Raw genomic sequence first — 72,089 nt, 5'->3', positions numbered from 1 at the left:
GATTCCGCATCCATCTGATGATCCCGCAGCCTTTTTGTTAATCTCAAGGTTCCACGTGTCATTTTGCCAAATGAGCCACATGGGAACTTATGAATCAAGGTGCTCGAGGTTCCTGTGCTATCTGTTCAACCATCCACGTCATCTGTACCTCCAGTCAACGAGGGTCAAGTTACGATCAACAAAGGCAGCTTAACGGTGATACGTAAGCTGTTGGGTCACGTCAGTTCAAACGGTGACTTGTCCGTCTTATGCAGGCCGTGGGGGACATAATCCAACTCTGGATTTAATGCCCATAACGACCAGAACCTCCAGCTCATCCACGCAGACTTATGACGTGTTATGAACCTTAATTACGCATGACAGTTAGTTGTTTTTCAGTTTTAGCTGTACGCATTAGGCCGTCTTTCAGATGCCTATAAAAACTAGCGTTTGCATACGCTTAATGTTACTTTTCAGTTGCTGCATTTTATAAACTTGTTATCACTTTAGTGCATTCGAAGACTCTATTTTTATAGTGCTGTTCTAGCACTCTTGACTGTATTTTTCTGCACATGGAGTAATAGAAGCAGTGCTGTTCTGAAGTTTACAATTCCCTGAGTCTTCTTTGGATGATATGAATGGAGGGCCCCTGTTCATGTTAGCCTTGTATAGTATTTTATGTATTTTATGTTCAACATTTCTTTCTTTGAAACATGTACAGCTTGATTTACTTTCTTGTTATTTCATTTCCAGCCTTTATTTTAAGCTGATCAGCATTGTTCTTTTGCAGGTTTTTAACCCGGGATTGATTTTGTGTTTGTGTATTTGCTTTATATCTAGTGGTAGTTTCAGTTCACAGATTCAAGTTGCTGCCTTTACTTATTTTTCATAGCTGATTTTTTTAGTATTTTTTCTCAAAGTTGTCTGCTAACATATGAATGGTCTCTTTATCACAAATTGTTTATCTTTCAGAGATCAGAATACTAATAACTTACAGCTGGCTTTGAGTGCTTTTTAGACTAATCTTTAACTACTTTCTGATCGTGTCTTACACAGTACTATGTGTTAGAGGCAGAGAGTTAGAGAGAGATGAACATCATAACTAGTCTTTAAAGTAGATTTTTCTCATTTTTATCATTTCTTAGACTTATCTTTAGCTACTTCCTAATCGTGTCTTACACAGTACTATGTGTTAGAGGCAGAGAGTTAGGAAGAGATAAACTTTATCATTGGTCTTTTAAGTGATTTTCTTACCTTTTATTTGCAGCAGCATGAATGGTGTCTAATGCCATTAGAAAGTGGTTCTTTGCTTTCAAGTTATTTCAAGTTATTTATTTCTTTCAAGCTTTTACTTTTCAGCAAGTAGTTAGAAACCACTGATCACACACTCTCACTCATCTAGAATTCACCTTACACACACCATCACTCATCTATTTATAAATCACCACTCCATCTTAGGAAGATAAATTAACCACAAACAACACCCCAAACGACAAAAAGCTCTAAGAGGTTGCTTAAGTACATATAGTACACCTTCACTTCATCAGCTTACGAGACCTGGGTTGACAATTAATGACATCAATTTAGGAACACTAAATTGACTAAACATTTTGGCGCCGTTGCTGTCGAAGTGAAATTAAGTAGCCATATTCTTAGAAAAAAAAAACATAAAAATTTCAAGGAAAGAAGTTGATAACCTATCGTAGTATGCTCTCCTCTTGCACTGCAAGGTGATCTGGAGGATCAGAAAAGAGAAAGTTATTGATTTGGTAGTTTCTTGAGTATGCTCTCTTCTTGCACCCAGAGTGAACTGGAAGATCAGAAAAAGAACTATTAACTTGACTTGAAGAAAAATAATAAAAAATGACATGCATAGAGCTAGAGATTCTAGAGGAAGGTTTTTAGCTAGAGCTCGAAGTTCAATTTTTACAAGTCCATCTGCTTCAAGGGATAGACAAGAGACACCCCCCTTATCTCCAACCGAAACTCCTAGTCCTAGAATTCCTGGAATTCAAGAGCCAAGAGTTGACTCTCCCACACCTTCTATTGAGTTTGAACCAGGAAGAGACTCTTCTCTTTCTCCTACAGGAAGACCAATTGTAATTGAGGAATTGGAATCATCTGAAGAATAAGGAGAAATCTCTTCTCATTCACATTTTGTAGAGGAACCAGAAGATTTTGAAATCCCTAGGAGAATCATCATGGCAGAGGAAGAAGGAGGAGGTAGAGGTAGAGGTAGAGGAGGAGGAGGAAACAACAATAACAATAATGGAGGTAGAGGTCCCCTTGGAGGAGGAAATAGAGATGGGGATAATTCATTTGGGTTTCCCATTGTTAATGAAGATTCCCGAGCCACCATGAAAAACATATCACCATCTGTCCTCCCTAACTTCCATGGGTTAAGGACTGAGGACCCTGAAACATTCTTATTTGAGTTTGAAGTGGTATGTCGAACTTATGACTACCTGGATGACTCTCAGAAACTCAAGTTGTTCCCTTCAACACTGAAGGATCAAGCCTTGAAATGGTTCATGGGGTTACTCACTCAATCCATTAGGACTTGGGATGAGATGAAACATACATTTTTGGATAGGTATTTAGACTATTGTATGCCTACTAATCACAAGGACGAGGTTTTTAAAATGATACAAAAAGAAGATGAGAGCCTAGAAGATTTACTTGAAAGATTTCAATATAACTTGAAAAGAACAAAAATGAGTACCTTGGATGAAGAGACCTTAAAAGCCCTCTTATTAAAAGCCATTAGGGATGAATGGATAGACATTTTAAACATGATGGGGAAAGGGGATATTTCTCAACTTTCTCTCAATGATATAGCAGAACTTTGTATCCATCTCTCAAGGGGCAAATCAAAAACTCAAAAAGGGCCTAGAGATCCTTCTCTCCTTAGGGAAAATAAATCTGCAACAGGATCAGTGAGTAGGGCTGAAATCGGCAGTATGCTTGATGAATTTAAAACTGACATCTTAGGGAGTCTTAGTGAACAACTTGATACCCTTAAGATTCACAATAAACAAAAAGCAGAAGCTGAGGCTTTGGCTATCTTTTGCCCGAAATGTAGAAAGAAACATGCTTTAAGGGAATGTCCCCTAGATGCACACGTTGTAGAAACATGTGTAATTTGCTCAGAAACTCATGAGACCAAGGATTGTCCTTCAATTCCTGGCCTCAAAGCAGTCTTTCAAGAGGATCCAGATACACTTGAATCTCTCTGTTTTATTGCAAGGAGACCTTGGCAAGGACAACAGAATCAAGGGTTTAACAACTCTATGAATTCTCAATCCCAACTAAATTGGAATCCTTGGCAACAACCTTGGCCTCAACCTCAAAATGCTTTTCAAGCATGGATGCAAAGCATGCAAAATCCTTATGGGAGATTTGCTCAATTCTATCAATATCCTCCATCATTTTAGAATCAGCAAGCTCCACAACTTCCAAACCAAGGTCAACAACTATCATTGCCATACCCTCAACAACAACAACCTCCTCCACAAAATCAAAATTCTCAACTATCACTTCAATCCCAGCAGAAATCAAATCAACTTCCCTCTCAGCCATTACCAAATCCAAATAATAGGAACCCTCAAAATGCTTACATGATGGAAGGTCAACCATTCCCTACCTATATGGTTGTTCCTCTCAATGAAGTACAACTCAGATCAGGTATAATCTTAGATCAACCTTCTACAAGTATTCAACAACCAAGCATTTCTGAGGAAGAATCTCTCAAAGTCAATAAAGGTTCTGAAGTATCACTTCAAAACCAAAATATCCAAAAAGAAAAATAAAAAGAATCAACCTCTACAACTCCCATAGTTGAGCAACCTACACCTTTAGCTACACCTCCTTTTCCTGAAAGATTGCAAATTGACAAAGGAGTGGAAAAACAGATATGGGTGCCTGACTATAGTTTCCTAGATGAATTGAAGAATGTCTGTATCAAGATCCCCTTGTTACAAGCCATTAAAGAAATTCCCATTCTAGCAAAGACAATAAAGGAGTTGAGTTTGAAGAAAACAGGAAAAAGAACCAGAGATACTAAAAGGATACATCTAGTTGGAAAAATTGCAGACATAATGATGGGTAAGATTACCATGCAAAAATATGTAGATCCCGGTAGCCCTATTGTCAAAACTCATATTAATGGGGTTGAAATCCCAAATACTTTGATTGACTTAGGAGCCGCGATCAACATCATGAGTAGACAGACCATGGATCAGTTAAAGCTTCCTAACCTTCTCTTTACACCTACTTTGCTGCAGCTTGCAGATAGATCAATCATTAAACCTGATGGTGTATTGGAAGATATTCCAGTCTCTCTAGATTCTTGGGAATATCCAGTTGATTTTATGATTTTAACTCCCAAGAACAATCTAGGAGGACATCCTCTTATTTTAGGAAGACTTTGGCTGGCCACAGCTGATGCTTTCATAAGTTGTAGGTCTGGGGACATGTATATATCAGATGGTAATTCCACCAAGAAATTCAACTTGTATCCCCCAGCAAAAGCTATAACAGAAATAGGGGAAGATGAATGGGTAGAGGATGAAGATACTATTCAACCTGTTCTAACCATCTCTGAGATCAGTGAGGATAGTCAAATTCTAAATACATTAGAAAATTTTGAAATACCTTTAGAATATGACTCTACACAGTTTCAGTTAGATGCAGACATTGAATATCTCTCCTCTAGACATATGTCTCTCTTCTCAATGGAAGAGTTTGGTAGTTCTACAGTTGAAATCCTTCTAGGAAAAACATTGAACATTAACAAAAACTTGGGAAGACCACAACAAGAAGAATTAACTAAACTGTTGCAAAAACATTCCACTGCCTTTGCATGGGAATACACTGACATGAAAGGAATCGATCCTAAGACTTGTATTCATCACATCTACATTGAAGAAAACAACAGACCTATTAGGCAACCACAAAGAAGGATGAATCCAAACCTTAGGGAAATCGTGAAAGAAGAACTCCAAAAATTGCTCAAGGTAAACTTCATTTACCCCATTTCAGATAGCCAATGGGTTTCTCCCTTGGTTATAGTGCCCAAAAAGAATGGTAAATGGAGAGTTTGCATTGATTATCGAGAATTGAACAAGGCAACCTTAAAGGATCACTTCCCTCTACCTTTTATTGATCAGGTACTAGACACTTTAGCGGGTAAAAAGTATTTCTCATTCTTGGATGGTTTTAGTGGGTATAATCAAATTCAGGTAGCACCTGAAGATCAAGACAAAACCACATTTACTTGTCCTTGGGGAACTTTTTCCTACCGAGTACTCCCTTTTGGATTGTGCAATGCACCCGCTACATTTCAAAGGGCTGTATTAGGAATCTTTTCAGATCTGATTCATGATTGTGTAGAGGTATACATGGACGATTTCACAGTTTATGGTAATACATTTGAAGAAGCTTTGGAAAATTTGGAAAAAGTACTGGTAAGATGTAAGGAAAAAAATCTTTCTTTAAGTCATGAAAAGTGTTTTATGATGTTTACTGAAGGGATTGTTTTAGGACATCATATTTCAGGAGATGGGATTAAGGTTGATAGATCCAAAGTTGAAGTCATCTCTAAGTTACCTATTCCAAATTGCCAGAAGGATGTTAGAAGTTTTCTTGGGTTCACTGGGTATTACAGAAGATTTATTGAAAACTTCACTAAGATAGCATCCCCTCTTTTCAAATTGCTTACCAAGGACTGTGAGTTCAAATGGGATCCTGAGTGTCAATCTGCCTTTGAAGCTTTAAAGACTAGAATATCTGAAGCGCCCATCTTAAGGGGGCCAAATTGGAAACTCCCTTTCCACATTTCTACTGATGCTTCAGATACAGCTCTAGGAGCTATTTTGGGACAAAAGGATTTGATCCCTTATGCCATTTATTACACAAGTAAGAATTTGACTCCCACTGAGCTAAATTATACTGTTACAGAAAAAGAGTTCTTAGCTGTGGTACATGCAATCAACAAGTTTAGACACTACATAACCGACTATGAAACCTTTGTCCATACTGATCACTCTGCCATAAGATATTTAATGAACAAACCTGTCACTAATGGTAGAGTTACAAGATGGATTTTGCTTTTACAAGAATTCAACATTACTGTGTTAGATAGATCTGGAAAACAAAACACAGTAGCTGATTTCTTGTCTAGAATCCAAAACACTAATGAGGATTCTCTAGTAGAAGATAAGTTTCCAGATGAATACTTGTTTGCAGTGACTACCAAGCTCCTTGGTATGCAGATATGGCTAATTATCTTGTTACAGGGAAGCTTCCTCTACACTTATTTCCTAATGAAAAAAGGAAAATCATTCAGGAGAGTGCACATTATTCTTGGATTTCTAATGAATTGTTCAAAACAGGGCCAGATTGTATAATCAGAAGGTGTGTTCGAGAAGATGAAATGCCTGACATCCTTAAGGCATGTCATGATGAACCATGAGGCGGGCACTTTGCTGACAAGAGGACAGCCTATAAAATCCTTTCTCTAGGATATTATTGGCCTTCTCTCTTTAAAGATGCAAAGCAGTATGTTAAAAGGTGTGACAACTGCTAAAGAGTTGGGAAACCAACTCCTTCAAATGAAATGGCTCTACAACCTCAGGTATGCATCGAACCCTTTGAGAAATGGGCTCTAGATTTCGTTGGACCAATTAATCCACCATCAAAGCAAAAGAAGTATATACTGGTTTGTACTGATTATGTTACTAAGTGGGTAGAAGCAAAAGTATTGCCTTCTGCCACTGAAAATTCAGTTGTTCAATTTCTTTTTGAGGATATTTTCACTCGTTTTGGTGTCCCAAGGGAAATTGTGACAGATCAGGGCAGCCAGTTTACATCTAAATTGATGGAGAAGCTGATGGAGGAATATAAGATCAAGCACAGAACATCCACTCCCTACCATCCGCAATCCAATGGCCAAGTGGAATCTACCAATAAAGTTCTTGAAGGCATTATCACCAAGACTGTTCATCTTCATAGAAGAGATTGGGCGGAAAGGCTCCCTGAAGCCTTATGGGCCTATAGTACTACATGGAAGAACACAACAGGACATTCTCCCTATGAACTTGTTTATGGGAAGGAAGTCCTGCTCCCCATTGAGTTCCAAATCAAGACCTTCAAGATGGCAGTCCAATTGGGAATGAGCCTCTCAAAAGCTCAAAGACACAGAATGGACCAGCTAAATGAGCTAGATGAAATAAGACAAGATGCAATTCTAAGGACCGATCTAGTTCAGCACCAAAGATCTAAATGGCATGATCGTCATATCAAAGAAAGAAAGTTTCAGAAAGGAGATTGGGATCTATTGTTTGATTCAAAGTTCAAAGACTTCAAAGGAAAGTTTCAAACTCATTGGCTTGGGCCATATGAGATTGATGAAGTCTTTAGCAATGGAGCAGTTCGAGTGAAAACTATTGATGAATTTCATACTCCTCTTATTGTGAATGGCCACCACTTGAAAATCTATCAAAAGCCATTCTCAAAAGAAGAGTTTGTCAAGTTGTTTAAAGAAGATTCTGCAATCAGGTTGGTGGAGAAGGATTCTTCTCCTCCATCAGCCTAATCTTTGGTTTTTGAAAAAAAAAAAAAAAAAAAAAAGAAAAAAAAAAAGAAAAAAGAAAAAAGAATAAATGTATAAGCCTGAAAACCAATCTCTGATTGGCAGTCTTATGCAGAAAACCTGAGGTGAAAATCAGGGTCACCTGACACCTCATGTTTTCCAAAAAAAAATCTCTCTCTCTTCCATCTCATTTCGCCATTTCATCCACCTCATTCACTATCTCATTCATTTAATCACTCTCACCTCACCTCATTTCTTTCCATCCATCCATCCATTCATTAATCCATTCATTACATTTCATTCCATCAATAAAGTCATTTTTTTTAGACAACTAAAGTTATTTTGTGCAGCCGGAGGGTACCACTGCAGATTCCGCAGCCATCTGGAGATTCTGCAGCCATCTAACGATTCCGCAGCTCTCTGCACCTGCATAAAAAAAAACACAGTCTGTTTGAAAAGAAATTTACAGTTCAGAAGTCATCAACAATAAGTGGAAAAGAGTCATGCAACAACAATAAAACAATGAAGGGTTAGTGGAAAATGATCAAAGGCAATCCAAGCGTGAATCTGAGGTATGATCTAAATCCTAAACTTACGGTTATCTCATTTTGCAAAGTTTCCCGGGTTATGTTTCTTGCCATTTAATGTAATGATTACCAGTTTTTCCCATCATTCGACCAAAAATCCACGTATTCTCCCCACTCACCGGTCATGATTCATCACGATTTTGAAACTCAGTTGCGGCTGCTCCTCCATTAAGGTTTTCGTACCTAAGTGACGTAGACTACTGTACTACGTCTCTCTAAGTCATAATCCCGCAGCCAAGTGTAAACCTATGACCGAAGCCTAAGGACCTAACCGTTTCTACCCATCATTTCATAACCCTCATACGCTCATATCATTCCATTCACGCTGTTTCATTTCCATTTTTGCCTTATTCCGCTGTGCTCACTACGCTGCTACCTTAGCCATACTCTGTTTTACGTCTTCCTCTCTGCTAATTCTGGTTATCAGTGTTACGGCTGTTACATTAGAGCCGTAAATTTACGGTGTTAAGGCCACTGTTGAAGCCGTGTAGCCTTTTGATTTAGAACAGAGCCGTAAATTCACTGTGTTAAGGCCACTGTTGAAGCCGTGTAACCTCCCTTTTCCAAAAGTTTTAAGAACAGAGCCGTAGAGCCAATGGGTAAACTCTTGAGAGTAGAACCCGAGGGTTCAAAATTTTTGGAGGGATATCCTCAAGTTAAAGACGCTTTGCAGAAAGAAAACTGGCTCCAATGCATCCAGAAATTAAGAGGTTACCACAGAGAGGTTACGAAGGCCTTTGCACGTTCCTTCAGAGATAAAGACAATCAAGTGGAGATAGGGGACCTGAATTTTACAGTCACTGAGAGCAGTATAGCACAGGCCACTTCACTCCCACAAACTGGAGAAAGACGGTTTAAAAACCGATCAGTACAAGACCAACAGTGGAAGCAAATCTTGAAGAACCCAGGTATGGATACCAGCATTTTTACAAAAGGGATTCCTGTTACTTATGTCAAGGAAGAATGGACAACTTTACTGTTATTAGTGCAAAAATTCTTTACTTGTGAGGGAAGGTTTGGAGTTTTATATGTTTACCATGCCAAAGTCATGATGCATTTCTTAGGAGATGATATTAACCTTGCATATTTTCTACTCTCGTCTTAGAAAAATGTGTTCAATTGCCCAAAGGAACCCAACAAACATTGAACCACATCTGTACCATCATGGTCTTGTTAAGATGCCAGTTGAGGAACAGTTGAAAGAAAAAAGAGATACCTGGGAGAAATTTCTTGTGAGAAACCATTTTGAAGAAGCAGGAGAAACCTCTGTGCCTAGAAAGAGTAGAAGAAAAAGAAAAGAGGCTACCCCTGAAACTGTTGTCCAAGAGGAAACTGTCCAAGAACAGATTGAAGAAGAAACTGATGTACATCATTCTGAACATGAAATTGATCCCGAGCCTGCTGTGGACACTGATCAAACAGCTCAAGGAATCATCACAGAAACCCTCTCAGAACTTGCCCAAGAAGTTGCTCAAAAGAGAAAAGAGAGTAGGATGAAACAAAAGAAAGATAAAGGCAAAGTTGTAGCTCAAGAAACTTACGCTACTCCTGAGAACTCTAGTGAAGAATATACTCAGCCCTTAGCACAAAGAATGGCCAAACTCCATGAAACTGCCCTTTCCAAGAAGGTGGAAAAACAAAAACAAAAGGCACAAAAAGAAAAACAGAGTACCACCACCGTAAGAAGAAGCAGCAAGTTACAAAGAAAAGTAGGGGCCACAAAGGGTAAACAGTCATTCTTTATTGACTTGAGCACACCTCAAAAAGGTGCTACGAGTCCTGACTTGGAGAAAAGTCCTTCACACGTTGAGTATGTAGAGACCAGTCCTCCACGTGAGGAAAGTCCTTTTGAGCATGAACTTGAATATGAACATGGATCTGAATTTCAGTATGAGCCTAGTCCTAAGAAGTCACCTGAGGTTGACCCTGATCAGCAGAAAGTTTATAATTACCTGGAGACGCTAGAACAAGCAGTGGCTGGGCCAAGCACTGCTCAACCCTTGGAGAAACAAGTCCAATCACTGAAGCAGGAAATATTTGAGCTAGAGGTACTAAATCGCCACATCAAACAAGAAAATGAAAAACTGAAGATACAGGGCAATGTGGACAAGATGGTCCAAGATAACACCATGCTTCATATGGGCCTGTGGAAAAAGGAAAACAAAAAGCTCAAGAAGAGATGTAGAAAATTAAACAGAGCTTTAATCAATCTGAAATTCAGGTGTCTGATGAAAAGACCAAGAGTCAATGTGGCCACACAGAGAAAGAAGAGAAGGTTGGATGTCTTGGCAGAGGCATCCCAGCAGGTGGACTGAGCAATATTTTTGATTGCATGAGGACATGCAATGCCCTCGTAGTGGGGGTATGTAGAGCCTCTACTTTACACTTGATTATCCACCATTACTTACAGTTTTCCCTCATTCATCTCTGACTTTTGCCTCATTTTCCTTGCAAACCAACCCAGATCATTACATTATATGAATTTAAGCATGATTAAGGAATTTTGCTAATGTGTGACTGTTTTGTTTAGATTTTGACATATTTACAGGCATTCCGCAGCCATCTGCTGATTCCGCATCCATCTGATGATCCCGCAGCCTTTTTGTTAATCTCAAGGTTCCACGTGTCATTTTGCCAAATGAGCCACATGGGCACTTAGGAATCAAGGTGCTCGAGGTTCCTGTGCTATCTGTTCAACCATCCACGTCATCTGTACCTCCGGTCAACGAGGGTCAAGTTACGGTCAACAAAGGCAGCTTAACGGTGATACGTAAGCTGTTGGGTCACGTCAGTTCAAACGGTGACTTGTCCGTCTTATGCAGGCCGTGGGGGACATAATCCAACTCTGGATTCAATGCCCATAACGACCAGAACCTCCAGCTCATCCACGCAGACTTATGACGTGTTATGAACCTTAATTACGCATGACAGTTAGTTGTTTTTCAGTTTTAGCTGTACGCATTAGGCCGTCTTTCAGATGCCTATAAAAACTAGCATTTGCATACGCTTAATGTTACTTTTCAGTTGCTGCGTTTTATAAACTTGTTATCATTTTAGTGCATTCGAAGACTCTGTTTTTATAGTGCTGTTCTAGCACTCTTGACTGTATTTTTCTGCACATGGAGTAATAGAAGCAGTGTTGTTCTGAAGTTTACAATTCCCTGAGTCTTCTTTGGATGATATGAATGGAGGGCCCCTGTTCATGTTAGCCTTGTATAGTATTTTATGTATTTTATGTTCAGCATTTCCTTATTTTCCATTCAGCATTTCTTTCTTTGAAACATGTACAGCTTGATTTACTTTCTTGTTATTTCATTTCCAGCCTTTATTTTAAGCTGATCAGCATTGTTCTTTTGCAGGTTTTTAACCCGGGATTGATTTTGTGTTTGTGTATTTGCTTTATATCTAGTGGTAGTTTCAGTTGACAGATTCAAGTTGCTGCCTTTACTTATTTTTCATAGCTGATTTTTTTAGTATTTTTTCTCAAAGTTGTCTGCTAACATATGAATGGTCTCTTTATCACAAATTGTTTATCTTTTAGAGATCAGAATACTAATAACTTACAGCTGGCTTTGAGTGCTTTTTAGACTAATCTTTAACTACTTTCTAATCGTGTCTTACACAGTACTATGTGTTAGAGGCAGAGAGTTAGAGAGAGCTGAACATCATAACTAGTCTTTAAAGTAGATTTTTCTCATTTTTATCATTTCTTAGACTTATCTTTAGCTACTTCCTAATCGTGTCTTACACAGTACTATGTGTTAGAGGCAGAGAGTTAGGAAGAGATAAACTTTATCATTGGTCTTTTAAGTGATTTTCTTACCTTTTATTTGCAGCAGCATGAATGGTGTCTAATGCCATTAGAAAGTGGTTCTTTGCTTTCAAGTTATTTCAAGTTATTTATTTCTTTCAAGCTTTTACTTTTCAGCAAGTAGTTAGAAACCACTGATCACACACTCTCACTCATCTAGAATTCACCTTACACACACCATCACTCATCTGTTTATAAATGACCACTCCATCTTAGGAAGATAAATTAACCACAAACAACACCCCAAACGACAAAAATCTCTAAGAGGTTGCTTAAGTACATATAGTACACCTTCACTTCATCAGCTTACGAGCCCCGGGTTGACAATTAATGACATCAATTTAGGAACACTAAATTGACTAAACAGGAGGTATGTATGCCAGAGATGAACTACGAGAGCTCTTCATAATTCCAAATCTGACTCCGGATATGTACCTTCAGCTCAACTGCATTGACCCTCATCATCTTATGCAAGTGAATTGGGGCTTCCTTGTACTTCATCTTCCATGTTTGCATGTCATCAACAAAAACATTCAAGTTCATCAAGATGTGTGCTCTTCTAGCATTTCGTTGCTGCCTTCCGTTGAGATGGATGACTGCCTTGTGCATGGTACCAAACTTGGAATACAATGCTCGCATAACTGTGTCAAAGGAAAATACTTGATCTAGTATTTCCTTCTTCATTTCAGCTTGGGCAGACATTGTCACCAAGTCTCCTCCTTGCTTGGCCGTTTGTAGTTCCTTCGCCATTCACTCATTCTCAGTTATTAGGAAGTGAACACTTGAGATAGTGGCTTCGACATATAATCTGGTTGCATCAGCCAAGGCAACTAGATGTTTACACACATTAGTCACGATCACTCATCCTTTAACTTGTGCACAAGATGTTTGATCATCCAGAGTTGACACCCTCAGAGACTGGACAACTCTATGTTGGGATTCATCAAACGAGATGTTGTGCATCTCTTCTTCCGGCTGATCACCAAGGATCTCAGTGCCTCCTTGGTCATCCAAGACTTGCTCATCATCTGGATGCATTGAAGTAGGTGAGTCGACCTCTTTGTGGTGAGGCATGAGGTCAGTGTCCTATTCCAACTCTTGCTACTCCACATCCAACAGTTGAAGTGATTTTTCTATCTCATGAGAAAAGTATTTCCCTTGCAATGGTTCACCTTGTTTGCCTGATGCCAACTGTTCAGATGAATCAATTACTTGTACGTCTGCTGCTTCATCTGTTTGCACATGTTGTGCTCCCTGCTATATCTGCTGCTGTTGCGTTTCCCTCTCCTGTTTGCGCAACTCTTGTTCCTTTCGTAGTTTCTCCCTCAGCTCATGCAACTCCTTCTCTGCTTCTTCCATTCTCTTCTTGTCCTTATTCCTTCACCTGATTTGCTTGTCAGGCTGCTGCCTCTTTGCCCCTATAGCCATAGCCACTTCCTCTACAAGTGGATCTGCTCGAAACTTGCAGCTTTGTTCCTCCTCCATGCGATCGACAATCTTCCTCTTCCCCTTGTCACACACTAGTATGCTTGTCTCTGTTGCCACTACTGCTACTGCTGGTGCTCTCCATGATGCTACTTCACGCTTCTTTGCTAACAACTCCACAGTGAATTTCACCAGTTCATTGGGTCTAGAGAAACTGTAGAAATATCTCCATGGGTTCTTCTCAGCCCAATGAAATGCCCCGTAGATCTAGTCGAATTGAACTCTCGTGCATTGATCCTTCATAATGCAATGTGGGTCATACGGATTGTTGTTCGGAGGTCGAACGAGTACTTCTTCATCAGTTCTTCTTCGAAATCCACTTACTTGATACTCCGGATCTCATATAACCCAATCTGCAAGGTGCCTTCTTCTTCCAATGTAGTCTAGCTGTCAATCTTGCCGAGATGTGATATGCTACTTCTCGCATGACAAGTACGTCCAAGGAAAATTTGGCAGAACATGTGAAGGCTTCTTTGCATTGATCATTAGGATGAAAGTGCCGAATAGTGAGGCATATGATGAGCCCCAAAAATGTACAATTATTTGGGCTCATTCAACCTCCTAATTTGGCTTAGTCCACCATTCTCATTTGTTTATTGCATGTTTTTTATTATTTTTATGTTAACAGAGTGAATTTGGTTAGTCATTACGCCAACAAGTCTAATGGGTGCTTTGTGTAGCCTTTTTGGCCAACTTGGAGGCAAAATTGAAGGTCTTAATGAGCACTTGGCAGCCAAATTCGTGGGAGAACAAGCTAGAGGATTTGTAGGAAGGTGTCCCCCTCATTTATGGGCCCTTACCTCGAATTCTCCACCATCAGCTCGGAGTTCAAGGGCCACCGAATCAATCAGCACAAGGGCAGCCAAGCAAGTCAAGTAGGACTGCTGTTAACTACAAGTCTTGGGCAGCCAAGTCCCTAACTTTTAGGAGGACTGTTGGGTCCTCAAATTGTATAAATAAGAAGGCTTGGGGCCTCATTTTGGTTAGCTAGTTGGTAGTCATTTTTGGGATTAGCTAGTTAGTCAATTTGGTTAGCCAATTAGTCATTTTGTTTTAGCCATTAGTTAGCTAGTTTGTAGTTCGATTTTTATGCAATAGATTAGCTTTGCTTTCAGCTCATTCTCAAGCTCTCCTTGTGGACAGTTTTGATGTAACTCTTCATTCTTGTTTAATAAAGATGAATCCAGCTTTGCACCAGCTCTAAATCTCTCTTGGGAGGCTGTAGCTCTTGGGGTTGGGCCCATCTCAAGCGCCCAGTACCTCCCTTGTTTATCTTTATGTGTTTTGCTGCATTCTGAGAATAAAATCTGCTATTTTGTTTTGTTATTTAGTTTGTCTTTTTGATGAGTAAAATAGCTTTTCATGTTCAGATTTACTTGATATGTTAATCACAGGGAATATATTCAGAAAAAGGCTACCAAGTACTTTGGATCTCACCTCCCCTTCAGTCGAATCATGAGCTGGGACCAATGTAACCTTGCTGCCCACAAAAACACATTCTTTGCTTCACCATGCAATTAATAGTATTGGATTTTTAGTGGTCGAACTTGATATCAGTTTTGATTGCATGCTTCAGTTTATGATTGCTTAGTTATAGAGTCATTTCACGTATTTCATTTCGAATAAACTTCTATCCATTTCCTTTTGCTGTTAGGTCAGATTAGATTAAAGTAACTAGGTCATAGGTTTTATATGTGTGTGTTCGTTCAGTTTGGAAAACCACTTGCAGAGTACCTATTACCCTTCCTTACCTGCACATACCCCATCCAACCGACCCGTTTCATCCTTCACTCAGAACCCTTACCTTGCATTTACCTCATTCGCTTACTTTGCCATGATTCTCATCTTTTTGTGCAACATTACTCCAGTCTTCTTGGAACAAGTCCAGCCATCCACACCTTCTCCTCAACTCCATCCTCCAAGTCCTAGACCTCTTCACACCCCTATTTCACCCCCATACTCATTCCATCATCTTTTTCCCTCCATCCATGCTCCAAAATCCTCTTTTCAGAACATCCTGTAGAAATCTCTGAACATCCTGTAGAAACCCCTGCAGACATCCTGTAGAAGCCTGCACACTCGGTTGCCGAGCACCTGAACGTTGTGGACTTCTGTGGAATGATGTTTTGGATCCCCTGGAACCTCTCCTAGCCTTCCTGACCTTTCCCAAGCTTTCTCTCCCTTCGCACCACCTCTGCACAGCCAAACCCTAATAAGAAACAAAACCATAATCACTCCAACCACTTAAGCAAAAATACAAAAACAATGTTCTTTTTAATGGAAATAGTTTGAGTTCATGCATTTCACATCACTAGAAGTAATGGCATCATTTTTAGACATTTGCACTCTCACTATTACATCATAGAGGTTAAACTAGTCAGATTAGGGTTTACTACGGTTTCCATGTTTTGGTTGGCTTTCAGTTCACTTTTGCAAATTAGATCAATTTCCCTCGAGATAGCCTTCATCCATCATTTAGAAAGCTTCTTCTGAAGAGCATATAGAAGTTTGCTTGAGCCCTAGCGGACTTGTGCCAGCTGACCAAGTGACAGCTGCGACAAGAGCTAGTACTTGTGCATATAGCACCGTCGCTTCCAAGTTTGTACGAACTACCGGGTTGATAAAATTAGAGATAGGAAGCCCCAGGAGTTGTAGCATTATTGCTACAATACTGGAGCCCACCATCTTTTTGGCGCCGTTGCCGGGGAAGCGTCAGAGTATTGGTGATTGTCGCTTTTCTTCTATTTTCCACTACAATCTTCTTCTAAGTAGTTTATTTAGTTTCCATTATGCAATTTCGTTTATGCAAAAGTAGATTAGCATTTCTCGCTTTCATAGATTAGCATTTCAATTCCGCAATTTCAATTCTGCAAGCGTAGATTAGCATTTCAATTCTGCAAGCGTAGACTAGCATTTCATTCTTGCAATTTCATTTGAGCAAAATAGATTAGTCCTTTCCTGCTTTCAATTTAATTCCGAATTTTCATTTTAGCAAGATAGTTAGTTGCAGTTCAATCTATTTCAGTTTTGCAAGTAGAAGTAGAAAAAAAGAAAAAATCAAGCAAAAAGATTTCATTTCATGCCTTGTAGGAGTAGAGATAAGTTAGAAAAATGATTGCAAAACACCCCCACTGCTTCACATAGCCTTCTCTCTTCTTCGATGGCTGTGATTGAAGAACCCCTGGGTGGACATCAAGACATATTTGAAGAACCTCTAGGGGAGAAGAAGAAGAAAACATTCCTCCGGAGCAAATGGCTACAAGCAGAAATGTTGGGAGCAACATCTTGTCCAAAGATGAATTTGAAAATCAGCTGGAAGATTTCAAGAGTGATATGAGGCAGTTTCTTGCCATGCAACTGGATACCTTGCAGATCTAAAAGAAGCAAGAAGAAGCCAAGAGGGCTTTGGCCATTTTTTGTCCTAGGTGCACTAGAAAGCATCCTAGGAACAAATGTCCATTGTACTCCATAGAAGTGTGTTTTGTCTGTGAAGAATACCATCCCACAGATCAGTGCCCTTCCTTACCCAGATTCAAAGCTGCATATCAAAGAGCCAAAGGAGCCACTGAATCACTCTATTACATGAACCAAAGTTGGCCGCATGGACCTAGAACTTACCAGCAAGAACTACAAGGGACACCCGAGACCTATTATGACCCCTATCAAGCCACTTTCATGCCTTCTTGGGGTCCCCCTGCTCATCCTTCCTGGTCTACACCTCCTCCTTGGTCATATCCTCCTTGTTCCTTCACAGATCCATATTATGCCCAACCAGTTGCTCATTCATTTCACTCTTATGCTCAGCCACAACCTCAGTGGAATGCACCTTATCAGGAGTGGAGGCCCCAGTACAACTCTCATCCCTCTCATTTTCCTCCACCACCTGCTCATCCACAACCATCGCCTCCTCCTCCACCAAGGCAACCCCAAATGCCTACCCAACCTCAATGCCATCCATCTCCATCTCAATTTCACACCTCCACTCAACTACCCGTACCATTTCCAAAACCATACAATGGAGCAGCTCAACCCCATTGCAAATCTGAGGCACAACATGTGCAAATGATTCCTCGTGAGCTCAATGATGTTCACCAAAGCTCAAGAAAAGCATTGCAAAAAAGAGATCATCTTGAAAGCATTGAAGGATCACATCCAGCAAAAGAAGATTCAAAAGAGGAGATCAACGAACCATGGGCTGCACTTGATGAAGAAAAGAGATCTAAATCAGAGACCGAGAGAGATCCCTCATGGTTACCATCAAATCTTCCATGTACTCAAGAGAAAGATCAACAAAAAGAGGAAGATCAGAAGGTCATGATAGAAGGTGACATGAAGAATGATCCAGATCAGCAAAAGAACCAAGGATATCAAAGCTATATTGAGATATGGTTTCAGAAGGTCACTAAGTTGCAGCGGTACTTTCTTCCTCAGTTTTGTTTGATCCCTTCAACGCTAGATCATTTGGTCTCTGAGATCTGGATACCTGTCAGAGCATGCATTTCGAGCCTTCACATCATTTTTTCTCTAATCTCGATGTGCACATGGCTCCATTGGAAGTATTCTTATACTTGAAAAAGATTTTGTTTTTCAAGTAGGGTAGGGTAGGAAAAAGAAAAAAAAAGAGAAAAAAAAAGAAAAAGAAAAAAAAAATGAAAAAAGAGGAAAATAGAGATCTAAGGTGAAAACCTCCTCGGAGGCGCCTTAGATTGGCTCATTGATCGAAAACCTCGATGAGGCAGTCAATGGGTTGGAAAAAAAAAAGAGAAAAGAGAATAAGATCTCTAGGTGAAAACCTCCCTTGGAGGCGCCCAGGGCAGGCAATTAGGGTGAAAACCTCCATGAGGCGCCCTAGTTGTTTTTCAAAAAAAAAAAAGAAAAAGAAAAAGAAAAAGAAAAATAAAGCTAATCTCCATTGAATAATTTCATGTTGCAGCAGTGACATTGCAGGTTTCAAGAAGGACGTTTCATGACAGGAGGAGCACTCAAATCAAAGTCAAAGGAATTTTCTTGCCTTCTACAGGAAGCTCTGTATTTCTACAGGAAACATCCTGTAGAACCTTTGGACGAGCCAAATCCAATTTCAAAAGTGAATCTGATGGTGGGAATCTATTGATTAGGCCTACAAGCACTTGTGTGTCCATCCCTTGCCTTTCTCCATCATTTTTTCCACCTCCTTGTGCTTCTCATTGTGCTTCTACAGGAACTTCCTGTAGAAATTGTGGGAAACTAGGCATGCATTTCAAAAAGTGGTTTGGCGAACATGGTAGCTTCCTCAAGGGTTCAGAAGTCCTCATGCATCCTTCCAACTCCTCCTCCATCATCTCTATACCTGCATCACAACCAAAATTCATTTTGTCATCCCATGCAACCAAAATGCAAAGTGCCTTGAAGCAAAAACACATAGAGCAGAATTTGTTTTTGCCATAACTTGAAAACCATGCATCCATTTGACAAACCGTTTTATGGGGAATTGTACAAGGTTGATGACAACATGCCTGAGCAGTTTCATGCAATTCCGGTGCACGGTTTCCAAGAAATCAGCCTCCATCACCATCAGCCATTTTTGCATTTTCTCCATATCGTGCATCCGTTTTAAAACCTGTTTCATGGGGAGATGCACATGGGTGATAGCAACCTACCCAAGCAGTTTCAGCCGTGTTCGATGCACGGTTTCCGAGAAATCGAGCTCTGAAATCTTCAGCCATTTTCCATTTTTCTTCGGAATCCGTGCATCCATTGATCACGATTTTGCTATGGGAGATGCATAATGATGATAGGAACATGCTCACCGAGTTTCAGATCAATCCGATCTACCGTTTGGGAGAAATGGCAAAAAGAAGTTCTGGTTTTGTGACCATGCAGCAGCAGCAGCTTGAATGGGTAGAGTTGAACGTGGAAACGATTGCATGCAGCTCAGATCCGGCCAGAGGACACCTGCACAAGGAAAAGAAATCAAGGATTAGCAGCCAAGCCACATGCAATCAGAAAAACTAAGCATGCAGCAGCAAAATCAGAGCAGGCAGCAGCAAAAAGCTCACGGCAGCCATTCAACTTCGAGGTATGTGACAAACTCATTCTTCTATTGCAAAAATTTAATTCGAAAACTGCATGAATTAATGGGATGGTGGAATTAAGCCACGAATGGAATAAGTTTAACCCGACATCCAGCTCTCTAGCACTCCAAAAAAATCACGTAGCATGCGTGGATGAGATTCACGTGGAAGTTGAAAAGTACCGGCAATGGTAGATGTGTTGAACTCCAGTGAACAGGGCATCAGTTGATTAACAAATAGAAGGGGACTACAGTTCATAATTACACTACAGTGGGGACCAACAGTCTGCATGGGGCCAACGTGCAGTTGGCCAGCTCACCCTCCATCAACGGAAATCTTCATAATGGCCAATCGAACTCTCACCGATGTTGTTTCCAGTTTACCACATTCCTTGCAGCTGCAACAAGCTCCATACCAGCCCCATAGCAGCAAACCAAGCTTTCTCGGCCATTTTTCAGAACCCTTCGGCTTATCGGCATTCTACAGGGAGCACTGTTTCGTTCTACAGGAAACGAGAGCCGCCTACAGGAAGGCGTCTACAGGAAAGGCAGAGAACAGCTCTGCAGAAGGAAAACCTGAGATTTTTGTCAAAATTCAAGCTTGAAATGAGAAAAGTAGTTAAAGCTCGTGTCCAAGGTTACCAGGGTTCTTGAAAGTGTTGATTTCAGAGTTTTTTAAACGCATTATAGATCTGTTAATGATGGAGCAATATGTTTGAATTCAGAATCTGATCAAAAGAACATATCCAGCCACCCTGTGTGACTATGAGTTGCAGTCAAAAGCATGCATGGTGTTTGCAGGAACTACAGTTACCAATGGCTGCTGCACATGCATTGTTGTGAGCACTGGCAGGTTTACAAAAATAGGTAAAATTCAGGCACAAATTCAGGAAGCTTCAATGGAATGCCATGATCCCCCTTTGAAAGGAAGTTAGATGAATTTGGTGAAAGATTGACAACAATGATTGGTGCCATTTGTATTCTTGTCTGGATCATGAACTACAAATATTTTCTTTCATGGGAAGTCATAGATGGGTGGCTAAAACAATATCAGGTTTTCCTTTGAGAAATGTACGTACTACTTTAAGATTGTTGTTGCTCTGGCAGTTGTTACTATACCAGAGGGATTGCCTGTTGTGATTACTACATGTTTGGCTCTTGGCACTCGTAAGATGGCACAAAAGAATGCTATTGTGCGTAAGTTACCGAGCGTGGAGACTATGGGTTGCACCACAATGATTTGCTCTGATAAGACAGGTACCAAACAGATGTCTGTCAGTGAGTTTATAGTTATAGGGTACAGTGCTGGTTCACTTAGAGAGTTTACTGTTGAAGGAACAACATATAATCCTGAGGATGGAAAATATTGGATTGGCCTGCACATAATATGGGGGAAGATTTAGAAACTCTGGCAGAAGTGTTGCAGTTTGCAATGATGTAGGGATATCTTGTCAAGGTCACCAGTTCCATGCTACTGGTATTCCCACTGAGGCAGCCTTGAAGGTATTGGTTGAAAAAATGGGAGTTCAAGACCCAATGGCAGGTGATACAAGTGCCATTCCCAACAGTGGCACAGTGCAATTGGGAAATTATGATTGGTGGATACAAAGATCAAAGAGGCTGGCTTTATTGGAGTTTGATTGTGATCGAAAATCCATGGGTGTTATTGTCATGGAACTAATGGGACAAAATCGTCTGCTAGTAAAAGGCGCCATGGAAAATTTGCTTGAAAGGAGTGCTTTTCAACAACTTGCAGATGGATCGGTTGTTGAATTAGATGATGCATCAAGGGAATTACTCTTGAGCAAGTTTCATCAAATGAGTTCAAAGGCTTTGTGTTGTTTGGGCATTTCTACAGGAAGTTCATAGAAAGGGCAGCAGAAGGAGAAATTGGTCGATATTTTAGCTAAGGAGGCAGCACCTGTGTTGGCCACCCTAAGCACATCCATCCCCTCCATGAACACTCATTTTTTCAGGGTTCGGTCACAATTTAGTCATGGTTCAACCTTCTACAGGAAGCTACAGGACTTTCTACAGGAAGTTCTGTATTTTTACCAGAAACATCCTGTAGAAGCCTTTGGGCAGGCCAGAATCAAGTATGGAGAGGGATTTGAAGCTTGAAGTCTGTTGAGGAGGCATGCAACCACTCTTCTCTTAAATTCTCCATGGGTTTTATCTCCTTTCACCACCATTTCAACCATCATATTAAATACACTTACACAATCATACCAGGGCTGAGAATTCTCTAGGAAAAGGAGCAGACAGTGGGAAGAGCAGAAAGGGGGAGAAGATGAAGGCTGCCACAGCAAAGCTGAAAGGAGAAGGCACCCTCAGCCAAGCAGGCCAAAACAGTGAAGACTGTTTCTACAGGAAGACAGAGGACTGTTTCTACAGGAAGCCAGCGAACTGTTTCTACAGGAAAGTTTGAAAAGAGGGAAGCCAAAGGAGAAATCGGCCGAGATGCCAGCCAAGGAAGCCACCAGGGCCATCAAAGATGAGGGGAGAGATTGGTTGCTCAGAGGATGAGCAACACTTTCAGTAGGGGGGTGATGATGAGCCCCAAAAATGTACAATTATTTGGGCTCATTGAACCTCCTAATTTGGCTTAGTCCACCATTCTCATTTGTTTATTGCATGTTTTTGATTATTTTTATGTTAATAGAGTGAATTTGGTTAGTCATTATGCCAACAAGTCTAATGGGTGCTTTGTGTAGCCTTTTTGGTCAACTTGGAGACAAAATTGAAGGTCTTAATGAGCACTTGGCAGCCAAATTCGTGGGAGAACAAGCTAGAGGATTTGTAGGAAGGTGTCCCCCTCATTTATGGGCCCTTACCTCGAATTCTCCACCATCAGCTCGGAGTTCAAGGGCCACCGAATCAATCAGCACAAGGGCAGCCAAGCAAGTCAAGTAGGACTGCTGTTAACTACAAGTCTTGGGCAGCCAAGTCCCTAACTTTTAGGAGGACTGTTGGGTCCTCAAATTGTATAAATAAGAAGGCTTGGGGCCTCATTTTGGTTAGCTAGTTGGTAGTCATTTTTGGGATTAGCTAGTTAGTCAATTTGGTTAGCCAATTAGTCATTTTGTTTTAGCCATTAGTTAGCTAGTTTGTAGTTCGATTTTTATGCAATAGATTAGCTTTGCTTTTAGCTCATTCTCAAGCTCTCCTTGTGGACAGTTTTGATGTAACTCTTCATTCTTGTTTAATAAAGATGAATCCAGCTTTGCACGAGCTCTAAATCTCTCTTGGGAGGCTGTAGCTCTTGGGGTTGGGCCCATCTCAAGCGCCCAATACCTCCCTTGTTTATCTTTATGTGTTTTGCTGCATTCTGAGAATAAAATCTGCTATTTTGTTTTGTTATTTAGTTTGTCTTTTTGATGAGTAAAATAGCTTTTCATGTTCAGATTTACTTGATATATTAATCACAGGGAATATATTCAGAAAAATGCTACCAAGTACTTTGGATCTCACCTCCCCTTCAGTGGAATCATGAGCTGGGACCAATGTAACCTTGCTGCCCACAAAAACACATTCTTTGCTTCACCATGCAATTAATAGTGTTGGATTTTTAGTGGTTGAACTTGATATCAGTTTTGATTGCATGCTTCAGTTTATGATTGCTTAGTTATAGAGTCATTTCACGTATTTCATTTCGAATAAACTTCTATCCATTTCCTTTTGCTGTTAGGTCATATTAGATTAAAGTAACTAGGTCATAGGTTTTATATGTGTGTGTTCGTTCAGTTTGGAAAACCACTTGCAGAGTACCTATTACCCTTCCTTACCTGCACATACCCCATCCAACCGACCTGTTTCATCCTTCACTCAGAACCCTTACCTTGCATTTACCTCATTCGCTTACTTTGCCATGATTCTCATCTTTTTGTGCAACATTACTCCAGTCTTCTTGGAACAAGTCCAGCCATCCACACCTTCTCCTCAACTCCATCCTCCAAGTCCTAGACCTCTTCACACCCCTATTTCACCCCCATACTCATTCCATCATATTTTTCCCTCCATCCATGCTCCAAAATCCTCTTTTCAGAGCATCCTGTAGAAATCTCTGAACATCCTGTAGAAACACCTGCAGACATCCTGTAGAAGCCTGCACACTCGGTTGCCGAGCACCTGAACATTGTGGACTTCTGTGGAATGATGTTTTGGATCCCCTGGAACCTCTCCTAGCCTTCTTGACCTTTCCCAAGCTTGCTCTCCCTTCGCACCACCTCTGCACAGCCAAACCCTAATAAGAAACAAAACCATAATCACTCCAACCACTTAAGAAAAATACAAAAACAATGTTCTTTTTAATGGAAGTAGTTTGAGTTCATGCATTTCACATCACTAGAAGTAATGGCATCATTTTTAGACATTTTCACTCTCACTATTACATCATAGAGGTTAAACTAGTCAGATTAGGGTTTACTAGGGTTTCCATGTTTTGGTTGGCTTTCAGTTCACATTTGCAAAGTAGATCAATTTCCCTCGAGATAGCCTTCGTCCATCATTTAGAAAGCTTCTTCTGAAGAGCATATAGAAGTTGGCTTGAGCCCTAGCTGACTTGTGCCAGCTGACCAAGTGACAGTTGCGACAAGAGCTAGTACTTGTTCATACAGCACCATCGCTTCCAAGTTTGTACGAACTACCGGGTTGATAAAATTAGAGATAGGAAGCCCCAGGAGTTGTAGCATTATTGCTACAATACTAGAGCCCACCAGCATACCAATCTGAAATGCCTACCAATGCCTCCATTGCTTCCTTTAACATGCAGGGTGGATCCTATTCAAATATCATCTTGTACACAGGGGCGAAAAAATGATCAGACAACTGTGTGATTACTCCTTTGAATATGCATTTGGGCAACAACTTGAAATATGTGTTTGCAACAGTCTTCGTCGATGACCATTCCCACTCCAATCCCAGGAACTCCTGTTGGGCATAGACTGCATCTAAGATGTAGGCGGACATGTAAATATCTACATGCATACCTCTCGGTGATTGTCGGGCCTTCGTTACTTGCTCCTTCAATTGATGAGCCAATATGCCAGACTAGTTACATGGTTTTCCTTCTCTAGCCAATTAGTCCAGTGTAGCCACCCAACTCTGTGGGAAGGTTTCCGTGCTTGCTTAGCCATACAGTCGACAAGAAAATATGATCAAGTATTGGTATGCCTTCCTTAGTATCTTGGTCTTGTAAACCTGGTTGGGTGATGACCTGAATCAAGTTGGCTCCTTTACTCAATTCTTTAGAATGTCTATGGAGTAAGCACTGTTGTTGGGTAAGCTAAATGGAGTATCCATGATAGTCACAGGCTTTGACATTTGATACATCTCATCATAATCTCATTCCTAAAATTTTGCAAGATTCATCCCACTGACACTACTCAAGGTCATCGTCTCAGGATCAGTGTGAGAGATGAGCTAGTGTATCATGTTCGGGCATGGGAACACAAGACATTTGCATGCAATCCAGTACAAGCCAGACTTGTGAATGTTCACGTACGCCTAAAAGTCTTCGAGATGTTCCCCAAAAGTGCCTGTGAATGTTTCATTGACCTCTTTCCACTTCAGTTTGATGTCCTTGTCCAGATACAACTTTGTGTCTTCATACATCGGCAGATTAGAGGACACTTGCTCAGCTGCTGCTCCAACTGCATTTCCATCAGTGTCCTGAGATCTTGTTCTCTTGGAAGCCATTGAGACAGATGAACACCTGAAAGATTTGGGGACAAGCAACATGCACAGAAAGAAATATCTCAATGAAAACAAAGAAACTTTGGGGAATGACACAACACATACCTACGAAACTGATGGGAAAGATTGCACAATTCCTTCTCGGAGGTTGGGTGACTAGTTGCCAGAACTGTGAAAAAGGTAGTCTGGTCTGTCTGGGAGGTAGGACTGGCTACTAGATCTGCGCAATGCGCAATCCAGATTGTTTTCTGGCTGCTGGGATTTCACAATGTGTAATTCCAGCTGGGAAGGACTGCAGACCCAGTGACTGCATTGCGCAATTTCTTGGACCAACATTCATTGTCCTCCAAAAATGTACAAAATAGTCCTGGAGGCTAGGGCTAGGAAGAAATGTGCATTTATGAAGAGGAAGGCAGAGCCTTCCTTCCCTATATTGCACAATGTAGTGTTAGTGAGGTGGAATCCGGGCCAAGGTTGGCCTGACTCTTCGACGGGCAACTGAAAGAAAATAAGATAGTGAATGCATGGCAACACTAAGTGGAAGCATAAGTGATTAACAGTGCAATACATGGTATGAAAGATTCAACAAACAAATCAACATGCATGTGGGTGGAGCAGTTTGCTGGTTTGGCGAACGTTTGTGCAAAATAGTTTCATGCATGCGATAACAGTGAGATAGCAACAAAAACTAAAAAGGAGCTAGGAAAAGCTAGTATACATGTAAACAACAACAAGCGTTCAAAGAAGTCAAGAAAAAACACTCACACAAGTGAATACACAAAATGCGACAAAAATGCTGAAAAAGAAACGTTGAGGCCACTTACCCATGAATAGCTGAGCCGGATGTGTCGAAGAGTCCTGGATGTGCTGTGGGATGTTAGAGCTCCAAGATCGATGTGAAATAATGAGCTATGATGCGTCGAATAAATAAGTTTGGGTTCGTGATGCGCATGCCACAAATCTAAAAAAAAGTGACACTTTGGGTGAAGTTTCTAAAACAACTTTGCATGTAACCCCCGACTGCTAAAAATAGCTCCTTGAATCATGGGATGCCTTTTTCTATTCCGGGAAGAACAAGTCATGCATGCATGCAAGTTAAGTTTCCTTGGTCCCGGGTGGAACTGGTCAAGAAGGCTGCTCATGCCTGTAGCTGCTCAACTGCTTGAGAAAAATGCACATTTCTGGTTGGCAGCTAGGCTGGCTGCCCAGGAGGTTTATGCAATTTTTGGGCAGAGTAGTTGACTGGTGCCCATATTTGTGCAAATTCTGGGTTGAGCAGTCCTGCTGGGGAAATTTGTGCAATTTCTACTGGGAGTGTTGTCTGCTAGAATTGTGCAATTCTGGAGCCCAACAGGCTGTGAAACAGGATTGCACAATTTCTGGAGGGAAGGCTGGTTTCCCTCTAGAAATGTGCAATTTTCTTGGGGAAGCTGCTCAACCTGCAGCTGGATCAAGTCCGGGTGAACAACCTGTGAGGGGAATGCATCAAGTTGTGCTCGATAGGCTACCTTTGTGCATGAAAAACACTCAAGCTTGTGTACTTCACGAAGAAAAACAAGGTGGTGTGAAAGGTTGGTGGGGAGGTTCCAAAACGGGCTAATGAAAATTTTTGGAGGGTGGTTGTAGCCACTACAACACTTGGCGACACACTGGTAGAACTCGAGCTCTCTGAATGGACCTTGTTCGTGAAAACTAAGTCTAACACCTCCAGAAGTATTGTTCCGTTCTCAGCTCATCTTGGTTTCACACTAACTTGATTGTAATATGTAGCATCTGCCAAGCTCTTGGTCAATTGACACACATTCCAAGCCAAGGCTACACAGTTGTTTCGATTGGGGTTGAGGGGTATATAGGTGCATAAGCAATATACTCGTTAGTCTTAGTTTCATCTCTGGTGTTGCTCCACTGCCAGCAGGTCTAGACAGTACCCTGGTGGAGTCACATAGGAACACAAGCATGGCTCCGCTACCATCAAGCCTGGTCAATAACCCGATGGAGTTATTTGTATTGCCTCCCTGCACAGGAATCCTTTCTCTTCTTTCGCCATATTCATTTTGAAATTTTTTGACTCTTCATTTTTTTCATTTTTCATTTTTCATAACTGTGCATAGCAATTAATCATTTCAGAGGTGGAAGGGGGATCCTGACTTATTGAGAGCAAAGGAGGTTGTTCCAACAAAGAAGTAGTTTATTGTATCTCTGACGTGCCTGTTAAGGTTTTTCCCTCACCTTCCTCTACTTGACTGAGCTGACAAGGGTTAACCCAAAAGCAACCAACTAGAGAAGGTGACACTATTTAGCGAGCAAGCGTCATGTTCTCACCAAGGTTCACTTCGAACAATATGTATTTTACTTCGACCTATCATGGACTAAAAGTAACAAGCTCTTTATACAGAGGAAAGATGAAAAATAACCAAGTAGCGATAGCTTCACAAGCCCTCTTGTACTTAACCAAGCTCGTTTCAAGAGTCATACATGGTTTCATGCAAAACTAACCTACGAATGAAAAAACGATCTATATGAAACAAGCGAACTAACAAACAACAAAGAAAAGCAAGAGAAGAAGAAAAAGTGAATGCAAAGCAAGTAAGAAAACAAGAAAGCAAACAAACAAGCAAACAAAGTGAATAAGCAAACAAGCATGCAAGCAAACTGATTGAAATCAAACACTACTCTTACTCCTACACTAGCGATGCATGGGCTTGATCACATGAAGTGATATTTCAATTGCAACCACCGGCGCATTGGTTGACCCATGTTGGTGAAGGCTTGGTCTGCGAGCAACCCAGTTGTGCGAACCAGTAAGCATGAAAGATATATCACTGAAGACATCCACACCTCGTGCTTGACAGTTCCCGCAAGACATAAGTGAGTGCAAGTGCATGACGATTAGTCTGTGGACCTATCATAGTGCTGTGTGACACTGTGTGCAACTTTGAAGCACAAGCACACTCTTGATTGAGACATGCAAGCAAACGAAAGAAACAAAGATAACTTGTGTCATACACATGTTCTTGCAATGTAAGATTCCTCCAATGCATGAGCGATGGGATCGTGTAGTTCGAGTGGAGGAAGTGTGATCTGTATGTGAGATGGATCTTCAATGCATATAGATGAGTGATGAGGAGCCTTTGGCGATTGAATAGTTTCATGACCGGAAGTGAGACTAACTCCAAGAGAGAGTGGACCTGACATAACCATTAGCTCAGGCTGAAGTGCCTTAACAGTCTTAGGTGTTTCAACTTCATCATCAGATAGATCATTATAAATCGGTGGCTTCGAAACATCAACTGTGATAGAGTCATGATGGTGATCAAATACGAAAACAAATGGATCACGACCGCCACAATTACAAAAATCAATGAATTCATCGACATCCTCATGATCAGATAAATCAAACAAAGGGGTATATTAAAAGTGAAAAAAATCATCCTCTGTGTTTCTGGCAGTTCAAGTAGATTTCCAATGAATAACTTATCCTGTTAGTTGTAAAATGATGGAACAACATCCAATGATTCCTGCGAGTGATAAAAAATGGGTGCATTTGTAGATGAAGACACATATGCAAAATCATGGATGGCAGGTTCACCAAAGATGTCAGGAAAAAACGGAGGAGGCTCGAACGGAAGGGAGTCCTCCTTCACCGAGTGTTGATGCTCAATCTCCCACTCATACTCTTCATGAATGACAACACATGTTGGTTGTGAAACACCAACTCCGTCAATGGGTTGTTCCTCGTTCACAACAAGTGAAGAGTCCAGAATGGATGAAAACAAGACAACATCATCTAGAGGAACACCCAAGTGCGAAGAGGAAGGTCGTAGAACATAATTCATATGAGAATTTGAAGGACTCACAACCAAATCTACGTGAAAATTAAGTGAAGGGATGTTGGGAGAATGTGAAAGATGAACAAGTATGTGAGCATAATCTTCAACATCACTAGGTAGTCGTGGAGTTGTTGAATGAGAGGGAGGCAAAAAGTCAGTCGAGACAGTGATGCATCCACATGAGATTCTACAGCTCCCTCACTAAATAATGTTGAGTGAGGCTTGATCTTAAGCTTCTTCTTGGGACGGACAGATTTCTTAAGGAAATACTTGAACTAGTCCTAAAGATAGGCAAATTTCATCAGGCTCCTTGGAGCTTGAAACTGCAAGTCACGGAAGCACTGCAAAAAATCAATAACCAATTCATGCAGAGCCTTTTGTTGTTGTAATAGGTTTTGGTCAAGATGGTCTGGATCAAAATGATAGAAAGTGTCTTCAATAAGATGACAAAAATGCTCAAGTGAGTGCATGCTATCAGCTAGTAGGCTGAGCAACCAATGACGTGGAGATTCGTAAAGTGTGTGTGCAAGAAGCAAGCTGCCTGTTCATCAGAACACCCATCTTCCTCATGAAGCATGGAAAAAAATTCATGTAAGTACTCAGTCTAGGCCACTTTTCCTTCACCATCATATGTGTAAGTGGGCAAGAGATCGAAAAACTCCCCTGTGATGGAGACATATTCAGGATTTGAAAAACATCACGGAGGCAGAAGAGTGCAAGAATAAATGAAATGTATGCAAAGGTTCAAAACTAGATGAGACGACACAACTTGTCATCTGGCCCTCCTTCTAGAACTAGAAATGTTGACGGCGTTGGACCTACCAACATGTCCAGGTGATCTCCCCGATAAGAAGTCCCAATTAGACCTCAGAACATTTGGTGTAGGACTCCTAGCAGTGGTTCATAAAGAAATGCCTTAACCGTGATGTCGCACAGAGGCAAGTAAGATAACTCTGTTAGTAGCAAGGGTGTGACCACGGTAGTGAGTCAAGGAAGGTGTATGGGAGGTTCTAATGCATGGGGGCTTGAGATGAGTGCACCCCTTGACAACCTGTAATAGTACTTAGCTGGGAAGGGAACACACGAATGAAGATGCATCACAAGCTGGAAATCAAGTCAGCCAAAAATTCGAAGTGATGGTTAAACCAACAACACATCTGCAACAAGAGTCATATAATTGCATACAAAGTAGTTATTATGCAACTACATAAGTTAAACAACATACATTGCTATGCAACTGGAACATTCCAAATACAGTAACAACATATGCCTAAAAATGTGTTGGCTCTTACTATATAAAGAAGTGTAAGTCCTAATCATACAATACATCCATGTAAACCTGCTAACCCCAACGGTGGAATGTTACAGCCACATCCACCTGCTCCTCCAAAGAGAAGAACTAGCTCCATGAAGTGGAGAAGCCAAGGCTCGTTACAATACTGTCCAAGCTTTCTCCAAGATAGTCTTATCAGAAGCTTGGCTGAACAAAAGCCTATACAATGAGTTATGAGGGAATATTTATAGAAAAGGATGGGGTGACCCTTAACATTCCCCTTTTTGACTATTCAACTACCCTCATGACTCTTCACATACTCTATGACTGTTACATCCACTATTGACACTTGACTTAAACTTGACATGACTCAACATTACAATGCACAAGTACCCATGTGAACACAATGGCTTGAGCAAGCCAAACTAGACATCACTCTGACTTAGACAACTATAGAAATCCAACTGCTCATCATCCTCATGCTAATCAACAGTAACATATTGACGCCAAGCTCTGTAGTCCCTGATAGTGTTAGTGTGTTCCGCAGTGACATCCATCTAAAACCTGACCTTTTCCTCCATATAATTTGGGTACACTGCTCGAGCTTCCTCTATCCAACTCGTTTGAAAGCATGTGCATCATTGTCTTCAATGTAGACAGACCAACAACATACTTGTGCATGATGTTTGCACTGACAAGAAAGTCTAGGCTGGTGACACCTGCTTCTTTGTCTTTGCCTGGATGAGAGTCCCGATTGATGGGATCACATGCGTGAGCACCACAACATCCATACTCTTGAATACTCGTGCATGGGAGGCCTGTATGCTAGAGATGAATTGTGGGAGCTCTTCATAATTCCAGATCTGATTTTGGATACGTGCCTTTAGCTTGATCCCATTGACCCTCATCATCTTAGGTAAGTGAAGTGGGGCTCCCTTCTACTTCATCATCCATGTTTGCACATCATCAACAACAACATGCATCTCCGTCAAGATGTGTGATCTTCTAGCACATCACTGCTGCCATCCGTTGAGATGGATGACTGCCTTGTGCACGGTACCAAACTTGGAGTACAATGCTTGCATAACTATGTCAAGGGATAATACTTCATCTAATATTTCCTTCTTCAGTTCAGCTAGGGTGGACATTGTCAACAAGTCTCCTCCTTGCTTGGCCATTTGTCGTTCCTTTTCCATTCACTCATTCTCAGTTATTAGGAAGCAAACACTTGAGCTAGTGGCTTCGGCATACACTCTAGTTACATCGGCCAAGGTAGCTAGATGTTTGCGCACATCAGTCACGATCACTCGTTCTTCAACTTGCGCAGGAGATGTTTGATCCTCCAGAGTTGATACCCTGCGAGACTACACAACTCTATGTTGGGATTCATAAAACGAGATGTTGTGCATCTCTTCTTCTGGCTGATCGCCAAGGATCTTAGTGCCTCCTTGGTCATCCAAGACTTGCTCATCATCTGGATGCATTGAAGTGGGTGAGTTGACCTCTTTGTGGTGAGGCATGAGGTCGGTGTCCTGTTCCAACTCCTGTTTCTCCATGTCTGCATCCAACTGTTGAAGTGCCTATTCTATCTCATGAAAGTCTTGCCCCTGCCATGGTTCACCTTGTTTGCCTAATGCTAGTTGTTAAGATGAATCAACTACTTGTACGGGCACTGCTTTGTCTATTTGCACATGTTACGCCCCCTGTTGTATCTGCTGTTGCTATGCTTCCCTCTCTTGTTTGCGTAGCTCTTGTTCCTTTCAAAGTTGCTCCCTCAGCTCATGCAACTCCTTCTCTGCTTCTTCCATTCTCTTCTTATCCTTCTTCCTTCACGTGATTCGCTTGTCACGCTATTGCCTCTTTGCCTCTATAGCCATAACTGCTTTCTCTACAAGTGGATCTGCTCGAAACTTGCAACTTTGCTCCTCCTCCATGTGATCAACAATCTTCCTCTTCCCTTTGTCGTGCACTGGTATGCTTGGCTTTGCTGCCACTGTTGCTACTACTTGTGCTCTCCGTGATGCTGCTTCACATTGCTTTGCTAACCACTCCACAGCGAATCCGACTGGTTCATTGGGTCTGGAGAAACTATAGCAATATCTCCATGGGTTCTCCTTGGCCTAATGAAATTCCTCGTAGATGGAGTTGAATGAACTCTCGTGCAATGGTCCTTCCCAATGCAATGTGGGTCATATGGATTGTAGCTTCAAAGGTCAAACCGATACTTCTTCATCAGTTCTGCTTCGACATTCTCTTGCTTGATACTTCGGATCTCATATTACCCAATCCGCAATGGAAGAGTGGGCCAAGGTGCCTTCTTCTTTCGATGCAGTCTAGCTGTCAATCCTATCAAGATGTGATATGATACTTCCGACATGAAAATTACATCCAAGGAAAACTTTAGTAGAACATGCGGAGGCTTCTCTGCACTGAAAATTTAGATGAAAGTTCCAGATGGTGAAGCATACCAATCTGCAATGCCTATCAATGCCTCCCTTGCTTCCTTTGACATGCAGGGTGGATCCTGTTCGAATATCATCTTGTATAGAGGGGCGAAAAAATAATCAGATAGTGTGTGATTACTCCTTTGAAGCTGCATTTAGACAAAAACTTGAAATATGTGTTCACGACAGTCTCTTTCGTGACCTTGCCCACTCAAAGCTTGGGAACTCCTGTCGGGCAAAGACTGCTAAGATGTAGGCGGACATGTAAATCTTTGCATGCATACCTGTGGGTGACTGTTGAGCCTTCATTACTTGCTCCTTCAGCTGATGAGCCAGTATGTCAGACCAATTACATGGTTTTCCTTCTCTAGCCAATTGGTCCAGTGTAACCACCCAAATCTACGGGAAGGTTTCCACACTTGCTTGGCCATACAATTGACAAGAAAATATGATCAAGTATTGGTATGCCTTCCTTAGTATCTTTGTCTTGTAGATCTGGTTGGGTGTCAACCTGAAACAAGTTGGCTCCTTTACCCAATTCTTCATAATGTCTCTGGAGTTAGCACTGTTGTTGGGTAAGATGAATGGAGTCTCCATGACAGTCATGGGCTCTAACATCTGATACATCTCATCATAATCTTGTTCCCAGAAGGTCGCAAGATTCATCCCACTGACACTACTCAAGGTCATCATCTCGGGATCAGTGTGAGAGATGATCCAGTGTATCATGTCCGCACATGGGAACACAATATATTTGCATGCAATGCGGTACAAGCTGAACTTGTGAATGTTCACATACACCTAACGGTCTTCGAGATGTTCCCAAAAAGTGCCTACGAATGTTTCATTGACCTATTTCCACTTTAGTTTTATTTCCTTGTCTAGATACAACTTTGTGTCTTCATAGATTGGCAGACTAAAGGACACTTGCTCAGCTGTTGCTCCAGCTGCATTTCCATCAATGTCCTGAGATCCTGTTCTCTTGGAAGCCATTGAGACAGATGAACACCTGAAAGATATGTAGACAAGAGACATGCATGGAAAGAAATATTTTAGTGAAAGCAAAGCAACTGCGGGGAATGACACGGCACATACCTGGGAAACTGATGGGAAAGATTGCACAATTCCTTCTAGGAGGCTCGATGACTAGCTACCAGAACTGCGCAAAAGGTAGTCTTGGTTGCCTGGCAGGGAGGACAGGCTATTGGATCTGCGCAATGCATAATCTAGATTAGCTGCTAGCTACTGGGATTGCACAATGCGTAATTCCAACTGGGAAGGATTGCAAGCCGAGGGACTGCATGTAGAATTTCCCACCGTAGCTCACCTGATAATGCAATATACTAAAGAAAAATACTTGATCTACCTCTACAAAAAAACTTGCGGAAGCTTAATCGATTATGAGCAAGATCAAATAGAACACATATAATAGAGAATGAGAAAGCAATCACACATGAACACAGAAGAATACTCTGGGGAAAGCCTCAGCTAAAAACCCCGATCTCTGTATTATCATACAAGTGGAAATATGTCTGGATTACACAAAGCTTTAGCTCACAAGCTATCCAGCTCTCAGTACAATCCCTCAATACAGCTCACAGACTGAATAGACACAACATATGCCTTCCTCCAATCCTCCAAGCCTCCTATTTCCTTGCGCAGTTTCTCCTGGGGTCCAATGCTGCCACCTGTGTGAATTGGCCTCTCACACAACTCACCAAACTTAGAAGTAACTGTGCAATCTCCAAGGAATGAATTCCTTTTACATGCAAGAGATATCCTCAATGGAATATTCTTGCAATTGATAGTACATTGTCCTATCATTTGATCTCAACTGGGTCTCTGACTAAACTGACATGCATGAGTTACTTATGAGAGAATATTCAGTTATTTGAAGTGAAGCAGTTACATGCATGCATGCATTAACTAACTGAACTCACAATTAGTTCCACAAACTGTTGGACCTAATTTAACTGGACCTAACTCAGTTAACTGAGATAACTAATTAAAACTCAAAGTACAACTCATCCTGATCTCCTTAATCAAGGGATAACTTCCTCAATCAAAGGGGAAACTATTGCATATATTCACATAGACTTCATGTTTGATTTTCTACAAATAATTAACTGAAGATGAATTAATTAATTATTTTACAAACAACTTCTAAGATCAAATTCGAATTTTAATTCTCAATTTTAGTTTAGGGACTAACTAAAATTGGAATGTATCCCGAAATGCTATTTTTAGCAGTGCTATTTTTAGCACTTCTATTTCTAGCATTTCTTGTTGCTATTTTCAACACTCCCTCTCAATAAGAAAGGGATTATCAGTCACCCCAATCCTGTCTTTGTGGAACTCGAACTTGCATTTTGACAATGCCTTAGTCAAAATATCTGCATCCTGTTCCTTGGTCGAAACATACAACAACAACATGATCCTCTTCACCACACAGTCTCGAAGATGATGATACTGGATATCAATGTGCTTGGACCTGTCATGAAATACTGTATTCTCAAAGAGTTTGATACAACTCTGATTATCGAAATAGATCACAGTTGGATCCATCCTCTGACCAAACAATCCCACTAGAATCTTCCGCATCCAAATGGCCTCACATGCTGCCTGACTGGCAGCCATGCATTCAGTGTCTGTTGAGATAAGTGCAACTGACTTCTATTTCCTGTTGTACCAGGAAACTACAACTAAACCAAGGTTGAAGATTCCTCCAAAAGTGCTCTTCCAGTTTGATGGACTCCTTGCCCAATCTGCATCTATGAAGCCTTGAAGCTTCACTCCCTCTATCCATCCATACTGTTGTACCTCTGAGATAGTAGTAGGTCAGCTACCAATGCCAGAGAATCTAATATAATTGTTTTGGGGGTTTTTGGTTTTAGTTTTGGAAGACCAATAAATGAAGACAGATGTAGAATAGAAATACTTAATCCTTTGGGTTATATTAATATCTCAGCAAAGGGCCGCTATAAAGCTTTACACAGTGATATAGATCAAAATAATGGTGAGAAGAAGATAGAAAATAATATGACTATCACAGTTTCCAGACTATAAAACAGAACAATCATAAGTAGGAAAAACTTCTAAACTACATTCCAAAGGTACAAGGCAATACACTTAAGCTTACATAAGATGCTGATGATTTATTGATTAGAGGGTATTAGCTAAACAAACAGTTCATTAATCCCTTCTCTTAAAAGATGATCACTTCAGGAGCTTATAGGAATAAATTGGGACACAATTCTTCCTACCTAGATATCTCTATAAGTCATAAGCATATGAAGAAAAACATAATGATTGATAACTGGAAAAACTTACAGGATAACACAAACTATGTAAAACTAAATTCAGAATCCTCTGCTTTGTATTAAGGTTCCAGAAAAACTGAGTACATCAAGTGTCTACAAAAGCTCCTTCAAAGGTGGATTCCAAGTTCAAAGTAGAATTAACAGTCAAGACTTAATAAGTAATGAAAAATGAATCTTGAACTTCGAACCCATAACATCTTGAGAAGAGAGTTATTTATACAATAATGAAACTAAGGAAATATCCTAAAACTGATTAAGATTTATTCTAGGAAAGGAAAGATCGTCATACAAGAAGATAGAGGTAGCTATTGAACTTCTTCTTGCTGTCCCTTTTATTCAGGTTGTGTTGGCTTTGTTGTTTGATATTTTTCCCCTTTAAGCTATTTGAATGTTTGAATCATTTACGCTTGGTTGATTTCTTCATTTTATCTCTCATATGATACTCTTTAAACTTTGTAAAAATCATTTGAACCTGCTAATTAACCTTTACTATGCATTTCAGGTTTTTACTATGTTTTCCAACAGTAAATCCCTTAAGATTTGTCTTCAAACTGTATGCAAGCTTTTTCTTTGTAAGCCTTGAACAAAAGTCTTTACCTACAAAACCTTAAAATTGTTAAGAAAACCTAGGTGACAGAGGAGGACATCAATGGCTTTATTGAGCTTGAGAGGATATTGGAAGGAGTCCAGAGCGTATCAGAAGGTAAAACAATGGCTTTATTGGTCACAGAGGCTTATGGAGGGTTTACTGTGAAAACAGGCGAAACAAAGGCAAAATGGTGATTTTTGTGTTTAAACGGAGAAACGACTTTCTTTTTGAAATATGGGGCAAAGTGAACAGTGGTCATTTTGTCGTTATGCGGGAGGTGGTTTTGGTTTTCATCGCACCGCTTATGAGGCGCAGGTGGTTTTGGGAGGGGGTCACCCAAAATAATATGAGCCTGACACATAGCAAGGGGAGGTCGGTGGAATACCACTTTTTGAGCAGGTAATGCCCGTACAAAGAGCCAATCCGAAACCATTGTGGGCCGTTGGATTTGAATGCATTAGATCGGAAGGTGGCAGAGCAAAAGAGTAGTATGGAGAGGCCCAATGACTAATTATGGTGGTGATGGGCTTTATTATGGTTAAACAAAGGTTTACATCGATTCTTTGTTTAAATCATAAAAAGCAATTTAACAAGGGAATCCTTCACAAAACATGGTTATGGTGGACTTGAAATAAAATAAATTTGGACGGGTAAATGATATCGGGTCCGTGTTCATCACATATCGCAATTGGGGTTTAGTGGAGGAAGGCCTATCGCAAAGGAATGCGATAAGGGCTGGACGTGATATGGAAATAAATCATGGCTAATAATACAATCGGTTCCAGGTTCCCATCGCAATCGGAGATCGCAATGGTGGAGGGTAATGCTTTAGTCAGGACTTGCGATGGAGGCGGATGCGATATGGCAATGAAATATAATATATATTTGGGGCAGGTCTGGGTCCATCACAATTGCATATCACGACACAGGGAGAGTGTATGCATGTTGAAAGGTTTGCAATGTGATATTTCATGGAATACATAGTTTTATTATAAAACTTATGGTTTCGGGGTATTTTATAAAGGGAGTTAATATATATGGGAAAAGGGACTTTTAGGGGTTTAATACTATAGATTAGTGTTAATATGAAAATATGAGTGGAAAAGGGAAAATATATGAAATATGAGCGGAAAGGGGAAATATATGAAATATGATGCAGAAAGGGGAAATACACTAAGTAATAAGTTATTTTCCTTCACATATATATATCAATACTTAGGCTAAAAAACTTTTTGTGGGTTTTTGGGTAAAAGGGGATTTTACATGGGGTTTTCACCTTTCCTAGGTAAAAAGGATTTTAACCTTAGGAAAAGGGATTTTTATGGAAAATGAATGAATATGAATGTATGAAGGTGAGAAGGGGAAATTAGTGAATATAGAGATGAATGGAGATGAATGGGAAGTTAACTAATTGATCTTGTAGACCTTCATTTTCTTTATGTAATTGCCTCATGGACATAGAAACATGTTAAATGTACATTTTGTCCAATTAATAATCAAACTTATGCAACCTTTCTTCTACTTTCCCTTTGCTTATCCTATCATTTTTTCTTCACTTAATGGGTGCATTTAATCTAGCAAACCCTTTTCCTTTCTTTCTATTTTACAAAAGTAAAATATCTAGTTCGAACCTTATAACATCCAAGGGCTCAGATTAAACTGATGAGCACCTTATTATTCTCTACCTAACTACTGATCTTCCAAGATTAAACAGTTTGGCCAGATCTTTATTCTCTAACTATAGCATCGAATTTAAAGCATGAAGTAGTCAAGATTAAATATTTGATTGTCATGGGTTGTGGCATTTATGACAAGCTTCACACAACCATTATTTTTCAGATTCAGAGTTTATTGTTTTCTTTTCTTTCTAACCTAACATTTTCTTTTTGTCTTTATTTTTTAGGAAATCTAACCTAACATTTTCTTTGATATGGACATCATCATCAAAAAAAATTTCACTAACATTTTTTTCACTATTGTTATGTCCATATCCTAACTTAACATTTTTTCAAAATATTTTTTATTTTTTTACTATTTTACTCTACCTTATCAAAACCAAAAAATGCTACAACATTGGCTCCATCTGGGGACTACTTTCTCCTGTAGAATGCAGAAAACCTGCAGATCCATGTGCCTTCTCCTCGGGCTATGGAGTCCTTGCTGTATAGAAAATCACACTAACATCTTGAAAGGTAAAAGAAAACCAGAGTATTTACAATGAAAACTTTTTGAACTTCTTAGTACTGAATGTAATTTTTGAGAAACCTTCCATTTACAGGATAAGTGGAATATAGCCCCTCAATATTCTAGAACACAAAAGTTCTATTACTCTTGACTTCAGCAATTGCTAAAGGTCCAAACCACAAATTGTCAAATTTGCCATGCTTTCCTTTCTCTTCTCTCTTGGCATCCCATCTTAGAACTAAATCAACTTCCTTAAAGTCCCTCTCCCTGGCTCTTCTGTAAAACAGGGCCTTCATCTTATTTTGATATTTATTTAATTATATTGAACTTCATCTCTATTTTCATTAAGTTCAATAATCTAATTTATTCTTCTTGGAAAATCATTAGGTTCATCTGTTGAATCCTGTAGGAATTTTAAAACAAGGAAGGCCAAATTGGTAGGGAAAATTGCATCTTCCCATAGAATAACTGAAATGGAGATTTGCCAGTTGATCTATTTGGAGTAATTATGTTTGCCCATACTGCATAAATCAAATGTGAATCCCAGCTCTTCTTATGATCAGCTATAGTCTTTTTGATTACCTTTACCAGACTTTTGTTTGATGACTCTGCAAGGCCATTACCTTGAGGGCAGTATCGAGTTGAATGATATAACAAAATCTGATATTTTTGGCAAAAGCCAATCATTTTAATACTAGAAAAATCTGCTACATTATCAATGACAATTTGAGTTGGGCAACCAAATCTAGATAAGATATTCTCCTCAATAAACGTAATTACTACTGAATCAGTAGCATTTCTAACTGGAATTGCTTCCACCCATTTAGTGAAGTAGTCTATTGCAGTGAGGATCCATCTATGCTGATTACTTAAAGTGGGGTGAATCTCTCCAATAAAATCTAATCCCCATTGAGAAAAAGTTGTTGAAACTATTGATGGAACAAGTGGAAGAGCTGCTAATTTTTGTTTACCAGCAAACATTTGACAAGGAACACAACCTCTGACCTTTGCCCCTACTTGTAAGAACAATGTGGGCCAATAAAATCCTCCCCTCAGAATCTTGTATGCTGTTTCTCTCCAAGTATAATGTCCCCCACAAAATCCTGTATGAAACTGATCAATGATTCCTTCAGTTTCTGATTCTGTTAAACATAATAACAAAATTAAGAAAAGTTTTTTGGTGTAAATCACATGATAGAATAATTGTCAACGCATTTCGAACCAACAAGTGTGGTTCACCATCAAGACAAGTTGAAGAACCAGATCATGGCTGCATATTAAATAGGGAGAGCAGATCATCCAACGGCTAGGTTTGACTAAAAACGGCTATATTGAAAAAACGGCTATATTAGGACAGACCTGATAAGCGACTAAGAATGACCAAGAATGGTTAGATTTTACTATTCAACATGTTTAATTAATAATATTATTACGTTAAAATATTATTTTAATATTTATCATGAGTTATTTAGGTGAAAAGATAATCATATTCAATAATAATATTAGGGGTATTATATTAAAAATGCTAGAAATAATATATCTAGGGATACTCATTGTTAGTAATCGGAAGGATTTAATAATAAATATTATACTATTATTATAATAATGTCATAGTATTCAACTTATTATTAGTGTCTAGTGTAACCAATTAATATAAATCTAATAAAAAGGAATAAGTAATATTAGATCTATGTATATTATTAAATGTTATATTAAATACACTAGATCATTCATATTAGTATTATTATCATTGTTATTATTATATTATTATTATTAGTATTGGAATTAAAAGTAATATTCGTTATGATAATGGTATTATTATTATTATTATTATTATTATTGGAATTAATATGATATTGGTATTATTCTTACTATTAATGATCTACTATTAATGATCTAGTCACTAATAGTAGATCATTAATAGATCATGAATAGTAGATCATTAATAATAAGAATAATACCAATATCATATTAATTCCAATAATAATAATAATACTATAATAATAATAGTAAGAATAATACCATTATCATAACGAATATTACTTTTAATTCCAATATTAATAATAATAATATAATAATAACAATGATAATAATACTAATCTGAATGATCTAGTGTATTTAATATAACATTTAATAACATACATAGATCTAATATTACTTATTCCTTTTTATTAGATTTATATTAATTGGTTACACTAGACACTAATAATAAGTTGAATACTATGACATTATTATAATATTAGTATAATATTTATTATTAAATCCTTCCGATTACTAACAATGAGTATCCCTAGATATATTATTTCTAGCATTTTTAATATAATACCCCTAATATTATTATTAAATATGATTACCTTTTCACCTAAATAACTCATAATAAATATTAAAATAATATTTTAATGTAATAATATTATTTAATTAAACATGTTGAATAGTCAAATCTAATCATTCTTGGTCATTCTTAGTCGTTTATCAGCTCTGTCCTAATATAGCTGTTTTTTCAATATAGCCGTTTTTAGTCAAACCTAGTCGTTGGATGATCTGCTCTCCCTATTTAATATGCATCCATGATCTGGTTCTTCAACTTGTCCTGACGATGAACCACACTTGTTGGTTTGAAACGCGTCGATCATTAATAGTAAGAATAATACCAATATCATAACGAATACTACTTTTAATTCCAATAATAATAATAATAATAATAATAATAATAATAATAATAATAGTAAGAACAATACCATTATCATAACGAATATTACTTTTAATTCCAATAATAATAATAATAATAATAATAATATAATAACAATGATAATAATACTAATCTCAATGATCTAGTGTATTTAATATAACATTTAATAATATACAAAGATCTATTATTACTTATTCCTTTTTATTAGATTTATATTAATTGGTTACACTAGACATTAATAATAAGTTGAATACTATGCCATTATTGTAATAATAGTATAATATTTATTATTAAATCCTTCCGATTACTAACAATGAGTATCCCTAGATATATTATTTCTAGCATTTTTAATATAATATCCCTAATATTATTATTAAATATGATTATCTTTTCACCTAAATAACTCATGATAAATATTAAAATAATATTTTAACATAATAATATTATTTAATTAAACATGTTGAATAGTCAAATCTAACCATTCTTGGTCATTCTTAGCTGTTTATCAGGTCTGTCCTAATATAGCCGTTTTTTCAATATAACCGTTTTTAGTCAAACCTAGCCGTTGGATGATCTGCTCTCCCTATTTAATATGCAGCTATGATCTGGTTCTTCAACTTGTCCTGACGATGAACCACACTTGTTGGTTCGAAACGCGTCGACAATTATTCTATCATGTGATTTACGCCGAAAAACTTTTCTCAATCTTGATATGGATCATAGAAGCCTCAACTCAACAATAATAACAAAATATTCAATATATCTTTCCAGTATAAATTTGCATTTATAATGCAATACTTGACTGATTTTAACTTAAGGGTTTTACAATGGGTTTCTGAGAATGATGCTGGACACTCAAAATGGATCAAGAAATTTACAATATCTTGATACCAGTTTGACAACAAGAATTTTTCATCAATGTGTATAGGACTGATCTACTCTGAAGGTAGAGGTTCTTGTGGATTCTCCCCTTCTACATGAAAGGAAGGTTCTTGTGGATTCTCCCCTTTAGGATGAAGGGAAGGTTCTTGTGTATTCTTCCCTTATATTTCTAAAACAAAATTGATTCCAAGTACTTTGCAATTGGATTCAGCTAGAAGCTTGGCTAATCCTTGACCTTTTACTAGCTCGGTAGTCTTGATAGCTAGATCAAACTCCAAAATTTAAGTGATCCATCTACCTCTTTTCCCATCAGTGTTTAGTTGGGTTAGGACAATTTTCACAGCACTATTAGGGACATAAGCAGTAATAGGTGAATGTACGACATACATTCTGAATGATTTCAGGGTTTGAATGAGGGCATAGTCTTGCTCCTCAATGATGTCATACTTAAGCTCAACATCTCTCATAACCTTGTTGAAAAAGGTTATGGGTTGGTCATGGGAATCTTCATTTTTCTGTAATAGAACGACAGCAAGGGTTGTTTCAGAGGCAAACGAGAAAATACTAAATGGCTTAGTATAATCAGGGTTGGCTAAGGTGGGAGCTTCATAGATAGCCCATTTTATTTGTTCAAATGCATGCCTAGAAGAGGCAGTCCATTTGATTTCATGGTCCTTTCAAAGCATGTCAGTTATATCTTTCACAATCTCTGCATAATTTGGAATAAACCTCCTTTGAAAATTAATCTTGCCTAGAAAAGCTTGAATCTCCTTCTTATTTCTAGGTAAGGTCAATGTTTCAATGGAAGATACTCGTTTGGGGTCAATTACTACTTCCTCCTTTGAAATAATATGGCCCAACAGTTTTCCTTCTTTGACAACAAACAAGGACTTGTTAGGGTTCAATTATATTCCAAATTTTCTACACCTGTCAAAAACCTTCATCAAGTGCTTTAGATGTTTCTAATCAGATTTAGAAAAAACAATTATGTCATCAAGATAAATAACCACAAATTTATTTACCTAACCCATAAAAGCTATGTCCATAGCTATCTGAAAGGTTTCTCCAGCATTAGTTAATCCAAATGGCATCCTAGCATACATGAATCTACCCCAGGGTGTAGTAAAGGCTATCTTCTCTCTGTCTGCTGTATTAACATTCACCTGATTGTAACCTGAAAAACCATCAAGCATATAAAGTCTTTGTACTCCTGAAACCATTTGAAGTAATTGATCCATTTTGGGCAAAGGATAATTATCTTTTAATGATGCCCTATTCAGATTTCTAAAATCCACACAGAGTCTTATTTCTCCATTTTTCTTTCTACCAGGAACTAGATTTGCAACCCAATTAGAATATCTAAGAGGGAGGATGATTTGAACATCTAGCATTTTCTTAATCTCCCTTTCTACAGTTGATAGAAGGGTTAGATTTTTCCTTCTAAGTTTCTATTAATAAGGTTTTGCTTCTAGCTTCAAAGGAATCTTATGTTGTATTAATGAAGTATCATAGTTCTTTAGATCAACATAAGTCCAAGAAAAAACATCCTTATAATTTTGCAGTAACTTAAGATATTGAGCTTTGATCTCAGGGTCTAGAGATGCACATATTTTGATGTTTTTGATATCTTCATCATTTCCAATGTTAATCTCTTGTAGGTCATCTCTTGAAGAAATGGACTGAGGGTTTCAGAGGACATAATTTCAATCAAACAATTTTTCTAAAGGAATGAGTCATTTTGGAATAAAATTATTAGATAATTGAATAACGTCATGATTATCAATTTGGGTTTTAAAATCTGAAGTATCATTTCCATCTGCATTTTCATTTATTTCAGTTCTATCTTCATCAATTTGTAGAAATGAAAAATCATCTATTACCTGCAGAAATGATTTCAAATGTTCGTCATCTTCAAATATTTGCCAATGTTTCAAATTATCTGGGATAGATGGCCTATATTTGACTTGTATTTGGTAGAGTACATTAGTATGATCAAGAATTTTAAAAAAGCTAGCAGAGACAACTAAGGCATCTGCATGAATATTCTGATCTCTGAGAATATGAGTCAAATTAAAAGCATCAAAGAAGTTTTCAACTGAATCCCATACTTCATTTTGGTAGGACCTAAGTCTAGGGTGCTTGGTCTAGAAAGAATTTCTTACTTGCTTAATAATAAGTTCTGAATCAGTGAAAACACGTAAGTTTTGAACTTTTAAGCTTTTGGCTAATTGCAATCCTAAAAGGAAAGCTTCATATTTAGCCACATTATTTGTAACTTCGAAGTCTAATTTACATGATTGGGTTATATTTTCTTTTTCAGGTGAAATTAAAACTACTCCAGCTCCTACCCCATCTTTCATGCAAGAGCCATCAAAGAACAGTTTCCAAATATCAGTTTGGTTTGGTTCAGGACTTTCAACTACCTCTTCAATTTTGACTTGAGTTTTATGTTGGTTTGAAGTGAGTTGAAAACAACCAAAGTCTTGATCTATTGCATAAATTGGATGGTTCCTTGGCTGGTCAGTCTTACAAATAGTATGTACGAATATTACCTCTCTACATAATCTTAATTGCTCTCCTCCATAAATAGGAATAGTAGCATATGACACATCCATTTGTAGAGTTCCCCCTAATTTGGCACAGCAAGACCTAGAAAGGAGCATTCCAAATTTGGGAGGGATATCTGTGACAACAATATCAAGTACTACACTTTTCACTGGAATTTGGGCAAGGGTAACCACTATATTTTTGATAAATCCCAAATACGACACCTTTCTAGAATCATAGGTGTACAGATCATGGTAGGATCTAATTATGTCAAGTTTCAAATGGTCCATGACAGATTTTGGCATAAGGTTGTGTGATGCTTCTGAATCAAGCATACAATTATACAACATGGAATCATTTGTTTTAAGAGTTACATAGAAAGGAGGATCTATCTCATCTATCATGTCTGAACTAGGGCCAAAAACTATTGCTGTTTTTTCATCTTGCAGACTTATGACATCACCTTTAGCATGAACTGAGGTATTTTGTATCCATTTTTTGACTTGGATTTTGTAACCAGGGTTTTAGAAAGTTCTGACAGTGGAATTGGGATCTTAACCCTCACTAATTCTTTTTCAACATTAAATGCAGTCAAAATGTTTTTACCAGTTTGGGTAGTATCAATTGACTGATCTAAGGGTTGAATAAGAGTTGTTTGAGCTTCAAACGTTTTGGTACATGGTTCAATTACTGGAGTTTCCTTTGGAGGTCTCCTAGGACCAGGCCTAGGCCTAAGATTATACCTCCTATTTAATTTTGCAATTAAAAATTCAGAGAAAGCATGATATTTAGAGACTTGTGAAGCTTCCTAATCTTCTTGAACCTGATTTTGTTGTGAGAGAGGAACGATGGTTGTTTGATTGGAAGAAGAATCCATACTATTAATATCTTCAGTAATTGTCATAGTATTATCACCAGGTTTTTGGTCATCTATCAATAGAGGAGCAGGAACCTGTTGATCATTGCTAGATCTCTGAAGAATTTGTAGTGGTGGATTTCTTTTATACTGACCTTGATTTTTGTTTTGAGGTCTAGTAACTATTTGTTGTATTGTTCTAGGTTGGGTCTCAATCTTTGAAATCCTATTTGATAGGTTTCTAAGAAGAGATGTTATTTCATCTATTTTTGAATCTTTTGATTTAGTCTTAGAGGAACTAGAGGTTTCTTGAACAGATTTGAGTTTTCTTTGGGCATTTTCTTCCTTAAGTTTTAAAGAAGTTGAGGCTAGCCTATTTGCTTCTACTTCTATAACATTTGTTTGCGTATCTTCAAGATTTCTTGAAGTTCTTTCTCGTAGCATAACAACAAAGTCATCATCAAAAGCTTTAGAAAATCTAGACTTAGCTGCTGCTGCAGGGGGCTTACAATCAACATGCATTTTGTGATAGAGTTTATTGAATCTTTTGATAAAATCTGATACTGGTTCACCGAAGTTCCTTTTAAGCTCTTCAAATTCTGTGAGGAAGTTAATAGGATCCTTTTTCACACCCCATTGATTTTTAAATATGGTTGTAAGCTCTTCCCAATTTCTAATGGTAGCCGCTGGTAACTGCCTAAACCAAATCCTCACATTTTCTTCAAGTGACTGTACAAACAATCTCATATAAACATTTTCTTGTTCAATATTCATGTTGTCTGCAAAGTCTAGGAAATCTTGAAGATGTTCCTCAGCTGAGGGACGAGTTTCTCCATTGTACTTGGGAAGGTATTTTAAGTATCCAGCTGGGAATGCATCAAGGTTATTAGGTAAGACTAAGGCAACATATCTAGCCTGTACAATAGGTCAAAAAGCAATGACAGCAGGTGGTGTATGAGGCGCTTGAGGTATATGAGGTTGTCCAGGTAGATTATTTGGTGTTTGTGTGGATGTAGAGGATGAAGAAGAAGTAGAGGAAGAAGATGGTGATTCAAAGGTTAATGAACTAGTTGGAGGTAAAGGAGGAGATCTCCTGAAAGACTTCAAAGGAGTCTTAAGAACTAACTTTGGGACCTGTAAAGGAATACCTTATTTTGTTTCAAAGAGAGGATTGGAACATATAAAGAATGTCTCCTCAAGTTGTTCAGAAGAAGAACCTTCAGGTCGGTAAAAAATGGAAGGAAAATGATAGGTGGTAGGGGATATGAAATTTGTGGGTATATATTCTAGTATATTAACACCAAAATCAGATTTAGTTTTAGGTGATCCTAATGGTAGTGTGGGTATTGGATGGGATTATAATGAATGAATACAGTAGGTTGACTTAAAATCAACTCCTTTATCTAGAGTTCAACAATGCTAGGTGATAAATGGGAGTAATCAGGATCAGATGAGATATCACTATAGGGGTCAAATGATTCTAATTCTTCTGATTGTAGGACTGAAGAAGAAGAAGAAGAAGAAGATGGTTGGTGTCCCCTTTTAGAATTGGCTTTTCTCAAAAGCCTTTCATAATTTGACAGAGGACTAACTATGACAACTTCTGAATGAGATCTGGTATGTTTAAAAGGTGCCATCCTGGGAGTGTGGAGTCGCCTAGGTGAATGATTTTAACCTTTCTAAACCTTTAATCACCTTTAAAGGAAAGAATTGAAAGAATATCGTTGACCCAAGGGAAAATTAAAAGAAATTCGTATCCCCGACAACAGCACCAGTCTGATGTTGTACCTCTGAGATAGTAGTAGGTCAGCTACCAATGCCAGAGCATCTAAAATAATTGTTTTGGGGGTTTTTGGTTTTAGTTTTGGAAGACCAATGAATGAAGATAGATGTAGAATTGAAATAATTAATCCTTTAGGTTATATTAATATCTCAGCAAAGGGTTGCTATAAAGCTTTACACAATGATATAGATCAAAATAGTGGTGAGAAGAAGACAAAAAATAATATGATTATCACAGTTTCCAGACTGTAAAAAAGAACAATCATAAGTAGGAAAACCTTCTAAACTACGTTCCAAAGGTTCATGGTGATATAATTAAGCTTACATAAGATGCTAATTATTTATTGATTAGAGGGGATTAGCTAAACAGACAGTTCATTAATCCATTCTCTTAATAGATGATCACTTCAGGAGCTTATAGGAATAAATTGAGACACCATTATTCCTACCTAGATATCTCTATAAGTCATAAGCATATGAAGAAAAACACAATGATTGATAACTGGAAAAACTTATAGGATAACACAAATTGTATAAAACCAAATTCACAATCCCTTGCTTTGTATTAAGGTTCTAGAAAAACTAAGTACATCAAGTGTCTATAAATCTTCCTTCAAAGGTGGCTTCCAGGTTCAAAGTAGAATTAATAGTCAAGGCTTAACAGGTAATGAACAATTAATCTTGAACTTCGAACCCATAACATCTCGAGAAGAGAGTTATTTATACAATAATGAAACTAAGGAAATATCCTAAAACTGATTAAGATTTATTCTAGGAAAAGAAAGATCTTCATACAAGAAGATAGGTGTAGCTATTGAACTGCTTCTTGCTGCCCCTTTTATTCAGGTTGTGCTGGCTTTGTCGTTTGATATTTTTCCCTTTTAAGCTTCTTCACTGTTTGAATCCTTTATGCTTGGTTGATTTCTTCATTTGATCTTTCATCTGATACTCTTTAAACTCTGTAAAAATCATTTGACCCTACTGATTAACCTTTACTATGCATTTCAGGTTTTTACTGTGTTTTTCAACAGTAAATCCTTTTAGATTTGTCTTCAAAATGTATGCAAGCTTTTTCTTTGTAAGCTTGGAACAAAAGTCTTTACCTGTAAAACACAAAAATTGTTAACAAAACCTAGGTGATAGAGGAGGACATCAATGGTTTTATTGAGCTTGAGAGGATATTGGAAGGAGTCCAGAGCGTATCAGAAGGTAACACAATGGCTTTATTGGTCACAGAGAATTATGGAGGGTTTACTATGAAAACAGGCGAAACAGAGGCAAAATGGTGATTTTTGTGTTTAAACAAAGAAACGACTTTCTTTTGAAATATGGGGCAAAGTGAACAGTGGTCATTTTATCATTATGCGGGAGGCAGTTTTGGTTTTCATTGCACCACTTATGAGGTGCGGGCGATTTTGGGAGGGCGTTGCCCGAAATAATATGAGTTTGATACGTAAAAAGGGGAGGTCGGTGAAATACCACTTTTCGGGCGGGTAATGGCCCTACAGAGAGCCAACCCAAAATCGTTGTGGGCTGTTGGATTTGAATGCATTAGATTGGATGGTGGCAGAGCGAAAGAGTAGTACGGAGGGGCCCAATGACTAATTATGGCGATGATGGGCTTTATTATGGTTAAACAAATGTTTATATCGATTCTTTGTTTAAATCATAAAAAATAATTTAACAAAGGAATCCTTCGCAAAACACGGTTATGGTGGACTTAAAATAATATAAATTCAGACAAGTAAATGATATCAGGTCCAAGTTCCCATCGCAATCGGAGATTTCAATGGCGGAGGGTAATGCTTTAGTTGGGACTTGCGATGGAGGTGAATGCGATATGGCAATGTAATATAATATATATTTGGCTCGGGTCTGGGTCCATCGCAATTGCATATCGCAATGCGGGGAGAGTGTATGCATGTTGAAAGGTTTGCAATGCGATATTTCATGGAATACATAGTTTTATTATAAAACTTATGGTTTCGAGGTATTTTATAAAGGGAGTTAATATATACAGGAAAAGGGACTTTTAGGGGTTTAATACTATAGATTAGTGTTAATATGAAAATATGAGTAGAATAGAGGAAATATATGAAATATGAGCGGAAAGGGGAAATATATGAAATATGATGCGGAAAGGGGAAATACACTAAGTATAATGCTTTTTAATAAGTTATTTTCCTTCACATATATATATCACTACTTAGGTTGAACAAATTTTTGTGCGTTTTTGGGTAAAAGGGGATTTTACATGGGGTTCTCACTTTTCCTAGGTAAAAAGGATTTTAACCTTAGAAAAATGGATTTTTATGGAAGATGAATGAATATGAATGTATGAAGGTGAGAAGGGGAAATTAGTGAATATAGGGATGAATGGAGATGAATGGGAAGTTAATTAATTGATCTTGTAGACCTTCATTTGCTTTGTGTAATTGCCTCATGGACATAGAAACATGATAAATGTACATTTTGTCCAATCAATAATCAAACTTTTGCAACCTTTCTTCTACTTACCCTTTTCTTATCCTATCATTTTTTCTTCACTTAATGGGTGCATTTAAGCTAGAAAACCTTTTTCCTTTCTTTTTATTTTACAAAAGTAAACTATCTAATTATAACCTTATAACATCCAAGGACTTAGATTTAATTGATGAGCACCTTATTATTCTCTACCTATCTATTGATCTGCCAAGATTAAATAGTTTGGCCAGATCTTTATTCTATAACTATAACATCAAATTTAAAGCATGAAGTAGTCAAGATTAAACAATTTGACTATCATGGGTTGTGGCATTTATGACAAGCTGCACACAACCATTATTTTGCAAAAAGAATAGTAGTGGCATTTAGACTTGCTCAATTTTAGAGTTTATTGTTTTCTTTCTTTCTAACCTAACATTTTCTTTTTGTCTTTATTTTTTAGGACATCTAACCTAACATTTTCTTTTATATGGACATCATCATTAAGATTTTTTCACTAACATTTTATTCACTATTGTTATGTCCATATCATAACTTAACATTTTTTCAATATATTTTTATATTTTTTTACTATTTTACTCTACCTTATCAAAACCAAAAAATGCTACAACATGTACCACAATCCATACTGAGATGTGCCTCTGAGGTATCCCAGCACATGCTTCGCTGCCTTCCAAAATATCTTGGTAGGCTGAATCATAGCTTGACTCAGTTGGTTCACCGCAAAGCACAAATCTGGTCGAGTGTTCACTAGACACATCAATGAACCCACAAGCTGCCAATAAATAGTAGCAGCTACTACCTCACCTGAAGTAGCATCCTCCTTCCTTCAGTTACCAGCTAGAGGAGTTTGCATGGGCTTGCACTTCTCCATGTGGAATTGCCTAAGTATATCATTTTTATACTTGCCTTGAGACACAAATACTCCCCATCTTTTTGCCACACTTCCATGTCTAGAAAGTAGTGCATACGACCCATGTCTTTCATCTCGAACTCTCTTGCAAGGTCCTCCTTGAAAGACTTGATCAACTGATCATCACCTATCAAAATCAGATCATCCACATAAAGAACAATGATCAATGGCTTACCTTCTTCCATGATGTGGTAAAGGTTAACATCTGCTTCAGTCTTGGTGAAGCCCAACTTGGTGAAATAGCTGTCAATCCTTGTGTGCCAAGAACGAGGTACTTGCTTTAGCCCATATAAATCCCTCTTGAGTTAGCACACATGCGACTCATGATCGAAGGTCTCAAAACCTTCCAGCCACTTAATGTACAACTCTTCCTCAATCTTCCCATTGAGGAACGCAGTCTTCACATCCATCTGATGGATCTGATAGATTAGTGCCTTCACCTCAGGCATCGATCTGATAGATGAGTACCTTGCTACAGGAGCAAAAGTCTCATCATAGTCAATCCCCTCGACCTGTGAGAAACCACGGGCAACAAACCTTGCCTTATGTTTCTCAACACTACCATCAGCTACCTACTTTACCTTGTAAAGCCATTGGGAACTCACCACTGACTTGTCCTAAGGTCTAGGGACAACATCTCAAACACAGTTCTGAATGATGGAGTCATACTCCTCCACCATTGCATCAACCCAGACTGGCTGCTACACAAATTCCTCAAAAGAAGAAGGTTCGGTCTCTACACACTCCCCAACCAGGGCCATGTAACCAATGTACCGCTCGGGTGATCTCCTCTGTCTATGCTAAGAAGATGGCTGTTCCACATTCTCTCACACATCCATCATCAACCTGTCAGCTTCCCTTGAGTGTTTCCACCCATCTCTGGAAGACTCAGCATGAGTGGATGTCTCCACTCCTGGATCCTCTACGTGCGGCTGCTTCGCATCAGTATGAGGCTCCTCCTCCTCAGGAAGTAAAAGTTCCTCCTTTGCATGCAACTTGAGCTCCCTCTCAAGTGATACTTGCATGGCTTTCTTCTCATCAAAATTCAGATCTCTGTGTACCACTGTCCTCTAACTGGTAGGAAGGAACACCCGATAGTTGTGGGGTGTATTAGTGTACCTAACAAGTATCCCCAACTTAGCTGTTAGATCTAGCTTCTTCAGGCATCTTTGGTCACATGGAAATAAATCAATTATCCAAAGATCCTGAAGTGACTCACATCTGGTCGCTTACCGGAAAAGGCTTCCATTGGTGTCTTCATCCCCAATATATAGTGCAGGCTTCTGTTATGCAAGTATACTGCTGTATTGCATGCCTCAACCCACAAATGAAGTGGTAGGCTTTGGTCATGCAACATCGCTCGAGCTTCTCCCACAACCGACCTATTCTTCCTTTCGGCCACCCCATTATGCTGTGGGTTATGGGGTGCCATCAATTCTTGTTTAAGTCCTTCTGTTGCGCAGAAGTCCTTGAACTGTTGGGAGACATACTCTCTACCATTGTCGCTATGCAAGGCCCTTATTTTCTTTCCAGATTCTTTCTTTTCCAAGGCTTTAAACTCACAAAAACTTGAGAAGGTCTGATCCTTCTTCTGAATAAAGTAGATCCAACATCTACGAGAAAAATCATTAATAAAAATAACATAGTACCTTTGTTAGCGGTGGAGGTTGTAGAGAATGGTCCACACACATCCGTGTGAACTTGTTCTAGGATTGCTCCAGCTCTACTATCTCGATCATGAAAGGAAGATTTCACATACTTACCCAAGGTACAACCTTTGCATGTATCCGTCTGCTCCAATTTTCCCTTGGGAAGCCTGGTAGAAATCTGTTGCATGATCTTCAAGGCCCCATGGTGCAAGTGGCCCAATCTTCTATGCCATAGCTCACCATCATCTTAGCTCAACACCAACTTTAGTTTGGAACTCAATGTAGCATAGTCATCTACCTCTAGCTTGTAGAGATTCTTTACTCGAATCCAATCCTCTTTGTCTATCCAGTGCCGATATGCCTTAGAAATACCTTTCCTTTACTAAAGACTACATCATAGCCTTTGTCTTCCAGCATAGCGACAGACACAAGATTCTTCTTCAGACTCGGTACATACTTTACATCAATCAGAGTGAGAGGAGCTCCATGCTATCTCTGAAACACAACCGTACCTTCACCTGAAACACGATACTTTCCATCATCGCCCATCTCGATCCACATCTGGAGATCCTTCTCCTCCAAGGTACTGAAAAGATTCTTGTTGCTGGTCATGTGGAATGAAGCTCCATTGTCCAGGTACCAAACACATCCCACCGTGGATGAAACCATGCATGCGATGAAAGAGAAATCCAATTCGAACTGTGAGTCCAATGCCTCACCATCTGATCCCTTCGAGGATTTCTTCTGTGGACAATTCGTAGCATAATGGCCCGCCTCATGACAATGAAAGCATTGCACTTTCGATTTTTCAAACTTCCTCCCACCATGGGAAGAATTGGATTTGGGATGGGACGTCTTCCCTTTCCCTTTCCTCGCCTTACTCGCTAATGCTAGGTTTTCTTCATCATCTTGCTTTGATGGAGATCCATCTTTGGTGCTTCTTCTTATCTCCTCCTACATCAGATCTGACCAAATTCGTTCCCAATCTGGCAGTTTCTCTCTTCCATTTACCGAGTCTTGGTAGCTATGCTAGCTCTTAGGAAGATCGAGGAGAGCAAGACTCACCATGTCATCATCGGTTGTTGTGATCCCTACACTTCCAAGCTCATCCCTGTAGGTGGTGAGCTTGTTTAGATATGTAGAGATCATGTCTCCCTCTTCACACTTGATTTTCAGAAGCTTGTGTTTCAGCGCCAACTTCCTCTGATCACTGTTGTTCTGATATAGATCTTTCAATTTTTTCCACATTGAAAATGGTGTCTCCTTCCCATGGAGACTCGAGACTATGTGGTCTCGAACTCCCTCCAGAAGGATTCTCCTCGCTCTAGCCACACATTTCTTCCATTCCGCTAATTCTTGGGCATTAGCTACTGTTGGCTTGGGAAATTCTTGATCAATGAAGTCCTTTAGACCATTGTCTCCTAATAGCACTTCCATGAGATCCTTCCAGGCTAAATAATTTGAGATGCCATCAAGGGCATACTCGAGTCTTAAACCGTTGAATGCCATTCGTGAAATTTGAGATGTGATAAGAATTAAAATTCTATAATCAGGAACTTCAAACTTCAAACTTCTCCCTTCTTTGTATATCGTTCTTCACTTTGATCACCTTTTCTCTGATACCATGTAGAATTTCCCACTGTAGATCACCTGATAATGCAATATACTAAAGCAAAATAATTGATCTACTTCTGCAAACAAACTTGCGGAAGATTAATCAATTATGAGCAAGATCAAATATAACAAATATAACAAAGAATGAGAAAGCAATCACACATGAACACAAAAGAATACACTGGGGAAAGCCTCAGCTAAAAACCCCGATCTCTATATTATCATACAAGTGGAAATATGTCTCGATTACATAAAGCTTTAGCTCACAAGCTATCCAACTCTCAGTACAATCCCTCAATATAGCTCGCAGACTGAATAGACACAACATATGCCATCCTCCAATCCTCCAAGCTTCCTATTTCCTTGTGCAGTTTCTCCTGGGGTCCAATGCTGCCACCTGTGTGAATTGGCCTCTCACACAACTCACCAAGCTTAGAAGTAATTGTGCAATCTCCAAGGAATGAATTCCTTCTGCATGCAAGAGATATCCTCAACGGAATATTCCTGCAACTGATAGTACACTGTCCCATCATCTGATCTCAACTGGGTCTCTGACTAAACTGACATGCATGAGTTATTTATGAGAGAAAATTCAGTTATATGAAGTGCAGTGGTTACATGAATGCATGCATTAACTAACTGAACTCACAATCAGTTCCAAAAACTGTTGGAACTAATCTAATTGGACTTAACTCAGTTAACTGAGCTAACTAATTACAACTCATCCTGATCTCCTTAATCAAGGGATAACTTCCTCAATCAAAGGGGAAACTGTAGCATGTCTTCACATAGACTTCATGTTTGATTTTCTACAACTAATTAACTGAAGATGAATTAATTAATTATTTTACAAACAACTGCTAAGATCAAATTTTAATTTTAATTCTAAATTTTAGATTAGGGACTAACTAAAATTGGAATGTATCCTGAAATGCTATTATCTTAGTGCTATTTTTAGCACTTCTATTTTTAGCATTTCTTGTTGCTATTTTCAACACTGCATTGTGCAATTTCCTAGGCCAACAATCGCTATCCTCCAGAAATGTGCAAAACAGTCCTGGAGGCCAGTGCTAGGAAGAAATGCACATTTTTGGAGAGGAAGGTAGAGCTTTCCTTCCCCAAATTGTGCAATGTAGTTTCAGTGAGGTAGAGTCTGGGCCAAGGTTGGCCTGAGTCTCTGACGAGAAACTGAAAGCAAATAAGATAGTGAATGAATGGTGAGACTAGGTGGAAGCAAAATTGATTGAAAATGCATGTAAAACATGAACAAAATATTCAACATGCATGTGGGTGAAGCGGTTCATCGTTTCAACGAATGTTCGTGCAAAAAAATTTCATGCATGTGATAATAATGAGATAGCAACGAAAACTGAAACAGAGCTAGGACAAGCTAGTATACATGTAAACGACAGCAAGCGTTAAAATAAATCAAGCAAACAACACTCACACAAGCGAATACACAAAAAGCAACAGAAATGCTGAAAAAGACAAGTTGAGGCCACTTACCCATGAATAGTTGAGTCGGATGTGTCGAAGACTCCTAGATGTGTTGTGGGATGTCAGAGCTCCAATATCGATGTGAAAGAATGAGCTCTAGTGCGTTGAATAAATAAGTTTGGGCTCATGACGCGCATGCCACAAATCCAGGAAAAAGCGACATTTGGGGGGAAGTTTCTAAAATAAATTTGCATGTAACCCTCGGCTGCTAAAAATATCTCCTTGAATCATGGGATGCCTTTTGTGTGTTTCCTTTTGCTATTTCAGGAAGAACAAGTCATGCATGCATGTAAGTAAAGTTTCCTTGGTCCTAGGTGGAACTGGTTAACCGGGCTTCTCATGCATGCAGCTACTCAATTGCTTGAGAAAAAAGTGCATTTTTGGCTTGGAGCTGGGCTGACTGCCCAAAAGGTTTGTACAATTTCAGGGTAGAGCAGCTAACTACTACCTAGATTTGCGAAAATTATAGGCTGAGTAGCCCTGCTGGGGAATTTGCATAATTTCTGCTAGGAGTGTTGGCTGGAAGAGTTGCACAATTCTAGAGCCCAACAGACTGCTAGACAAGATTCCACAATTTCTGGAGGGAAGGCTGGTTTCCCTCCAGAAATGCGCACTTTTCTTGGGGATTCTGCTCATCCTGCAGCTAGACCAAGTCCAGGTGAACAACTTGTGAGGGGAATGCATCAAGATGTGCTCGACAGGCTGCCTTTGTGCATGAAAAACACTGAAGCTTGTGTACTTCACGAAGCAAGAGAAGGTGCTGTGAAAGGTTGGTAGGGAGGCTCCAAAACAGGCTAAGGCAAATTTTTGGAGGGTGGTTGTAGCCGCTACAACAAGAGGATAAGGGTAAACATGGTAAATTCGATCCTCTATGGTTTGGTCCTTTTAGAATAGTAGAAGTCAAAGCCAATAACACTTTTATGTTGGAGAACCTAGATGGTGAATTGTTGCAGCTGTCTGTTAATGGGAAATATTTGAAGCACTATTTATAGCATTGATCTTCTTTGTTTCACCATTGTACATACCAATTTGATAATTTTAAATGCTTGGTGAGTTCTCCATTATAATGTTCTAAGCTATAATATGACTCCATGCCTGAGGTGAAGGCACTAATCTATGGTTCTTAGTGCTTTGTCTCAAAGAACTATCCCCAGGTGGAGCCATATGTTGTAGCTCATTTTATTTCCCTCATATATTGAAAAAGAAAAAATATATGTATGTGTGATTTTAAAAAAAGAAAAAAAGAAAAAGGAAAAGATCAAAATGAGACTTTTATCTTTACAATTGTGATTAAAGCTAATAGTAGGTTAGTTGTTGATTAGTACCAAAGACCATCATTAATATGTCAATACGATGCATTTGAGTGTATTAAAGAAAAGCAGATTAAGAGAAGTTAGTTTGTCAGGCGGAGTGAAGCACGGTTATTGGGCCCATCTGATGATGCAAACCCAACAACACAACATGCATGTTGTTTATACTGGTGAGTGCCCCCATAAGCCTCAGTAAAGGATTGGGGTTGATTGCAGATCAACGGTCCACATGCATTACGGAAGCACCCCGATGAGATTTCTCCGTACCGGTGAGTGTACCCATAGTGTATTAGTAGGTGAGCATGTCTTATGTGTTGTCACTGCCTCGTCACTGCCACGTCATTGCCACCTCATCCCATTATATCATCCTGTCACTTCATCACGTCACCTACCACATGCACATTCATTATTATTTCACCCCCATTTTTTCTATTTATCCATGAATCACCTTACCCTCATTCCCCTCATTTTATCACTTTTCATGTACTGAATCTGTAATACCACACACTTATTCAAATAAGAGCTTGAGTCAGCAACAATTGTCTAGTACCCAGGTATTTACACATCATTCCTATTTATCCTGATTGTCAAAATTTCTAAGAAACCAATGCTAGCTGGTTCTTATTCTCATATTCTTCTCATGGACACTGAGAGGGATGTTTTCAACCCAATTTTCTCCCTGGATTTGCTAGAAGTTTGCAAATTTATCCTATTTAGCTAGAAAGAATCCCCAATATATACTGCAATCATCAGGTCTGGTCTTCTTGCTGCCATAATTCCCCAAACCTATCTTTTCCCCGAATTCATCTATTGGTTGGTCTCGACTCTCTACCCTAAAAAATGTTTTGTGATGAACAAATTGGGTGAAAATATTTTCCAAGTGTCTTCTCTCTTAATTCAACAAGCCCTAGTTTTTCCCTCTTCAAGTTCTTACACATCATTTTCAGAGGAAATATTGTTGTCAACCTTTCAAAACCTATCTACAAAATATTATGCCCAAATGTCTTTCTTATTAATGCCCTCAAGACAACATTTTTCTATGGAACCTACTGAATTTTCTCTTGAAACTTTTACTAAAGATGTAAATCCAGTTCTGCAAATCATTGCCAAGGTTTTGGGAAGGGAGGATACACATGTCATTGACTGGGTCATTCTGGGAATGTTTAGTTTGATGTTGCAACTTGAGATAGTTTTTGATATACCTGCTTATTGGGAGATAATGGTTAATTCACAATTAACAGACCTTGCTCTCACTGGATGTTTTAGATTTCCCTCATTGGTGACCTACCTCTTTTTGTATACTCATGTACTTGGGACTGAATATAATGGACTCACACAAAAACAAGCAATCAGTGGTGTATTGGACAAATATCATAAGAAGTCATGTTGATTATGAGGGGTTTACATATTTTACTACTTATTTCTTGTCAGTTTCTTATTCCATTATCAATAGCTCTCCCATACCTTGTATTTTGCTAAAGGCTCAATATCTCCTACAAATTAGCAAAGATGTTAAAGTAGGTGATTGGTTTTAGTTTGAGGATTATGCTGAGATTAGACTCTATGGAGGTGAGGTTTCCCCTTTCAAAGTTCCCATATTTGTGCCTATGAGGTTGTTTTCTTTGGAATCCATTAGGAAAAGTTTGAATGTTGATCAAGTGCATTTTTTCCCAGAAAAAAAGGGTCATTCGTTCAAGTTTCCAAAGGAAGTGGGATCTTTTATTGTGAACAACAGGCAAGCCATAAAATAAGAACAAAATATTCTTAAAAGTATGAAGCTACAACTGGGTGAAAAATGGGCATATGACCCTCACCATATGATTTATGATAGAGGAGTTGAAAATGCCTATGCCCCTTATATACATGAACCTTATATAAATCTAGAAAAACTGGTAAATGGAGGTCAGACAAGTGCACAAGGAGGAATGGAGGGGGAGACTCCTCATCCAATTGAGGAAAATTTGAAAAGAGGTAGTGAATAGATTATTGATTTAGAAGATGAAGAAGATAAATATTTAAAGAGAGAAAATATGTCAGAGAAAGGAACAAAGCTTGGATCCCTTGGTGGAAGTTCTTCAACCTCAATGGGTTTTGAATTATAGTTGGGAGATGTTACTTGTACACCCTCCTCTTTAGTTCCAAAAGAAGTTTCTTAGAATTATGTGCCCATCTATCATAAAAAAATTATATAGTCAAATAGAAGAAAGGAACAAGACGGTGAAGGAGAATATAGAGTCTCAGCTTGAAGCTCAAGTTATTTCTAAATACCATATCAAATTATTATCTACCATAGACCTTCGGAGAAACCAAATGAAGTTATCTTTCTCTCATCCTTCTGCATTGACTGTTTCATTCTCATATGGTTTCAAGATTGTCAATTTGACAGTAGATGCAAGAGAAAACCCACTGTCTGACAATATAAATTTATATAGGTAGACTGGAGAACTAAAATACAGTGATTTGAATAAAACATCCTTGGCCACTAGAAAAGTTGAAGTTTTTTTAGGGAAAGTGGTCAATCAATTGAATTTGGAAAAGGAAAATTCTAGAGCGTTGTTCACTCAAAATGAAGAGATGATGAAGTTGATTGTGAAAATCGGTGTAAACCATGAGGACAAGAGTGCTGTTCAAAAACCTTTGCAGGGAGTTGAAGCTGAAATTCAAGTGGTGAGAAAGAAGTTAAAATTTCCTTCTGTGGAGCATGTTGTGGTACTAGAAGTAACCCAGGTAGAAAAAGAAAAGGAAATTTTTACCAATTAACTCTTGTAGAGGAACAATGAAATTACAAATCTAAAAGAGATGAATTTTGTTTTACAACAGAAATTAGATTCACATGTTTGTACTATTTTAGTACAACCAGACACTGAATATCATGCAGAGAAGTTAACGTAAGTAATGATTGAGCTACAAATATTAGAGAAAAAAATGAAGAATATCCAAAGAAATTTTGTGGATTCACCAAAAATTCTCAAGATAACAAAAAGGGAAGTAACCATGGCTCAAGAAACTACTAATAAATATCAAAAGGATTTTCATATTGCTTCTAATCAGATCAAAGAATTAAAGGAGAAAGTGAAGGGAAACATGCCCCTTATTCAAGCTAGGGAGATTATATGCAATGAGATCATTCACACTATAAAAATTCTCACTGTAGATTAATCTGATTATGTAGTGTACTGAAGCAAAATACTTAATATACTTCTACAATCAAACTTGCGGAAGCTTAATCGATTTGAGCAACATCAAACAAAACACATATAATAGAGAAGAAGATTCAATCACACATGAAACACAGAAGAATACTCTGGGGAAAGCCTCAGCTAAAAACCCCACTATTTGTATTATCATACAAGTGGAAATATCTCAAGATTACACAAAGCTTTAGCTCTCAAGCTATCTAGCTCTTAGTACAATCCTTAACTACTGCTCATAGACATAATAGACAACACATATGCCTGCTCCTCTTTCCTCCAAGCCTCCTATTTCCTTGCGCAATTTCTCCTGGATCCTCTAGCTACCACCTCTGTATAATAATCACCTTACACACCACTCTGACCTCTGTAGTAACTGCGCAATCCTCAAGGAATGAATTCATTTTGCATGCAAGAGATATTCAAATGGGAATATTCTAGCACCTGATAGTACATTATCCCTTCCTTTAATCTCAACTGGGTCTTTGTCTGAACTGACATGCATAAGTTATTTATGTGAGAATATTCAATTATCTGGAGAACACTAGTTGCATGCATGCATGCATTAACTGACGAAACTCACAATTAGTTCCACAAACTATTTGGAACTAATTTAACTGGACTTAACTCAGTTAACTGAGCTAACTAATCACAAATCATCCTTATCTCCTTAATTAAGCGATAACTTCCTCAATCAAAGGGATAAATGTTGCATGTCTTCACAAAGCCTTCATGTTTGATTTTCTCCAACTAATTAAATCAAGATGAATTAATTAATTATTTTTCAAACAACTGGTGAGACCAAATTCAAATTTTAATTCTCAAATTTGATTCAAGGACAAATAAAAATTGGAATATATCCTGAAATGCTATCTATAGAAATGCTATTTTTAGCATTTCTTGTTGCTATTTTCAACACTCCCTCTCAACAAGAAAGGGATTATCTGTCACCCCGATCCTGTCTCTGTGGAAATTGAATTTACACTTTGAAAATGCCTTATTCAAAATGTCAGCGTCTTGCTCCTCGGTCGAAATATACTGCAACATTATGATCCTCCTCACCACACAGTCTATGAGATGATGATATTGAATGTCTATGTGCTTGGTATTGTCATGAAATACTGGATTCTTAGAGAGTTCGATACAACTCTAATTATCACAATAGATCACAGTTGGATCCATCCTCTGATCAAACAAACCAACTGGAATTTTGCACATCCAAATGGCCTCACATGCTGCCTGACTGGAAGCCATGTATTCAACCTCTATTGAGCTAAGTGAAACTGATCATTGTTTCCTGTTGTACCAAGAAACTGTAGTTGAACCAAGGTTGCAAATTCCTCCTGATGTGCTCTTCCGATCTAATGGACTCCCTGCCCAATCTACATCTATGAAGACCTGTAGCTTCACTCCCTCTGATCGTCTATACCATAATACATAATGAGATGTGCCTCTAAGGTATCTCAAAACATGCTTCACTGCCTTCCAAAACAGCTTGGTAGGCTGAACCATAGCTTGACTCAGCTGGTTCACCGCAAAGCACAAATCTGGTCATGTGTTCACTAAATACATCAATGAACCCACAAGCTGCCAATATACAATAGCTTCGACTAATTCTCCTGAAGTAGCATCCTCCTTCCTCCAGTTACCTGCTAGAGGAGTCTGCATGGGCTTTCACTTCTCCATGTGGAATATCCTGAGTATCTCACTGGCATACTCTCCTTGAGACACAAACACTTTCCCATCCTTCTGCCACACTTCCATGCCTAGAAAGTAGTGCATGAGACCCATGTCTTTCATCTCAAACTCTCTTGCAAGGTCCTCCTTGCAAGACATGATCAATTGATCATCACCTGTCAATATCAGATCATCAACATAAAGAACAATGATCAACTGCTTACCTTCCACCATGATGTCATACAAGTTCGCATCTGTTTCACTCTTTGTGAAGCCCAACCGAGTGAACTAGTTGTTGATCCTGTTGTACCAAGCACGAGGTGGTTGCTTCAGCTCGTACAAAGCTCTCTTGAGTCGGCACACATGCGACTCACAATCAAAGGTCTCAAATCCTTTTGGCTGCTCTATGTACACCTCTTCCTCAATCTTGCCATTGTGGAATGCAGCCTTCACATCCATCTGATGGATCTTCCAACCCATCTGTGCTGATAGTGCCAACATCGATCTAATAGATGAGTACCTTGCTATAGGAGAAAAAGTCTTATCATAGATAATCTTCCGGATACATCGCATTAGGTTTCTTTTCTGATCGACGTTTTCAACCAGCAACGGTGGTTCATCTTCAAGATGTGCAATATTATTGAAAGACTATTCTCATTTTTCCAAATAAATAGAGATGAGATGCTTAGCCGACAAATATTAGAATTTAATTAATTAATTTATTATTATTATTAGGGTTATATATATATATATCTATATATATATATATATATATATATATATATATATATATATATATATACTACATTTTGCTAATTTATAGATATACTACATTTTGCTAATTTATATATATATATATATATATATATATATATATATATATATATATTACATTTTGCTAATTTAATTATATTTTGTGATGTTTAGGGATTTTAATTTCATTCTCTGATTATTATTATCTTAATTAGGGTTATGGTTATCTTAATTTTATTAGGGTTATATTATTTATGTTTGTATTTAATCATAATCAATTCTATAATTATTTCAATTATATTTATTTTAATTAATTTAGTTATTTTAATTAATTTTAATTATTTGTTTATTTTAATTATTTTCATTGTATTTATTTTAATTAATTATTAATTTTATTAATTTTAATTGTTATAAGTGTTATATTAGTTTTAATTAAATATTGATTTTTATTTTGTAATTAAATTTGTTTCAATATTCATTTTTAATTAATTAAAAGTCAATTATTTGTTAAGGTTTATTGCTTCTTTTCGCAGGTTGTGGAGCTATTTTCATTGTTTTTATTTTAATTAGTTATTGATTTTAATTGTTATAATGATTTTAATTAATTAAATATTAATTGTTATAATCATATTTATAACAATTTATTTAATATTTATTTATTTTTAATTTATCATTTTTGTTTAATGAATTATTACTATTGTTTTATTAGGGTTTTATGTTTTATTGTACTTTCTTTTATTTGGCTTGTTTTAATTTTAATTATATTCATTTATAACTAAATGTATTAATTATTTGTTGAGGTTTATTGCCTATTTTCCTAGGTTGTAGAGTAATTATAGTTAAGATATCAATCAATGTTTATTTCTTATGATTTTTGTTAAATTTTATTTAATTAAGGAGGTGTGTTATTTAATTATAATGGATCTTTTATGAATGTTTTAGGTTAATTGGAGGATTATAGTTAGGTGTAGATTTAGATGATAGGATTGGAATCCAGTTTTCGCTTATGGTCCATCTGTCGTCTCTATTGAGGTTATTAGGGTGTTTGCTAATTTCTATGGCTTCTCTGAATTTCCCTAAGAAGTAGTTATCACTTCTAGCTAAGATACGGGTATTTTCTATACAGATTTGGTGCTTAGTTTTATCAGAATGTTCAGCCAGAGCTGAGGATTTGGATTGATTGTGTTTAATGTCAGCTGAGTGTTCCTGGATTCTAGTATTGAAGGATCACCCAGTCTCACCTATATAGGGTTTGCTGCATGAGTAGGGAATTAAGTAGACCCCTTTATGGCATTTTGGATCAATTTTGTCTTTGATTGGATTCAGGCAGTTATGGATAGTGTTTAAGGGTTTTAAAGTTGTTAGAATTCCATTATTTTTCAGGATGCGGGAGATCTTGTCTATAGTTCCTAGTATATAAGGGAGGTTGACCTTACCTATTATTTTATCAAAGTTTTTATTTTCGTTTGGTCGAGTGTTTGCTTTCTTTATGGCTTTGATGGCTTGATGTTTGTTGTATCCGTTTTTTAGGAAAACTTTAATAAGGTGTTCTACTTCATTTTCTAGATTTTCCTTGTCCGAGATTCTAAGGGCTCTGGTTGCTAATGTGTTGAGGACTCCTAGTTTGTGGGTAGGGTGATGGTGTGAGGAGGCATGTAAGTATTGTTCTATGTGAGACTTTTTTCTATATACCTGGTGGGATATAGAGCAAACATCATTCCTAGTGATGAGGATATCAAGGAAGGGGAGGCTTTTGTTGACCTTAACTTCCATAGTGAATTGTATGGATGGGGATAAGATGTTTAAGTGTTGTTTGAAGGTTTCTAGGGTTTCTCTTCCATGAGGCCATAAGATGAATGTGTCATCCATATGATGAACGTGTCATTGCCAACTTATTTTAATTTGTTTCAATATTCATTTTTAATTAATTAAAAGTCAATTATTTATTAAGGTTTATTGCTTCTTTTCGCAGGTTGTGGAGCTATTTTCATTGTTTTTATTTTAATTAGTTATTGATTTTAATTGTTATAATGATTTTAATTAATTAAATATTAATTGTTATAATCATATTTATTACAATTCATTTAATATTTATTTATTTTTGATTTATCATTTTTGTTTAATGAATTATTACTATTGTTTTATTAGGGTTTTATGTTTTATTGTACTTGCTTTTATTTGGCTTGTTTTAATTTTAATTATATTCATTTATAATTAAATGTCTTAATTATTTGTTGAGGTTTATTGCCTATTTTCCTAGGTTGTAGAGTAATTATAGTTAAGATATCAATCAATGTTTATTTCTTATGATTTTTGTTAAATTTTATTTAATTAAGGAGGTGTGTTATTTAATTATAATGGATCTTTTATGAATGTTTTAGGTTAATTGGAGGATTATAGATAGGTGTAGATTTATATGATAGGATTGGAATCCAGTTTTCGCTTATGTTCCATTTGTCGTCTCTATTGAGGTTATTAGGGTGTTTGCTAATTTCTATGGCTTCTCTGAATTTCCTTAAGAAGTAGTTATCACTTCTAGCTAAGATACAGGTATTTTCTATACAAATTTGGTGCTTAGTTTTATCAGAATGTTCAGCCAGAGCTGAGGATTTGGATTGATTGTGTTTAATGTCAGCTGAGTGTTCCTGGATTCTAGTATTGAAGGATCTCCCAGTCTCACCTATATAGGGTTTGCTGCATGAGCAGGGAATTAAGTAGACCCCTTTATGGCATTTTGGATCAATTTTGTCTTTGATTGGATTCAGGCAGTTATGGATAGTGTTTAAGGGTTTTAAAGTTGTTAGAATTCCATTATTTTTCAGGATGCGGGAGATCTTGTCTATAGTTCCTAGTATATAAGGGAGGTTGATCTTACCTATTATTTTATCAAAGTTTTTATTTTCGTTTGGTCGAGTGTTTGCTTTCTTTATGGCTTTGATGGCTTGATGTTTGTTGTATCCGTTTTTTAGGAAAACTTTAATAAGGTGTTCTATTTCATTTTCTAGATGTTCCTTGTTTGAGATTCTAAGGGCTCTGGTTGCTAATGTGTTGAGGACTCTTAGTTTGTGGGTAGGGTGATGGTGTGAGGAGGCATGTAAATATTGTTCTGTGTGAGTCTTTTTTCTATATACCTGGTGGGATATAGAGCCATCATCATTCCTAGTGATGAGGATATCAAGGAAGGGGAGGCTTTTGTTGACCTCAACTTCCATAGTGAATTTTATGGATGGGGATAAGCTATTTAGGTGTTGTTTGAAGGTTTCTAGGGTTTCTCTTCCATGAGGCCATATGATGAATGTGTCATCCACATATCTTTTCCATAATTTAGGTTTTAGGGGTGCGGTCCTGAGGGCTTTGTTTTCAAAGTCTTCCATAAATAAGTTGGCAATGATTTAGGGGTGCGGTCCTGAGGGCTTTGTTTTCCAAGTCCTCCATAAATAGTTGGCAATGATTTAGGGGTGCGGTCCTAAGGGCTTTGTTTTCAAAGCCCTCCATAAATAAGTTGGCAATGATTTAGGGGTGCAGTCCTGAGGGCTTTGTTTTCAAAGTCCTCCATCAATAAGTTGGCAATGATTTAGGGGTGTGGTTCTGAGGGCTTTGTTTTCAAAGTCCTCCATAAATAAGTTGGCAATGATTTAGGGGTGCGGTCCTGAGGGCTTTTTTTTCAAAGTCCTCCATAAATAAGTTGGCAATGATTTAGGGGTGCGTTCGTGAGGGCATTGTTTTCAAAGTCCTCCATAAATAAGATGGCAATGATTTAGGTGTGTGGTCCTGAGGGCTTTGTTTTCAAATTCCTCCATAAATAAGTTGGCAATGATTTAAGTGTGTGGTCCCGAGGGCTTTGTTTTAAAAGTCCTCCATAAATAAGTTGGGAATGATTTAGGGGTTGCGGTCCTGAGGGCTTTGTTTTTCAAAGCCCTCCATAAATAGGTTGGCAATGATTTAGGGGTGTGGTCCCGAGGGCTTTCTTTTCAAAGCCCTCCATAAATAGGTTGGCAATGATTTAGGGGTGCGTCCTGAGGGCTTTGTTTTCAAAGCCCTCCATAAATAGGTTGGCAATGATTTAGGGTGCGGTCCTGAGGGCTTTGTTTTCAAAGCCCCCCATAAATAGGTTGGCAATGATTTAGGGGCGCAGTCCTGAGGGCTTTGTTTTCAAAGCCCCCCATAAATAAGTTGGCAATGATTTAGGGGTGCGGTACTGAGGGCTTTGTTTTCAAAGCCCTCCATAAATAAGTTGGCAATGATTTATGGGTGCGGTCCTGAGGGCTTTGTTTTCAAAGCCATACATAAATAAGTTGGCAATGATTTAGGGGTACGGTCCCGAGGGCTTTGTTTTCAAAGCCCTCCATAAATAAGTTGGCAATGATTTAGGGGTGCGGTCCTGAGGGCTTTGTTTTCAAAGCCCTCCATAAATAAGTTCGTAATGATTTAGGGGTGCGGTCCTGAGGGCTTTGTTTTCAAAGCCCTCCATAAATAAGTTGGCAATGATTTAGGGGTGGGGTCCTGAGGGCTTTGTTTTCAAAGCCCTCCATAAATAAGTTGGCAATGATTTAGGGGTGCGGTCCTGAGGGATTTGTTTTCAAAGCCCTCCATAAATAAGTTGGCAATGATTTAGGGGTGCAGTCCTAAGGGATTTGTTTTCAAAGCCCTCCATAAATATGTTGGCAATGATTTAGGGGTGCGGTCCTGAGGGCTTTGTTTTCAAAGACCTTAATAAATAAGTTGGCAATGATTTAGGGGTGCGGTCCTAAGGGTTCTGTTTTCAAATCCCTCCATAAATAAGTTGGCAATGATTTAGGGGTGCGGTCCTGAGGGCTTTGTTTTCAAAGCCTAAGTTGGCAATGATTTAGGGGTGCGGTCCCGAGGGCTTTATTTTCAAAGCCCTCCATAAATAAGTTGGCAATGATTTAGGGGTGCGGTCCCGAGGGCCTTGTTTTCAAAGTCCTCCATAAATAAGTTGGTAATGATTTAGGGGTGCCGTCCCGAGGGCTTTGTTTTCAAAGTCCTCCATAAATAAGTTGGTAATGATTTAGGGGTGCCGTCCCGAGGGCTTTCTTTTCAAAGTCCTCCATAAATAAGTTGGCAATGATTTAGGTGCGATCCCAAGGGCTTTGTTTTCAAAGTCCTCCATAAATAAGTTGGCAATGATTTAGGGGTGTGGTCCCGAGGGCTTTATTTTCAAAGTCCTCCATAAATAAGTTGGCAATGATTTAGGGGTGCGGTCCCGAGGGCTTTGTTTTCAAAGTCCTCCATAAACAAGTTGGTAATGATTTAGGGGTGTGGTCCCGAGGGCTTTGTTTTCAAAGTCCTCCATAGATAAGTTGGCAATGATTTAGGGGTGCAGTCCCGAGGGCTTTGTTTTCAAATTCCTCCATAAATAAGTTGGCAATGATTTAGGGGTGTGGTCCTGAGGGATTTGTTTTCAAAGTCCTCCATAAATAAGTTGGCAATGGTTTAGGGGTGCGGTCCCGAGGGCTTTGTTTTCAAAGTCCTCCATAAATAAGTTGGTAATGATTTAGGGGTGCGATCCCGAGGGCTTTGTTTTCAAAGTCCTCCATAAATAAGTTGGTAATGATTTAGGGGTGTGGTCCTGAGGGCTTTGTTTTCAAAGTCCTCCATAAATAAGTTGGCAATGATTTAGGGGTGTGGTCTTGAGGGCTTTATTTTCAAAGTCCTCCATAAATAAGTTGGCAATGATTTAGGGGTGCGGTCTCGAGGGCTTTGTTTTCAAAGTCCTTCATAAATAAGTTGGCAATGATTTAGGGGTGTGGTCCTGAGGGCTTTGTTTTCAAAGTCCTCCATAAATAAGTTGGCAATGATTTAGGGGTGCGGTCCCGAGGGCTTTGTTTTCAAAATCCTCCATAAATAAGTTAGCAATGATTTAGGGGTGCGGTCCCGAGGGTTTTGTTTTCAAAGTCCTCCATAAATAGGTTAGCAATGATTTAGGGGTGCAGTCCCGAGGGCTTTGTTTTCAATGTCCTCCCTAAATAAGTTGGCAATGATTTAGGGGTGCGATCCCGAGGGCTTTGTTTTCAAAGTCCTCCATAAATAAGTTGGCAATGATTTAGGGGTGCGGTCCCGAGGGCTTTGTTTTCAAAGTCCTCCATAAATAAGTTGGAAATGATTTAGGGGTGCGGTCCCGAGGGATTTGTTTTCAAAGTCCTCCATAAATAAGTTGGCAATGATTTAGGGGTGCGGTCCCGAGGGCTTTGTTTTCAAAGTCCTCCATAAATAAGTTGGCAATGATTTAGGGGTGAGGTACCGAGGGCTTTGTTTTCAAAGTCCTCCATAAATAAGTTGGCAATGATTTAGGGGTGCGGTCCCGAGGGCTTTTTTTTCAAAGTCCTCCATAAATAAGTTGGCAATGATTTAGGGGTGCGGTCCCGAGGGCTTTGATTTCAAATCCTCCATAAATAAGTTGGCAATGATTTAGGGGTGCGGTACCGAGGGCTTTGTTTTCAAAGTCCTCCATAAATAAGTTGGCAATGATTTAGGGCTGCGGTCTCGAGGGCTTTGTTTTCAAAGTCCTCCATAAATAAGTTGGCAATGATTTAGGAAAGCGGTCCCGAGGGCTTTGTTTTCAAAGTCCTCCATAAATAAGTTGGCAATGATTTAGGGGTGCGGTCCTGAGGGCTTTGTTTTCAAAGTCTTCCATAACTATGTTGGCAATGATTTAGGGGTGCGGTCCCGAGGGCTTTTTTTTCAATGTCCTCCATAAATAAGTTGGCAATGATTTAGGGGTGCGGTCCCGAGGGCTTTCTTTTCAGGGTCCTGAATAAATATGTTGGCAATGATTTAGGGGTGTGGTCCTGAGGGCTTTGATTTCAGAGTCCTCCATAAATAGGTTGGTAATGATTTAGGGGTGCGGTCCTGAAGGCTTTGCTTTCAGAGTCCTCCATAAATAAGTTGGCAATGATTTAGGGGTGCGGTCCTGAGGGCTTTGTTTTTAGAGTCCTCCATAAATAAGTTGGCAATGATTTAGGGGTGCGGTCCTGAGGGCTTTGTTTTCAGAGTCCTCCATAAATAAGTTGGCAATGATTTAGGGGTGCTGACCTGAGGGCTTTGTTTTCAAAGTCCTCCATAAATAAGTTGGCAATGATTTAGGGGTGCTGTTCTGAGGGCTTCGTTTTCAGAGTCCTCCATAAATAAGTTGGCAATGATTTAGGGGTGCAGTCATGAGGGCTTTGTTTTCAGAGTCCTCCATAAATAAGTTGGCAATGATTTAGGGCTGCTGTTCTAAGGGTTTTGTTTTCAAAGTCCTCCATAAATAAGTTGGCAATGATTTAGGGGTGCGGTCCTGAGGGCTTTGTTTTCAAAGTCCTCCATAAATAAGTTGGAAATTATTTAGGGGTGCGGTCCTTAGAGCTTTGTTTTCAAATTCCTCCATAAATAAGTTGGCAATGATTTAGGGGTGAGGTCCTCAAGGCTTTGTTTTCAAAGTCCGCCATAAATAAGTTGGCATTGATTTAGGGGTGCGGTCCTGAGGGCTTTGTTTTCAAAGTCCTCCATATATAAGTTGGCAATGATTTAGGGGTGCGGTCCTGAGGGCTTTGTTAAAGTCCTCCATAAATAATTTGGCAATGATTTAGGGGTGTGGTCCTAAGGGCTTTGTTTTCAAAGTCCTCCATAAATAAGTTGGCAATGATTTAGGGGTGCAATCCTGAGGGCTTTGTTTTCAAAGTCCTCCATAAATAAGTTGGCAATGATTTAGGGGTGTGGTTCTGAGGGCTTTGTTTTCAAAGTCCTCCATAAATAAGTTGGCAATGATTTAGGGGTGCGGTCCTGAGGGCTTTTTTTTCAAAGTCCTCCATAAATAAGTTGGCAATGATTTAGGGGTGCGGTCGTGAGGGCATTGTTTTCAAAGTCCTCCATAAATAAGATGGCAATGATTTAGGTGTGCGGTCCTGAGGGCTTTGTTTTCAAATTCCTCCATAAATAAGTTGGCTATGATTTAAGTGTGTGGTCCGGAGGGCTTTGTTTTCAAAGTCCTCCATAAATAAGTTGGGAATGATTTAGGGTTTGTGGTCCTGAGGGCTTTGTTTTCAATGTCCTCCATAAATAAGTTGGCAGTGATTTAGGGCTACGGTCCTGAGGCCTTTGTTTTCAAAGTCCTCCATAAATAAGTTGGAAATGATTTAGGGGTGTGGTCCTGAAGGCTTTGTTTTCAAAGTCCTCCATAAATAAATTGGAGATGATTTAGGGGTGCGGTCCTGAGGGCTTTGTTTTCAAATTCCTCCATAAATAAGTTGTCAATGATTTAGGGGTGCGGTCTTGAGGGCTTTATTTTCAATGTCCTCCATAAATAAGTTGGCAATGATTTAGGGGTGCGGTGTTGAGGGCTTTGTTTTCAAAGTCCTCCATAAATAAGTTGGCAATGATTTAGGGGTGCGGTCCTGAGGGCCTTGTTTTCAAAGTCCTCCATAAATAGGTTGGCAATGATTTAGTGGTGTGGTCATGAGGGCTTTGTTTTCAAAGTCCTCCATAAATAAGTTGGCAATGATTTAGGGGTGCGGTCTTAAGGGCTTTGTTTTCAAAGTCCTCCATAAATAAGTTGGCAATGATTTAGGGGTGTGGTCCGGAGGGCTTTGTTTTCAAAGTCCTCCATAAATAAGTTGGCAATGATTTAGGGGTGCGGTCCTGAGGGATTTGTTTTCAAAGTCCTCCATAAATAAGTTGGCAATGATTTAGGGGTGCGGTCCTGAGGGCTTTGTTTTCAATGTCCTCCATAAATAAGTTGGCAATGACACGTTCATCATATGGATGACACATTCATCTTATGGCCTCATGGAAGAGAAACCCTAGAAACCTTCAAACAACACTTAAACATCTTATCCCCATCCATACAATTCACTATGGAAGTTAAGGTCAACAAAAGCCTCCCCTTCCTTGATATCCTCATCACTAGGAATGATGATTGCTCTATATCCCACCAGGTATATAGAAAAAAGTCTCACATAGAACAATACTTACATGCCTGATCCAGGTGGATATTGGTGGCCACCTGCCAAGTCCACCTGGACCCCCACCATTGTCTTTCTCAGCATTTTCAGTTTCCTTAATTGTAGCACAACTTACTATTTTTAGCAGTTTTTCGGGTCTTGAACTTTCGGAGCCGTTTTGAGGCCCTAAACGACGTTTTTTGGGGAATCCGCGGGCAACACGAGTCCATGGAATGGACTGGTGTTGCCCGTTCCAACAATGATAGTGCTCGGATAGATCTTTCTAATGAGCTATTGTACGCGTCAAACGGAGATCATATGCCAAAGTTACGACCCCAGGAAGTTGATGTACCAACTTACCCCCAAACGGGGCCCACAGTTTGGCGTTTCATCTCCTAGGGTTAGGTTTTGGAATGTTGAGGGTTTTTCCATTGTTTCTCAACAATAAATAGGCCTTCGAGCCTCAT

Source organism: Pinus tabuliformis, chromosome 6 (assembly GCF_031772625.1).
Source record: "Pinus tabuliformis cultivar Carrire ecotype Pingquan chromosome 6, CPIR1, whole genome shotgun sequence".
NCBI lineage: Eukaryota > Viridiplantae > Streptophyta > Pinopsida > Pinales > Pinaceae > Pinus > Pinus tabuliformis.
Note: the sequence above shows the minus strand (reverse complement) of the source record.